Source organism: Taudactylus pleione, unplaced genomic scaffold (assembly GCF_031769625.1).
Source record: "Taudactylus pleione unplaced genomic scaffold, aTauple2 ptg000154l, whole genome shotgun sequence".
Taxonomy (NCBI): domain Eukaryota; kingdom Metazoa; phylum Chordata; class Amphibia; order Anura; family Myobatrachidae; genus Taudactylus; species Taudactylus pleione.
The window spans coordinates 21,296,516-21,368,604 of NW_028284556.1; the positions used below are offsets into that span (position 1 = coordinate 21,296,516).

The window sequence follows — 72,089 nt, forward strand, 5'->3', positions numbered from 1 at the left end:
GTGTACAAAAAAATTTAAGTCTGGGGCGGTATTGAGCCGGGACTGGGCAAGTTCAGCTGCCATTGCTGACGTTTCTACACCATTTCAACTGAAGCTTTCTTCACTTGCGACTAATTGAATTGATCCCATAGAGTGGCACTTTACTAACTCCATGTATTAGTTGTACTATTAATTATTTATGATTTGTCCTGGTTTGTGTCAGTGCCAGCGCTCATGTTTGTATGTTGTACATCTTGTGGTACACCTGGCCACTACGCATGTTTAGCTTTTGCTAATTATCATCATCGTACATCAGACTACACTTGTTGCAGAAGATGCACCAGGTGTATTTACACTAAGGAACAACTCAGTGGCTGCAGTTCCATCAATACGCCCTCACTGAACATTATCTACATGAAATTGCTTATTACAGCCCAGTTACGCCTCCTCAGCCATTAGTGGAGATTGACTTGAAATGCGTACTACCCTGTGTCAGATACACTTGCATATGCCTGGTTTGTGCCTAATTTCTTTTGCCGTATGCTGGTAGAAAGCCAGGGCCACTTGCTTGTATTTTCCCCCCAGGCTAAAAGCTGCCAGACCCTGACTATTACCATTCACCAAATAATGTAACAAGCAATCCCAGACCAAACATTTTTTTGTAATTGCCATTCTGTAGGACTTCCATAATGCAGATTACTTGCAAATGTACATGAATTAGTAACACAGATATGAAACATAATACACAAGAAAAATAAAAGAATTGTCTAATATTGGTGAACACTTGAATGGAAAAAAGGAGAGAAATTCCTCTTAAAATATAACCTTTATTGGTACAGTATAAAACATTATATACATTAAAATATAAAAAATATATAAACACGTAAAAAAGTGATACAAAGTTGGAAATGTGAGGTAATAAAATGTCACATTGAATGCTGCTATTTTTGTATTAAATTATACAGTACTGTACTAAATTGTTTGAGTAACCATGACTATAAATAGAGAATAGTGTTAGTAAGGTAAGTCCATATAACCCATAGAGAGGGAAATCCCCAATAAAGTATATAATAAAAAAAAAAGAAAACATATATATAATTATAGAGAGATAGAGATCATATATGGTTTATATACTGGAAATAACACATTTTAAACTTTTAGTTAATAATAAAATGGCCCCCATTCATGACCTATTCATCTTCCTCCTCAACATCACTAAAACCTGGCATTCTCCCACAGCTCTCTACTACGGTGACCTCTTTTCTACTCACTCAACCAGGTGATGGTGTGTTCTTCAAGGATTTCATCTCCTCCAAATCCTCCAACTACCAGTGTCTCATCACCACCTTCTCTGCCCTCCCCCACTCCTATATCTCCTTCCCTATCTGCCTATATCTCCTCCCCTATCTGCCTCTGACTTTGTCATCTATTCACCTCCAACATAGAATCTATCAGATAGGAAATCTGTACCTGCCACCTTCTAACCCTGTCTCCTATCCTACTTCTTCTCCCTCTAGCTATTACTCCTTTTACTCCATCATAGGGAACAAATCCAAGTTCTTCTCTCTTCTCCCTTGGTCCCCCTAACTCATCTCTCTCCTATTCATATGCTAACAATAATAATTGCAATAATAATAGTAATAACAATAATGACAGTAACAGAGATATGTACTGTCAATTTTTTTTGTAAATAACTAAAACACAAACTGTAGGTTTTATTTTTACATGGACACATATTTACCATGTTTTAGTTAAAACCCGGCCTCCACCACCCCTAAATAGCCAGCCAGTCACACGCCTTTGAAATTTATTATTATTATAGTTATTAGTTTAAATAATCTCTCTTCTCCCCTGGACACCCTAACTTCTCTCTGCCCTATTCACTCTCCCTTTAAACCCTCCCTTCAGCAATAATAGCATTAGTGGTAGTAATAATAATAATAATAATAATAATAAAACCCGGCCTCCACCTCCCCTAAATAGCCGGCCTGTCACACTCCTTTGATGTTTATTATTATTATAATTATTGCTATTAGTTTAAATAATCTCTCTTCTTCCCTGGTCTCCCATAACTCCTCTCTCCCCTATTCACTCTACCCTTAACCCCTCCCTTCAGCAATAATAGCAGTAGTAATAGTAATAATAATAAAACCCGGCCTCCACCTCCCCTAAATAGCCGGCCAGTCACACTCCTTTGATGTTTATTATTATTATAATTATTGTTATTAGTTTAAATAATCTCTCTTCTCCACTGGTCCCCCCTAACTCCTCTCTCCACTATTCACTCTCTCCTTAACCCATCCCTTCAGCAATAATAGCTATAGTAATAGTAGTAGTAATAATAATAATAATAAAAACCGGCCTCCATCGCCCCTAAATAGCCGTCCTGTCACACTCCTTTGAAGTTTATTATTATTATAATCATTGATATTAGTTTAAATAATCTATCTTCTCCCCTGGTCTCCCCTAACTCCTCTCTCCCGTATTCACTCTCCTCTTAAACCCTTCCTTCAGCAATAATAGCAGTAGTAGTTGTAATAATAAAAATAATAACAAAAATAAAACCCGGCCTCCACCACCCCTATATAGCCGGCCAATCACACTCCTTTAATGTTTACTATTATTATTGTTATTAGTTTAAATAATCTCTCTTCTCCCGTGGTCCCCCCTAACTCCTTTCTCCCCTATTAACTCTCCCCTTAAGCCCTCCCTTTAGCAATAATAGCCATAGTATTAGAAGTAATGATAATAATAATAATAATAATAATAATAATAATAATAAAACCCAGCCTCCACCTCCCCTAAATAGCCGGCCTGTCACACTCCTTTGATGTTTATCATTATTATAATTATTGTTATTAGTTTAAATAATCTCTCTTCTCCCCTGGCCCTCCCTACCTCCTCTCTCCCCTATTCCCTCTCCCCTTAAACCCTTCCTTCAGCAATAATAGCAGTAGTAGTAGTAATAATTAAAATAATAACAATAATAAAACTCGGCCTCCACCACCCCTATATAGCCCTCCCTTTAGCAATAATAGCCATAGTAGTAGAAGTAATGATAATAATAATAATAATAATAATAATAATAATAATAATAAAACCCGGCCTCCGCCTCCCCTAAATAGTCGGCCTGTCAAACTGCTTTGAAGTTTATTATTATTATAATCATTGATATTAGTTTACATAATCTCTCTTCTCCCCTGGCTCCCCCTAACTCCTTTCTCCCCTATTAACTCTCCCCTTAAGCCCTCCCTTTAGCAATGATAGCCATAGTAGTAGAAGTATTGATAATAATAATAATAAAATGAATAATAATAACAATAATAATAATAATAATAATAATAATAATAATAATAAAACCCGGCCTGCACCTCCCCTAAATATTCGGCCTGTCAAACTCCTTTGAAGTTTATTATTATTATAATCATTGATATTAGTTTAAATAATCTCTCTTCTCCCCTGGCCCCCCCTAACTCCTCTCTCCACTATTCACTCTCCCCTTAAACCCTTCCTTCAGCAATAATAGCAGTAGTAGTAGTAATAATAAAAAATAATAACAATAATAAAACCCGGCCTCCACCACCCCTATATAGCTGGCCAGTCACACTCCTTTGATGTTTATTATTATTATAATTATTGTTATTAGTTTAATAATCTCTCTTCTCCCCTGGTCCCCCCTAACTCCTCTCTCCCCTTAACCGCTCCCCATAGCAAAAATAGCAGTAGTAATAATAATAATAATAATAATAAAACCCGGCCTCCACCGCCCCTAAATAGCCGGCCTGTCACACTCCTTTGATGTTTATTATTATTATAATTATTGTTATTAGTTTAAATAATCTCTCTTCTCCCCTGGTCTCCCCTAACTCCTCTCTCCCCTATTAACTCTCCCCTTAAGCAATAATAGCCATAGTAGTAGAAGTAATAATAATAATAATAATAATAAAACCCGGCCTCCACCTCCCCTAAATAGCCGGCCAGTCACACACCTTTGATGTTTCTTTTTTTTATTATTATTATTAATATTAGTTCCCTCCTAACGCATCTATCCCCGATTAAATCTGCCCTTAACCCTTCCCTTAGCAATAATAATAATAGTAGTAATAATAGTTAAAATGATAATAAAAATAATAGGAATAATAATAGTAATAACAATGAAATAATAATAATAGTAATAACATCTAATGTATCTAAATTATTTGTAGAAAATTAAAAAATTCTAAAAACATAAACATGTTCTTCTTTTCTTCATCATGGCTCTGAAGTTCTGTATAATAACAAAAAAAAAAGTAAGACTTTAATGTGTGTTTTCTATGGTAAAAAACACACACACTACAGTATCTTATTCTGTTTGTTGCTGTGTGATCCTGCACTATGGATGCAGAAGGCCTCCAACATGCATTGTCATCTCCTGCCAATATGTCTTATTTCTATACCCAGCACCTTCATCATTAGATCTCTCATATTGTGACTATTCATGATATTAATTATCAGGGTTCGGACCCCGATAATTAACATTCTAACTCGATGCAAGCGCCGGAGCAATTCATCATTGCTCCAGCGTGGAGACAGCTGATCCGAAAATCAGCGGTCTCCCCGAACTGTTTCACTGTTCCTTTCAAAGCAGTGAGACATGTGCACATGCGTAACCTACAGGTCACGCATGCGCACAAGAGCCCCATCGTCTGGAGAAAGAAGTCGGACAGGGGTGGAGGGATCCAAAAGAACCCTCTTCGCTATCCGGGACTCCATCCCATAGGAAAGGAGTAGGTTGTGAGCCTGGAGCTAGACCACTTGTCATCTAAAGATTGCGAATGTTCCCGCACTCAAGCCCCGAAAATATTGTATTTTCGGAGCTTGATTAATTCTGACCCCATACTAGTGTATGGGGACAGTGGCCCATTCAGCGAGAGGAAGGTAAGCAGGAGATATCACAGATACCTTCTTGTTGAATGGCCCGATAACTTAATTTCTACAATTGCAGGTGAAAATGTTAATTTTCCCCTGCTTTTGTAGAAATTAAGTGATGATGAATAGGCCCCTATATGATGAAACAAGGGATGCACAGGATGTTATTGATCATTTACTCATTTAATCAGTATGTGAGGTAATATATTCCCTATCCTGCATTACCTGTTATCACATAGACAGCAGGCGCGTAACCAAATGGGATAGGCCATCCCCTTCCCCAAGTTTAGTCATACATTGTGTGGCTGCACAGTGACTGGGTATGAGATCATCTTACACAGTAGCAAACTGATTGGTGGATGGTGCTGGTCATTCACAAGATGGAGTAGCTGGAGGTCTCCATACTTTAATTAGTGAATGTCTGAAACTATCCACTAATCAGAGTGCAGGCTGCTGTCACATGGCCTGTACAGTGCACAGACAGACAGCAAGACACCACAGGAGGGGCAAGTTATTTAATTGTTTCACCCTACAGATATGTGATCTAATTCCATAATAATTATACAAATAAACTTTTGGGAGTGGGCTCAGTCCAAGTGCGTATCTATAATGGGTGCAGGGTGTGCTGGGAACATGGGCCCCTAGGTCCAAGGGGGCCACGCACCGCACACCCTGCACCCATAATATTACGTACCTCTCCGGAGTCCCACGTCGGTGTGGGGGTCCTGCGCTGTAAAACGACTGGAAAATGGCCACGGTGGCCATCTTCCCATTGTTTGCGCATGCGCAATACAGGGAAAATGGCCGCCGCTGCAGTGCCCAGAGTCTATAACTCCAGCGCTGGCCGCGCACAGCTCAGTGCGCTGCCGGCCGCCGGGTGGAGAGGAGGGGGCCCGTGTCGGAGACTGCACACAGGCCCCCTCCTCTCTAAAAATGGCCCTGGCTCAGTCTCATAATTACTTCAGAGATCTGATTTTATATTATATTATATAGAAGGTAGATTTAAATTATTATTATATGATGTATATTATATTGTGCTGCTACAGATCTACGGTCTCATTTAACATTATTGCAGAGATTGGTAAGGAGGGGAATATTCTACATTATATTGTCATCAGAGATATGGGGCCTGATTTTGAATTACAGAGATTGAAGTATGGGGTACTCTATACTAAAATGCCAACAGAGATCTCATGAACAAGCATGGCTGTGTATGAATCTAATAATTAAGACACTTTCATAGAGGAGCTGACTATAAAAACTCAAGGTTCAATATTATCATCAGCATTAATCAACTGATTTGCTAAGTGACAGACATGAGCCCTGAGATGTATAAGTCACCCTCTTAGAATTTACCTTCTTCATCCAGCGAGAAGTCTAAACTATTCCTGCTGGGAGGTGGTGACATAATCTGTAGAGCACATCCTCAGAGGTGACCTCAGAAGAATAGAAAAGAAAATGTGTTAAAATTATACTCTTAACTTATATAGAGAATATACACATAAAATATAAACATGAATACGAAAACCATCAGCTTAAAACCATCTCTTCGTTCCATAACCATCTTCCAGGTGTTAGGCCATCTCGCTCTATGCAGTTGCAAGGCTGGTGTTCTGGGGAAGGTCCTCCAGTTGGAGCCCACATATGAGAACCCTCTGAACATCTCCTGGTCCATTGAGCTCAGTGGTGTTATCTGAGCCTCTGCTGCTTCCATCTCCTCGATGTTACATCCTCGGGAGCTGTGTTCAATGGTGGGCTACAGGAAGAAGAGACAAATAAACATCCATGTACTAAAATCTGATATCAAATTCATAAAAGCTAAAAGTGTTAGAAAAAAGTAAGATGTGACATGTATCTATGGATCCGCTGATAGCACAGACTAATGTAGTGTGGTTCTGCCTCTCTATAAAGGGTGCGGGGTGTGCGGTGCATATATTGTAGGCTGCAAAGTCTACTGGGGCCCAAACAATACCAGGGCCAAAACTAGGATTTTTCACACCAGCGGGAAGGCAGTAATTTGGCCCCTCCCCCCCAAAAGACAACAAAGAAGATATTTTTTTACGTCCAATGCATGTGCACCCCTGAAAAGGGTGTGTGGTTTCATGTATTACATTATGCAACTCAGTAATGCCCACAACACATTATACCACAGTAATGTCCCTTACACATTATGCCACAGTAATGCCCCTTAAACATTAAGCCACCTTAATACCCCTTACACATTATGCCACAGTAATGCCCCTTAAACATTATGCCATAATAATGCTCTCTTACACATTATGCCACAGTAATACCCTTTACACATTAACCCACCATAATGCACCTTACACATTTATGTCCTCTTTCCTTCCCCGAAGTCTCTCACCTTGTTCCCAGGATTTGAAGCCCCTCACCCTAAAATTTGGAGCTCCACGTCGCATTGGCAAGCTTGCTTTCCAACTAAGCATGTGGGGCCACATGCCTGCATTGGCAGGCAACCGTCCGCAGCCCTTGAGAGGCAAACACCACCATCATTCTAATGTGACACCGGTCACGGGCCAATCAGAACTTGCAGACCGGCAGCCGCTGCTGATTTGCAGATGGTCCACGAGCTCTGATTGGCTCACGATTGGCACTACATGAGAATGATTGCAGCTCTGTGTCTTTACAGGGCAGCGGGCGGCTGCCTGCCAGTCCTGGCGTGCGGCTCCAAACAAACAGCCAGGTACCTAGGCCCCCGTTCAGCAGCCTGTTCTCAGTGCCCCCAAGACCTGCGTCAAGGGCACGTGCCCCCCTAGTAGCTGCCCTGACCATACACCCTGCACCCTTGTTCAATACCTAGCTCTCCGGAGTTTCATGTTGGCAGTGGCTGGACTCAATATAATAATGTACATGAAATCACTTACTACATATGGGTGCAGTGTGATTGCAGTTATTTCACTAGATAAATAAAGCAGGTAATGCCACAGTGATCACCATGTGGATAGGCTGAGCGATGTCCTCTCATCATAAAATGATAGTTGACCTTCATCTTTTTATTATATTTGTAAATGACCCTTATTATCTTTAAATGCACTAATTGTGCAAAACTGCTTTTTTTCCTATACTTACTGGGTCAGGGACATGTGGTGGTGGGAGTCTAAGGGCTTCCAGCGAGACCCAATCCATACGCTGGAACAAAGGATGCTGGCGGATGTTTCCGTTGACTCCCAAACGCCTGGATGGATTTTTACACAGGAGCTGCTTAATGATGTCTTTAGCCACAGCTTCTGCCTCGTGGAACCGTCTGGGATGGAAGCGACGGGTTCCGGTAATCATTTCATTAATGATGACACCAAATGAATACCAATCCACTCCAGCGTTGTACTCCTCTCCTGCCAGCATCTACCATAAGAGAGATATTATAGCACATTGTTACTCTATCATTATCTACTATATGCCATGTGTCTGTGTCTCATTGGCACTAGTTCTTTGCTATTATCATCCCACCTCTGTCAGTAGATAACACTTTGGGCAGCATTCTATTAGCTGAATCTTTGCCGCAAATTGCTCAAAGTGGCTAAAAACATCACAACTGTGACTAGGAATGGTCATATAGGGCTTTCTATTGATGGTCACCTTCCATGGTGCAATCGATGATAACCATCGATGGTGCAAAACAAAACATCTATGGAAAACCATTGATGGTTTGCACCACTTGATGGCCACTGCTGCCTAGTAAATAGTGGGTCGCGGGCCAATATAAAATGTTGGGTGGGACTTAGCAGGCTACCAGGGGGCGCAGCTAAGCTCCTTGTCTCTCTGTAGAAGAAAAAGACATTGAGCTCCATTGGCTCTCTGCAATCGATAGCAAAACCGTCGCCATTGGTAGTAAACCTTTAATGCTTGTTAAATATCGATGGTCGATGGCCATCCTTAACCATGACTTCCACAGACAGAACTCACAGTGAATCTACCACTCAGTGATGTCATTAGGGAAGTGTGAGCGTGTCATTGTGCAGGGCCCTTGGTATGGCACTGTCTCTGTCCCAGGCTCCTGTATTTGGCTTGCAGGGTGCCTGGTCACTACAAACACACACCCTGCAACCTGTAGAGCTGCCTTGAGTGTCATAACACAGTGAAGTCACATATTCAGGGGTGGGGTTGGCACAGGGTGCCACAGAGTACTTCCCCAGCACTGCTGTCACACATGCTTGCTCCTGGGTAGGCAGGTCAGTGACACTCTTATTAAGAGTACAATAAAGGTGTGATGGCACAGCTATGAACAGATGGAGGCCAGAATTATTATTTGGGGTAGGTCAGGGACATGTGCACATTCACTGATGATGATGATCACCAGCACTAGCGACCCACTTGTCAATGAATGATGGCAAATGCACTACTTATGCTGACAGGACATATAGGGCCTGATTCTGAATTGGACGCAATGCCGATGGTCACAGAGTTGGGCAATGTTTTGCTACTGCGCTTACCCGAAAATCCCTAAAACTCCTATGGCGCAGTGTTACACAGTGTGTGCGCACAAAGACACTGATGAGCCGCACACCATCAGACATGTCTAGGAGAAGTGCTTGGCATTCCTGGGTGGTGACTGGGAGGTGGCTAAACAGATGCACAGAGATGGTCTGTCTTATGGGCATGTCAGTAGCGTGTTTGTGTACATGGGTGCTCAATCACTCACAGCGAGGCCACACTTGTATAATCTGCACCTGCCATAGGGCTGGTATTAGTTTCTATGGTGTGACCGATGGTGGTGACTACAGATGCACCAGGCAGTATTACAGCATCTACATATGCCCATAGTGACGTCTCAGTCCTTGCACACACAGATGTACACCAGGGAAGGGCTGTGTAGTGGCATTACATAGTATCACATACGGGCGATCACCAAAGACACAGTCACGTCTGCTCCCACCTCTGACTTATACCCATAATGTTTTATTTGTGTGTGGTGTAACCATTTTTTTCTCCATATGGAGAGTTTTTTCTATGTTTTAGAAAAGATTTTTACATTTTATGCCTAAAAGTGATGTATACACTGTATTTTGCAGTCAAAACACATGGCAAAAAACATTGATTAATAATGTAATAAGTGTATGTGACATCTGCCAAGCGTAAGCCGGAGCATATGCTGCTGATAGTAATAATATATTATACCCCTCACCTCTGGTGCCATATATCCAGGGGTTCCAGCGTAGGCTGTGGCTGTCTGGTCACCAAAGATGTTATCGATTGCCAGGCCGAAATCAGCAATTTTCAGATGACCAGACTCTGCCATCAGGATGTTATCTGGCTTTAGGTCTCTAAAAAGAAAGATTTATAATAAATGAGAACTGTTTTGTCTAGTGACAAATATATACTGTACATGAATTACCAGTAGTATTACAGGAGTCACATTTTGCAGACAGCGCCACCTAGTGATTACAGTGATTTCAGTTTGTACTTTAAGCATAATAAGAAAGTGCACATCACTGTGACCTGATTATGTATGAAATTGGAATTATTAGTATAATTACCGATGGATGACACCCTTAGAGTGCAGGTGTTGTACACCACATGTGATCTCAGCTGCGTAGAAACTTAAAGAGAGGAAATGATTGTAACTTGTTGACATTAGAAAAAGGTAGAAAATCTGATATCCCCACTTACCCCCTTATGTCTAAACACTGCCCCTGTCACATGACACCCTGTTATCACTGACACATTCTCACAACTATGCCCCCACATGATCAGCACATTGACATATATGCAAGACATTCCATGATCTAATAGTCCATATGTTAGCAGGGCTATCAAGACAATGGTGAGACCAGGTGATATATAGGGGGTGTGGTTAAATCCCCCTGCAAAAAATTAGTGGAAAATACTATGTGCACCTGCAAAGGGGGGTGTTTATCCCCCTCAACAGCTGGCCCAGGTACCCTGCCAAGCCCCTCAAACAAGTCCAGGCCCCGGTAATTAGTATCTGCTCCCCCTTCTCTCTGTGCCCCTGCATGTTATTCTATCCATACTCACATTCCACATAAAGACTTAATTAAGGTGATCAGACCGTACCTTAATGAAAAGATTACATTGAACATTTGCCATTCCCTGGAGAGGATGGCCCAGGTGTATGGGATGGGGGCATGTACATTAAAGTCTGCATTTTATTTAAGTCTAACTCATTTCAATGCAGATGTAATGCAGCTCAAAACTCAGTATTATTATCTTAAACAAGCTCTATTGATAAGGACAAGGTACCCCAGTAATGTTAGCTGCTGGGCTATCTAGCATCCCAGCTTTGGGTAAAGGTGTAGGGGTAGGAAATATTAAGGGGAATTTACAAAAGGTGTACAACCCTTATACTGTCCCTATCTCTGCACACCCTGTTGCAGTTAATTTCAGTACATGTCTGTTGTATTTGAGGTGCTTACGTTGCGCTGGTGATGTCCAAGCGGCCTTTCCTCTGCAGGAACTGGTATAAGTCCCCGCCACTCGCGTATTCCAGACCCAGAAATAGATGGTTCTGTTTGATTGGACACACACAATAGTCATATAATACATTTTATTAGGAGAACATGGCAACAACTTCAAGTGAGCGTACTGGCTCATAGTAACATTATTACCCAAGAAAAGATGAATCCTGTATATGTTAGATGTGTAAATATAAACAAAGAATCCCAACTAATGATCCTTGTCTAATAAGAAATACACTGTACCGTGGTCTGGAAGGCAAGGTGACCATGGATGAGGAAGGCACTACCAGACGCAACCTCTAGCACCCTGCGCTCCACAAACACCAGCTTCGGGTCCTTCAATAGCAGCTTTCTCTTCCTGATGACCTTCACTGCCAGTCGCTGACCAGTCAGAGAGTCCTCAGCCAGCAGGACCTACAGGTGAAAGAGGCATACACACACAATCATAATTCTACTTACATTTTATTACCTCCACACGCATCCAGGTAGCTCCATATCTTTAGAGGTTAGCGGTATATTGTATTTCCAGTGTCATTAAAGTAAAAAAAAAATTTATTTTTAGATATTATTTGATTCTATAACAGAGTAGACTGTGGATGACGTTTCTGTAAATGACAATAGTAATATGCAGTCAGCCAGCACAGGAGTAAGGCCTCCCCGTTACTTTCCTGGAATGAGACTCCAGAATATTCCCAGATTAATGATGTGACAGGGGAATAGTGCCATTAAGTCCTGCCCCCACTGCAGGGCCAGATTAAAGGGGGAGGCGACAGGGGCGGTCATCCCTGGGCCCCACACATGGAGGGGCCCCCACACAGGATCAGTGAGACCCTGCCGAGAACAGGTGTCCAGTGACAGTGCCGCTGCATACAGCTCAGAGCGGCTCCCGAGTCTTCTTCTCACCGGCGACATGTGACACATTACGTCCGTGATGCCGATTGGAGGACCAGGCAGCAGCTCTGCTGGGAGGAGGTCACGCCAACACGCCATCACTCAGGTAAGTCAGCGGCAGAGTCTTTGGGGTGGGAGGGCAGAAGGCTTAGGGGGAAGCTCCGTGTGGCTTGAAAGGGCCCCCGCAATTTATGAGGCCCCCACAAGCCTTAATCTGGCCCTGCCCCACTGCTTTATAGTGATGCTTAATGACGTACATGGAGTGACAATGATAATATATTCATGATGCCTCCTTTACTACAATGTCTGAGTCACACAGTTGTTACCTGAGTTATGTAACCACAGTCACATGACTTACCTTCCCAAAGCTGCCCTGGCCCAGTAGATGGCAGAAGGACAGCCTCTTGATGTATGTAGAGACTGTTTCTCCAGGAGCAGCTTCCTGAACACCACTTCCTCCTTATAGGGATAAAAAAGTGAACAATGTAACATTTACTATTCAGAGTTAGGGCTCTATTTATTATCATTAGTTTTACTAAAATTAAGTGAAAAAGGGTGTTTTCACACCCTTTTCACATTATTTCAGTTTCACCTAAAGTTACTACAGGGCAATTGGATAAGAATTCGTAAAATTTTACTCCAACCCCTACGTATCACTTATTTTTAGTAATCAGATCGCATTTCCCATAATTGTAATGGGAAATGCGATCTATGTCAAGTTACTAAAAATAAATTGTGAAAAATATACCTGGGGAGGCCCTGTGATAATAACGCCACCTGGAGGTGGCATTATCCAGGGTTTCCCCTGGTTACCAGACTCCTGCTCCGCTCTAACATGCAGAGCAGAGCCCGGAGTCGGCCCCAGTGATCAGCTGTGCGGTCTAAACAGACCACACGCTGATACACTGCAAAAAAAAAAGTAAAAAAAAAATGTACTTACCTGAGTCCAGGGAACGGAGTTCGGGGCTCCGGTGATGTCCTCCCTCCGGTCAGCTGGTCTCCCTTACTGCACTGCGGCCCAGTCATCAGGTGACCGGGTCCCAGTGCAGTATGGGATGTCAGCTGACCGGAGTAATATCACACTACAATCTGCATTCACTATGCGGATTGTAGTAAATAGAGCTCTTAGAGGCACATGTAAAATGCATGTACATAATTGTATTGTATTACACCATTATGTAACTGTAATGCAGCCAGAATACTGTTGTGTACAGAGGGCCTGATTCAGAGCCGCTTGTAAGCGGCCGCTCGTTCGTTCCGAGCAATGTTTGCACAACTGTGCATGCGTACGGATCCATGCGCGAACCAGTCAGTGCGGCCGAAAATCGTTTGTTCGCTAAATAGCGAATGCCTGCTATTTTGAGTGACAGGAGGAGGCGTATGTGGGTGGTAAACAGGGGAAGGTGCTTGAAAACGGGGAGTGGAGATCAGAACGCAGGCGTGCTTAAAGGTCAAAACGGGCGTTTTATGGGTGTGCATAATTAAAACAGCAGCGTCATTGACCACGTCACTTGGTTATTTTATAGTCAGAACTGCTCGCATGATTGCGGTAGGAAAAACCAACCACAAGAATAGCAAGCACTTCATACGCTGGTCGATGTACTCGATTAATCTAATAAATAGCAGACATGACATAGGATGCGAGCGGCCAGGGGGCGTAGTTTTCCAAAAAATGACTGCAAGTTTTGTTCGCTCGTTCAGTCCTAGAGGCGTGAACAGACCGCAAAGAGCGAACGGTTCATTTGAATAGCCACCCCTTTTTTCTGAACGAGCGAGCGCAAATAGCGTCCGGCTCTGAATCAGGCCCAGAGAGAGCACATAAACTAAGCCATACAGAGGAAAGTGGGTCATCAATTGCTACTGTTGGAAAAATGGTCAGGGATGGGCTGTAGAGGGGTATTTGCACCTCAGGCTGGTGTCATATTGCATCACCTTGTGCCGGTCAGTTGCTTAATATTATTTGTATAATAGCTGGATGGGCTGACCATCAGTGTATCTGGGATATCCTCAGTGGGCCCCATTGCTTAACAATTTAATTGGCTAATATTTTCCAAAAATGACCCCAAAATTGTTGATTTTTTTAAATGATCAAATTATGTAAATAACTATTTACACCTGATTTGGTAAAACGGAATTAATAAACATGTAGATTATTAATGACATTATATTGAATAAGGGTAATAGTTCTTATTTACATTATTTGATTATTTAATAAGTCAATAATTTTTGGAACAATTTAAAAGAAGAGTTTTATACAGGTAAAAAAAACTTTATAGTGATATATAGTGTGTATATATAGATAGATAGATATATATATATACCATTTTTATAACTGTATAAAACATAGTTTACACTTATCAGCCCTGCAAAAAGCCAGCAGCAGCAGTGAGTGGGCAATCCTGCGGGGCTGGCCAGGTGAGCAGTGCATGTAAATGGGGAGAGACCAGAATACACAGCATCCCTGAGCCCCTTGAGCTCAGGCTGCAGGAAGACTTTTTAAAGCAGGGGACTGAGCTATTCATTTTGTTATTATTATTATGTGGGTTAGTAATTTAATGTTATTGGATAGAGGACTTGGCTATTTATTAGTGTGGAGATATTATTATTTAATGTAATGGGGATGTGGGCTGGGCTATTAATTTATTGGTGTGGTGGGGTAATCATTTAGCAGTGGATGGGAACTGTTCATTTAATGATGAGGGATATTAATATAATAGTGGCATCTTGGCAATGTCTATTCATTTAAGGTGGGGATGAGGGATATTTATTAAATATTGATGTTATTATGGGCTTTATAGGATGGAAGGTATATTTATTTATTGGGGATGGCTACATGGGATCAACAGTGGTTATGTTTATTATGTTGGTCTCAGAATGGGAGATGTGAAATGACTGAGCAGTGAGCGCTGTATACCGTGATCACTCGCACCGCCGGTATTCTGTACTGACTGCCCCAAGTCCTGACAATGCGCCTGTGCTGCTGCGCAGTGTGTAACTTCCCGTATCCCCATACAACTGCATGCCTGAAAACTCTCTGTAACCCTGGTTGTCTCTAGAATATGTGTTATTTATTAATGGCAATGTGAAGGCACAATTGTCCCCTGTGGGCTATATTGCACTTTATACATTATATTGTGTAGGAATAATGTACTATAACTGTGAGGGAGGAGTGCCAGTCCCTTATTTTGCCAGGGGCCTTTACCATATAAACTGTAGGTGGTGCCTGGGTTGTAACTAGGTATTTGAAGACCCCATAGCAAAAGTTTGAGAAGACCCCTATGTAGCACCCAATGGCAGTGTGACGTCTGGCCCACAGGGGTACAGGGGAAACCCCTGGTGGGCCCCACTCCCAAGGGCCTACCTTCTTCTCTAGTGCTCAGGTTCCAGACTGTACACTTGAATTATTAATTATACATATGTTAAATTATACTGCACAGAACTATGATGTATTTTCTACAATGCATTGCTGTTATTAATCTTGTACATTATCTTGCATGCATTAGCCAGTATTTACTATATAGAGTCTTTAAGGGACCCAGACCATGCACTCTTAATGGTTAGCCAGGCCTCTATGGAGGCTGGCCACAACCCCAAATATGGGCCCCTATCACTGCATTCCCCCGGTGGGCCCTTCATGCTCCAGTCCGAGACTGCCCAATGGTAAAAAATATAACACATATAACTTTGACAAGGTAGATCAGCCCTCCTCAGCACTGGGTCCTAAAGCAGGTGTACCCCTTGCACCTATTGTAGTTAGTAGGGATTAGCACAAGATGAGAAGTCAAGGCTAAAGCAACATGCAGGGCTGGCACGAGGCATGTTCAACCATTGCAGTCGAACAGGGGCGCCATCCCATTGAGGGCGCACCCCTGCCAACCTTCCCGATTTTCAGCGGGACAGTCACGTTTTTTGGGCACTGCCCTGCTGTTCCACCCGCGGGCCAAAGTGTCTCGTTGGTGGTCGGGAGGTTGGGCACTCCCACCACCGCATCTGTGCTGGTCCCATAGAAAAGTAATGGACAATTCAGTGTAGGAAGAGGGCTGGGGGCAGCCCAGCTACTAAAGGAGTGCTGGGCTTGCCCCCAGCCTGACGTTAAATGGAAGACGTGCCATACAGGCACGTCCCCAATTAGCGTCACTTAGGGGGCATGGTCTACGATAATTAGGCCACGCCTCCTTTTTGGGCGCTCACGACTTCACCGAGCGCAGGGTGAGGGGCATCGTATTCCCTCTCCACACAGGGCGTGACTCCTCCTCGAGCCGGCCCTGGTAACATGCAATAGTATGTGGAGTTGCAGCAACTCAAGGGGGAGCATATTACAGTAAACAGACCTAAATACATAAAAAACGCTATAAAGTATTCAGTTATACCCCAAGTATTTCATTAATGTAGAGGTCAGATTGTATGCTGTGCTCCATTTTGTTGTGGCTAAAGGGTATTGACATTTAAAATACTCCCTGGAACTACAATGAAACATCTTACAATGGAATTGTTTCCTCTATGAGTAACAAGTAGACATAGCTTATTAGGAGCATCTCCACATAATTGTGGGCTATGCAGGGATTGTGCATATGTGTAAATACACCTGTATATTCAGGAGGATCTCTTGCACCAGGGAAAGGGCTGACACAAGTGAGAACTGAAAATAATGACATCTATGACGCCAAGCATACAGATTGTAGCAGTCCAGTCACAAGGATGCATACAACTCAGCGTGTGGGTGATATCTGTATTTAGGGCCTGATTCATTACAGATCACTATTGCGATCACAGCTGTGATAATGCATGCAGTTCTGCTGCGAAATATGCTAATGTTTGCAACCACTCAGCCAGCATAGAGACGCCCACTACCGCTTTCTCACATCCGTAATACCTCTCAGTCCTGCGTATAAATCGGTAACAATGAGTAACATCGGCCCCTCACACAGAATTACAGCAGGTCTGACCTGTCTCAGGAATTGAAACAAACAGATCACAGGTGCACAACCCTAAATTACTAATTATACATAAATACATTTGCAATCAAATTTTGCAACCGATAGAGCTTTTAGCATAATCATGGCCAAGGTTATGGGCCTACCCACCATATCCAGGTAACCTCTTTAGGGTAGGACTCTAACATACTAGGGGTCAAATCCAGACCACAGGACACCCCCAAACTAGCCCAGCTAAGCCGTCCTAGGGCACCTCCATAATAGGAAAAGTGAAGTGTAAAAGAAATAGTTAAGAGCAGCCACAGCTGCATATATATATATATATATATATATATTCAGGGTGTGCAGTCCAGGAATCTTTCCTATATACTGAATCTTTCCTGTCTCAGGAATTGCAGGTTCCGTTGCATGCAGTGAGTACTCAGGCCGCATATGTCGTCACAGTAGCTAATGTATGCACACCCATGTAATGGCGTTCAAACGGACAGGCACGCCTGGGTTTCTCCTACCACTCCCTCGTCACCCCCCCCAAACACGGACATCCCATCACTCACTCTGCGATGGCTTTCTATCTGCGTGTGTAAATGCAATGCTAACCTTTACATGCGCACTGCGGTGCATACACATGCGCAGTATGCACCATTGACCGATATGCGTATGCAGTTGCAATTGCGATCCATGCTGTTTCAGGCCCTTAGTTCCATATATGCAATGCTGGAGCTATTATGGCCAACTCGCATTGCACTCTGCATTTAAAACCAGACACATGATCATTACCCAGCTGCATGCAGTCAGCTGTTATCATGCTTGTAATTAACCAGTTTATTTAAGGTGGTAAAAGATTATGGTTTTACAGATGCAGCAAAGTTTGTTGCAGCAAACAGAATGTATTATGCTTTTTATTCATATAACCCAGGTTACTGACAGCTTAACTCAGCCCCTCCAACGCATACTTGTCTACTCTCCCGGAACTCTCCCAATAATCGGGTGCTGCTCCCGGCACCCCGCAAGACTAGGCAAGTCCCCCGGAATGGCCTCTGGCACCTCGCAAACCCGCAAAAGTGGGCGGTCCAGGGGTGCGATGACGCTGAATCTCGTCATTGTAGCCCCGCCCCCTGCCTTATAATGGCAGTAATATTGGCATTCTAAAGCGAGGGGTGGGGCCACTATGATGCGATCGCGTCGGCACGCCCCCGCTCCGCCTACCTGAACCGCCGCCACCCTCCCTGCTGGACGGACCTGGCAGCCCCCTCCCGAAGCCCCTGCAGAAAAGTCGGTAAGTATGCTCCAACGTGACCATTCCATTAGGAATAAAATGCTCTGCTCCTGGACTTCCCTCTTAATTTATGATTGCAGACACCTGTGCTGAAACACCTGTCTCATCAATTACCTAGTTCAGCACAGGTGACTGCAATCATACATTAGGTGGGACCCCAGGAGCAGAGCATTTTGTATCTAATGGAATGGGTCATGTTAACTGTGATTCAAGATAACAGAGGTTTAGTTGTGACAAACCATTTACTGCACTAAATCCTGCCCCATATGTAAATAACTGGATAAAGCCACATACTCTTCAGTAGTAAACATATTCCTATTGTAGTCAGCTGTAAGGTGCCCATGCAGGAGAGCACAATCTCTCTCTCATAGTAATTATGCCTGCTGCCCCTTTAAATTAAGCATCCTATTTCCATAGCCATGTAACAGCACTGGGTATGGTTATCATCATCTAGTCCCCTATGTCCGATATCCCCTAACAATGCATAATAAAAGGGAAATGCTGCATTTTCCATCTAGAAGGAGTAATCACCCCCTCCCCCAGACATATAGTGATTGCATTATGGCTGGTGGGGCAATTTAAGGCTAGGTGGTGCTAGGCAGCTGCAGAGGTGAGAGGACTGCAGATGAATAACATAGGGATAAATCACATACCTACAGTATAACCTAAGGCCATCAGGCTGAGGGGGAGGATATACAGATTGAGGGGACATGACAGCAGAAAAGAAGCTACAGAAGGTCACTAAGGGTAGATCTTCAGTTGAGCCATGGGCAGGGCCGCCAAAAGAAATCTTGGGGCCTGGTACACTGATATCTCTGGGGGCCCCCCTTGACCCCCCTCGCCCACACATATCTCCCTTGCATTTGCCAAAACATGTGTTACAGCTATACATTGAACAGAGATCCCCCATATATATATTAGCTATACACTGAACAGAGATACCCCATACATATTACAGAGACAATCAGCCTTTGTCACCCCTGTATTGCCACATAATGCCAACACCACTACTGCAAGTCATATGTTGCAGAAGTAACCACATTATCATCTATAACTTGCCCATGACCCCACGATAGATAGATAGATAGATAGATAGATAGATAGATAGATAGATAGATAGATATGAGATAGAGAGATAGATATGATATAGGAGATAGATAGATAGATAGATAGATAGATAGATAGATAGATAGATGTGACATAGATAGAGAGATAAATATGATATCGGAGACATAGATAAATAGATGAAACAGATATGAGATAGATAGATCGATCGATAGATGTGACATAGATAGATAGATGCATACCTCCCAACATTCTAACTTAGCTAGGTGTCTATGGAAAATGGGAAACAGCCTCGCGACTTCCCCCGTTTTCGTCACTTTGGGGGATGTGCTTGGGGAGAGCGGTTTGTGCCCTCCCCAACTTCCCCCCCCCACTGCGGGACACTGCGGCCTGCGGGTGGGACAGCGGGACAGTCCCAGAAAAACGGGATGTCCCACATCCAGTTGGGAGGTATGTAGATGTGATATAGATAGATAGATATGAGATAGATAGATAAATATGAGATCGATAGATCGATCGATAGACAGATACTGTAGATAGATAAATATGAGATAGATAGATAGAGTAGATACTGTAGATAGATAGCTATGAGATAGACAGATAGATATTAGATAGATAGATATTAGATAGATAGATAGATAGATAGATAGATAGATATGAGATAGATAGATAGATAGATAGATAGATAGATAGATAGATAGATAGATATGAGACAGCGTATGAACTGCTCGCTATTCTTGTGGCTGGTTTTTTCAACCGCTATTTTGCGAGCAGTTCTGTGTTAAATAAAAACCAAGTGACGTGGTCAATGACGCTGCTGGATTAATTATGCACACCCCTAAAACGCCCGTTTTGACCCTTAAGCACGCCTGCGTTCTGATCTCCACTCCCCGTTTTCAAGCACCTTCCCTTGTTACCACCCACATACGCCTCCTCCTGTCACTCAAAATAGCAGGCATTCGCTATATAGCGAACAAACGATTTTCGGCCGCACTGACTGGTTCGCGCATGCGTATTACAATCCGTACGCATGCGCAGATGTGCGAACATCGGTCACAACGAACGAGAAGCCGCTTACGAGCGGCTCTGAATCAGGGCCATAGATAGGATTCTGTAGTGTGGAGGGACTGGAGTGGTGGTGCTGCAGGGCTGCATATGGACAGTGCATATGGATTAGTTTTGCATTGGACACCATTACTACTGGGGGCACCATTACTGGGGGGCTACTACTGGGGGCACCATTACTGGGGGGGCTACAACTGGGGGCACCATTACTGGGGGGGAGCCACTATTACTGGGGACACCATTACTGGGGGGAACTACTACTACTGGGGATACCATTACTGGGGGGGCTACTACTACTGGGGACACCATTACTGGGGGGGAGCTACTACTACTGGAGGCACCATTACTGGGGGGGACCTACTACTACTGGGGGTACCATTACTGGGGGGGAGCTACTACTACTGGGGGCACCATTACTGGGGGGGAGCTACTACTGGGGACACCATTACTGGGGGGGAGCTACTACTACTGGGGACACCATTACTGGGGGGGAGCTACTACTGGGGGCACCATTACTGGGGGGGCTACTACTGGGGGCACTGCGTTGGGAGGGGGAACCTCTACTGGGGACTACTACTGGGGGGAAACTACTACTGGGGGCACTATATAAGGGGCTTACTACTAGGGGACCACTACTGGGGGCACTAAATAGGGAGAACCACTACAGGGGCACTGGATAGGGGGGATCGCTGCTGGGGGCCTGCATAAGGGGGACCATTACTGGGGGCACTGAATAAGGGGAACTAATAAGGGGGGCCACTACTGGGGGCATTGCATACTGGGGGTACTGTATAAGGGGAACTAATGGTGGGCTGCTTAAGGGGGACCACTATTGGGGGTATTGTAAAAGGGGCACTACTATGGGCCTGCATAAGAGGGACCACAACTGGGGACATTGTATACTGGGGGTACTGTATAAGGGGCACTACTGGGGTTAAGGTGCATATGGAAAGGAATGGTCAGAGTGACGATAAAGGGGTGTGTCATGTTGAAATGCCCCATTTTTAAGTGACCATGCCCATTGTTCGAACATTTTTAGCCTTCCCAGAGCTTCTCTGGCTTGAATACATACTGCTTACCTTCCCAACATGCTCCACCGTCTCCAAATTGGAGTTTCTATAGAGGATAGAGGAGTGTATAAGGAGGCGCAATATGAAAAAGCTCAGGGATGGGCTATATATATATATATATATATATATATATATGTATATTAGGGGTGAGCGGGTTCGGATTTCTGAAATCCGAACCCCCCCGAGCCCCCCCGATCCGAGTCCGATCCGAGTCAGGCTCGACTTTTCCCGCCTGACTCGGATCTGAAATCGAGGCAAAACGTCATCATCCCACCTTCCGAGTCTCGCGGGTTTTGGATCCTATATAAGGTACCCGCGTCGGCGCCATTTTCTCACTCGGCTGTGGACAGTGAAGAGGGAGGGTGGGAGTTAGGGCTGGCTGGGCTGTGTAGTGTAGTGTAGTGCTGCTGTTGTCCACTACTTCAAAGTCCATAGGGGCTGGCTGTGTTGTGCTGTGCTGCTGTTGTTAATAGGGGCTGTGTCCACTACTTCAAAGTCCATAGGGGCTGGCTGGACTGTGTTGTGCAGTCAGTTCTCCATAGGGGCTGTGTCCACTCCAAAGTCCTGTGCAGTGTCCCAGTCCTAAAGGGGAGCTGTAGTGTTGTCCAGGGGGTGCTCTGTCCATCAGGGGTGCTCCCCCCAAGTGCTAAAAAAATAATATATTTTCTGTGTTTGTGAATTGTGTGCGCAGTAGCCGCACGTGCATCAACAAAGTAGTGCCAAGCGTGCGCCTGTGTCATAAGTAAAGGGCCGGCTGGCTTGACCGTTAAGGGTGCTGTAAACCCCGAAAGTACACTCCAGTCCAAACCAAAATAAAAAATTATTTTCTGTGTTTGTGAATTGTGTGCGCAGTAGCCGCATGTGCATCAACAAAGTAGTGCCAAGCGTGCGCCTGTGTCATAAGTAAAGGGCCGGCTGGCTTGACCGTTAAAGGGTGCTGTAACCCCCAAAGTACACTCCAGTCCAAACCAAAAAAAAAATTATTTTCTGTGTTTGTGAATTGTGTGCGCAGTAGCCGCACGTGCATCAACAAAGTAGTGCCAAGCGTGCTCCTGTGTCATAAGTAAAGGGTCGGCTGGCTTGACCGTTAAAGGGTGCTGTAACCGCCAAAGTACACTCCAGTCCAAACCAAAATAATATATATTTTCTGTGTTTGTGAATTGTGTGCGCAGAAGCCGCACGTACATCAACAAAGTAGTGCCAAGCGTGCACCTGTGTCATAAGTAAAGGGCCGGCTGGCATGACCGTTAAAGGGTGCTATAACCCCCAAAGTACACTCCAAACCAAAAAAAATATATATTTTCTGTGTTTGTGACTTGTGTGCACTGTGGCTGCACGTGCATCAACAAAGGAGCAGCGCCAAGCGTGAGCCTGTGTCCCATAAGTAAAGAGCCGGCTAGCTCATTTCTTAAAGGGTGGTGTAACCCACAAAGTGCACTACTCTCCAGCAAAAATAAAAAAATATTTTCTGTGTTTGTGTGCGCTTTAGCCGCACGTATATATCAATATAACATAAATGAAGGACCAAACTTTCTCCGATAAAAATAAAATAGGGAAAGATCAAGAACCACTTGCTCCTAGTGCTGTTGCTGCTGCTGGGAGTTGTTCATCATCCCAGAGAGGAAGTAGGAACATCACTACTTTTACTAAACAATTGACCCTCCAACAGTCCCTAGCAATGAGGATGAAGTACGACAGCAGTCACCCTGAAGCAAAACGTATAACTGAGGCCTTGACTGCTATGTTGGTGTTAGACGTGCGTCCGGTATCCGCCAATAGTGCAGTGGGATTTAGACAATTGATGGAGGTAGTGTATCCCCGGTTCCAAATCCCGTCTAGATTCCACCTGCATCCTCAAAGCAGCAGCGACAAGCGTGCGTCTGTCTGTTAAAGAGTGGTGACACCCTCAAAGTGTGCTACACAAACAATAAAAATATTGTTCTTTTTTTTTCTGTCTTTGTGAAATGTGTGGGCTGTAGCCGCACCTGCATCCTTAAAGCAGCAGCGACAAGCGTCCGTCTGTCTGTTAAAGGGTGGTGACACCCTCAAAGTGTGCTACACAAACAATAAAAATATTGTTCTTTTTTTTTCTGTCTTTGTGAAATGTGTGGGCTGTAGCCGCACCTGCATCCTTAAAGCAGCAGCGACAAGCGTGCGTCTGTCTGTTAAAGGGTGGTGACACCCTCAAAGTGTGCTACACAAACAATAAAAATATTGTTCTTTTTTTTCTGTCTTTGTGAAATGTGTGGGCTGTAGCCGCACCTGCATCCTTAAAGCAGCGGCGACAAGCGTGCATCTGTCTGTTAAAGCGTGGTGACACCCTCAAAGTGTGCTACACAAACAATAAAAATATTGTTCTTTTTTCTGTCTTTGTGAATTGTGTGGGCTGTAGCTGCACTTGCATCCTCAAAGCAGCAGCGACAAGCGTGCGTCTGTCTGTTAAAGGGTGGTGACACCCTCAAAGTGTGCTACACAAACAATAAAAATATTCTTCTTTTTTCTGTCTTTGTGAATTGTGTGGGCTGTAGCCGCACTTGCATCCTCAAAGCAGCAGCGACAAGTGTGCGTCTGTCTGTTAAAGGGTGGTGACACCCTCAAAGTGTGCTACACATACAATAAAAATATTCTTCTTTTTTCTGTCTTTGTGAATTGTGTGGGCTGTAGCCGCACTTGCATCCTCAAAGCAGCAGCGACAAGCGTGCGTCTGTCTGTTAAAGGGTGGTGACACCCTCAAAGTGTGCTACACAAACAATAAAAATATTCTTCTTTTTTCTGTCTTTGTGAATTGTGTGGGCTGTAGCCGTACTTGCATCCTCAAAGCAGCAGCGACAAGCGTGCGTCTGTCTGTTAAAGGGTGGTGTAACCCTCAAAGTGCTCCAAAAAATAAAAAACTATTTTTTTTATGTGTTTGTGACTTGTGTGCGATGTAGCCGCATGTGCATCAACATAGTAGCAGCGCCAAGCGTGCGCCTGTGTCATAAGTCAAGGGCTGGTTTGGACACCTGGTCCAGACTGAAGGACGTGCCAACAATTTCTGACAAGTCTACTGTCACTGCATATGATACTGTCCTCAATGCAGCAGCGACAAGCGTGCATCTGTCTGTTAAAGGGTGGTGACACCCTCAAAGTGTGCTACACAAACAATAAAAATATTGTTCTTTTTTCTGTCTTTGTGAATTGTGTGGGCTGTAGCTGCACTTGCATCCTCAAAGCAGCAGCGACAAGCGTACGTCTGTCTGTTAAAGGGTGGTGTAACCCTCAAAGTGCTCCAAAAAATAAAAAACTATTTTTTTAATGTGTTTGAGACTTGTGTGCGATGTAGCCGCATGTGCATCAACATAGTAGCAGCGCCAAGCGTGCGCCTGTGTCATAAGTCAAGGGCTGGTTTGGACATCTGGTCCGGACTGAAGGACGTGCCAACAATTTCTGACAAGTCTACTGTCACTGCATATGATACTGTCCTCAAAGCAGCAGTGACAAGCGTGTGTCTGTCTGTTAAAGGGTGGTGACACCCTCAAAGTGTGCTACACAAACAATAAAAATATTCTTCTTCTTTTTTCTGTCTTTGTGAATTGTGTGGGCTGTAGCCGCACTTGCATCCTCAAAGCAGCAGCGACAAGCATGCGTCTGTCTGTTAAAGGGTGGTGTAACCCTCAAAGTGCGCTCCACAAACAATAAAAATATTCTTCTTTTTTTTCTGTCTTTGTGAATTGTGTGGGTTGTAGCCGCACTTGCATCCTCAAAGCAGCAGCGACAAGCGTGCGTCTGTCTGTTAAAGGATTACATCGGTGACAGCATCCAAGTAGGCATGTCAGACAGTCCGTACCTGTACTGGCAGGAAAAAGAAGCAATTTGGAGTTCCCTGTACAAACTGGCTCTATTTTACCTGAGTTGCCCCCCCTCCAGTGTGTACTCCGAAAGAGTGTTTAGTGCAGCCAGGAACCTTGTCAGCGAAAGGCGTAGGAGGTTGCTTCCACAAAATGTGGAGAAGATGATGTTCATAAAATTAATTATCAACTCTTCCAGGGAGACCAGCCTCCAGAACGTACAGAGGGACCTGTGGTTGTGGATTCCAGCGGGGACGAATTAATACTCTGTGAGGATGAGGATGTACACAACACTGAATAGGGTGAGGAAACGGTGGATGAGGAGGATGAGGACGACATCTTGCCTCCGTAGAGCCAGTTTGTGCAGGGACAGATTAATTGCCAGCTTGTTTTGTGGGGGCCCAAATGAACCAATTATTTCAGCCACAGTCGTGTGGCAGACCCTGGTGCTGAAATGTTTGGTTTGTTAAAGTGTGCATGTCCTGTTTATACAACATAAGGGTGGGTGGGAGGCCCCAAGGACAATTCCATCTTGCACCTCTTTTTTTTCTTTGAATTATGTATAGTTTGGGGCCTAGTTTTTCAAACTGCCATCCTGTCTGCCACTGCAGTGCCACTCCTAGATGGACCACGTGTTTGTGCCGCCCACTCGTATCTCTTAGCATAGTCATCCAGCTACCTCGGTGCAACCTTTTGGACATAAAAACACTATTGTGAGGTGTTCAGAATAGACTGGAAATGAGTGGAAATTAAGGTTATTGAGGTTAATAATAGCATAGGAGCAGAAAAACCCACAAATTCTGTGATTTTAGCTGTTTTTATGCTTTTTTTCAAAAAAATACAGATCCAAAACACAAAACCCAGAACCCAAAACACGGAAGGGTGGTTTTGGCAAAACCAATCCAGATCCAAAACACGAAGAAAGATCCAAATCCAAAACCAAAACACGAAAAGTGGCCGGTGCACACCCCTAATATATATATATATATATATATATATATATATATATATATGCGCATTGTTTACAAATCTGTGTCATTATACTGCTGGGAATGGCTAGAGGGACTGACTGTACAAGATCCCTCTATCCTGGTTGTTTTCAGGCTGAAAGAGGGATTTTTCTTCATATGAGGCTATTCTGAGATGACATTATATAAAATAAGCGTCTACACCTTTATTTAATGTTTTGATGCTTGGTGAGATGCAAAAATGTTAAGAGCTATAGGGAGCAATGGCTTCCGCTCTACAGTGTGATACTGTGCGAGCTGGTATTACTGGAGAAGATAATTGCATTATCTTCTCTGGTAACACTTTGCTGTATATTGGGAATAGTACTGAAAAATGTGGTAACACTCATATCCGCATTGTTTAGTAGAAATGTGTTTGCTGAATAGAGCCCCATCTGTGATATTTTTTATTAAAAGCAACAGAGATCATTATCTGCGTAAAAAAAAAGACTAATAACAGACAGTCCCAGGTAGTCCCTTGAACAGCAAAGTACATTTTTTGTATTTATTAATGCATATGTTTATCCATATAAATTAAGGTTGTTTATTGATTAATGCACATTTCATCACTGTAGTTCGTTTTCATAGAATATATGAAACTCTTTTTCTTTATATACTACACTTTAGCATTAAGCAAGTTCTCGTTGGAATTACCACAACCCCACTAATGGCAGTATATCACCTCACTAGTGGTTGGCCTTAAACCTAAGTGGGACCCATGATTACATTCCCTTTAGGGGCAGTAGATGTAGTCTTGGACCATGCTAACTTGAGCAAACAGTTAGAGACCCAAGAGATGGAAAATAACAGATAAAGAAGACTTATAGCCAAATTAAACACATATTTCTAATTATATTCATAATTTCAGCTGCAAATCCTGATATTGTTATACTGCATGTGATGGCCAAAAATGATTACCTCAGATAATATTGAATAATTACTTCATAAAGGTTATCATATTTACCATCAGTTCCACTTTTTATAAGGCAAAATGTACATAATTTGTCGGTTGTGTGATTCTCATAGGAAATGGGTGTGGTAATTGTGGATAATGGGAGTGGTCTAAACTGTCCAGATTGTTTTTGTTGTTTTCTTGTAAGGTTTGTATGATTCCAAGTCTACTGGTTGTCATGTCTTATATATTGATACGGCCATACCTGCTCGTTCCTGTCTCCTTCTAGAGTCACCAAAGCGAATGACGTCCCCAGATGTTTTCTTTCTCTTCCTGTCTGCAATCATTCCACTGTCTATGCCAATTTCTATCTGATCCTCTCTCTTCCTCCTCTTATCACTGTTTTGGTTGGTATAATCCATAGAAAAAAATTCCTGGCTCCCATCATCAGAGCTGATTTCCACATGCAGGCACTTCTTCCTTCCTTTCGTGCGAGACTCGGTGGAAATCCTCTTTCTGGCCTTCTTGATCACCAAAGATTCCTCCAAACTGTCAGATATCTTTCTTTTCTTCAAAGCCATCATCTTCTTTCTTCTCTTGTAAAAAGAAAACTCCTCATCCTCTGAGCTCCTGGCTTCCTCCAGATGTGACGCCATCCTGCCAACAGTCCAACTGTCTGTGACTCCCAACTGCCACTCAGAGTTTTGAAAGTAAACAGCAGCAGGTGATCATGTGACAGCAGCATGGCAGCTGATGATGGCACAAGCTATGCTTTACCAGACAGCCCACCACCATAGATGATGCCCATCTCATGTAGCTACCTTGTAGCTGATACTGTTACTTCTCCTATTACAATCAATTGATGTTGACAAATGCTTGAAGTTACAAATCAGGGTAATTAAAAAAAAAACCTTAATTCATATACATTTTTGAGCTTGGAAGAGGGCCTCTGTGGCATCACTGACAAATCTCCTTGCTGGACTGACGCAGATGGTGTATCACTTGTATCTTTTATCATGGATGCTGTTTCATGCTGATTAACTATAGAAGGCTAGCTTGTATAGTACAGAATTTAACCTTTCAGACCTAGAAATTGAATAAATTATAGAGGCTTAAGTAGAAGTATGTATCAGCAACAGCATGACGCACAGTCACAGTGTCCTCTTTAGGGCCATATTCAATTTGAAGAGAAAAGTCTGAGGTCGGACTTTTCGCCATCATCGCCGTTTTTTGCAGGGATAAAGTATTGGGCGTGTGCCCGCTTATCCCCATATTCAATTTGGATCCGGCGAAAACTGGACCCGGCGGAAAGGTAAGTATCGAAAAGTGCTGTTTGGGGAAATCATGCTGTCACCCCCCAAAAGATGTTCTGACATGGGGGATCACTTTGGGTACCCCCGATTTGGCCTGCTGAAGATAGTCGGGGTTTTTACATAGCCGCGGCAGGTGCATAAACGCGCCTGTGAAGAACTAGTGAAGAATAGTACTTAGCTTTTTTTGGGGAGTAAAAATACAATGCCTGTCAAATTTGGGGCACATGAAAATGGGTACAAGCATATTTTTAAGTCAATAAAGTTATTTTTTAAACTTCTTCAAAAATGGACCTGCAGCTCCCAGCCGCATATATGTGAAACCCCCCTGAATCATTTTCGGTAGTTTAAGACTTTTTCCCCAATATTTTTTTTTTCGCCCCCAAAATGAAAGTACATTTTTTGGGGTGTCCTGAGGATTTTTTAAAAATGTTTTTTGACACAGATTACTATTAGGGGACATTAAAAAGGCTGCAGGCTATTTTCTTTTATTCTGCACCCCAAAACCCCAATTCTGCACTTTTTTTCATCATGTATTACATGGAGAAAACTTATACCCATTTTTTTTACAAAGACTTTTCGCACCGGCGAAAAGTCTTTGAAATTGAATATTGGGATAATTGAAACAGGCGAAAATGACGTCATCAGCGATAAATTATCGCCGATGACAGACTTTTCGCCCCATATTGAATATGGCCCATAGTTGTTGTTGGTGGTGGAGTTTTACAACTATTCTCTTGGCTGCACCTGAAAAACTCTTGAAAACAAAGGGTTACCCGGCAGTCATTTCTCATCCCAAGGGTCTTTTTCCTCTAATATCGATGACAACAGTTTATTTTTTAAATAGCCTATACAGTAGTTATTATATTACTCATAAACATTTGACCTTCAGTTACCAGTGGTGCACGCAGGGTGGTGCTTATGAGCACCCAAAACTGTAAGACGCGAGAGCGGGTATCATATTATTAAGCCCTGGACCAATATGATGTGATTCCTTTCCTGCTAGGGAGAGGAGCCTAATGACATGGTGCCTGGACCTGTCTTCATCTACAACCCACAGCTGCTGCAAGGTATGTGTGTGTGTGTAATGCATATGCATGTTTGTGTTTAGATATATATGTGTGTATGTGTAATACACTGTACACGTGTGTGTATACACATATGTATGTTTGTATATATATACATATATATATATATATATATATTTCTAAAAAAGGAGGTGAGAAAAGGGGCTCTCTGGTGTAGTATTTCTAAAATACTACACCAGAGAGCGCCTTTTCTCACCTCCTATTTTAGAACTCTACTACCATTTGAGACGATACAACAACAGTCTCTCAGGAGAAAATTGGCGGCCACCTGTCATACAGGGAGTGTATTTTTTGAAGACTTCAATATAAAGGACATATACACAGATATTTTTTGGTGTAGCGCTATATACAGTACCCTTGTTTTGCATATATATATATATATATATATATATGTCTGTGTATGAATATATATATATATAAATATGTATGTGTGTATATATAACTATATGTGTGTGTCTATGTGTAATATATACTGTACATGTATGTGTGTATATATGTATATATGTCTGTGTATGAATATTCATATGTATGTGTTTGTATATATACAGTATATATATATATGTTATATGTATATATTTATATATATATATATATATATATATATGTACAGACAACTCAGGCTAGGCACTCCCAATAAGTCAAACAAACTCGTGCCGGTGCCCTCACTAATGGAGATACAAACAACGTGGTGGTGTGGCACTCAAGGCAGCATATAAATGATATAGACATAGGCTCCAAGAAATGGCTTCAACATTTCAGTTGTAATCAACTGTCGTCAGTCGATTACAACTGAAACGTTGAAGCCATTTCTTGGAGCCTGTGTCTATATCATTTATATGCTGCCTTGAGTGCCACACCACCACGTTGTTTATATATATATATATATATATATTTATATAGAGCACAATAATAGCGGATGGCACTCCAGAGACTTGAAAAAAATAGAGACAGACTGTGTCCTTAAAGGTCAACGTTTCAGAGCTCTGGGCTCTTTTATCAAGACAATACAAAGATTACAATAAAAATAACTTACTTAAATACATACCTATGTTCATACACCACTGTGCTCAATCCCACGCTGTCCCTCAGGAGTCCCAATGACATCATAGGCATGCACCATGCTGGCGCTCGGTGACTCACTAGGGGGCGTGTACCTGCTGTGAACCATCACCATAGCAACTGTGTCTGAAAACAAACAGCATGGAAATCAGCAGATAATCAAAATATTGCAACACCGCTGGGATCTAACAGGAGTATTTGTATACAATATACCATGCCTAACAAAAAAGAAGAATGGCATATAGATATAAACTGACAATCGCTGTGAAAATCCGCATAAGATAACTATATCTATTAAATATGAAACCAGGCTTATTCTGATAAACGAAATGACTGTATAGGAGTGGAGAGGGTTAAACTTCCTAGGCTGGGGGCAGACCAGTGTGAGGAATCATGTGATAATTAGGGCCAATGGGTTTTTAGGGTTGTAGGTTATAGCAGGGATATTAGAGATTGTTGGAGGCGGAGTCAGCCTCTTTTGTTCCTGTCTTGGGAATGGGTAAGTGCTCTTACCTGAGCTCTGTTATATTTTCTTCATAGCCATCCTTCTGTTTTTCTTTCCTCTTCTTATCTTTGTTCTTCACCTTCTTCATCTATCCCTCTCTCTCTCTGCCCTCCCCCACCTTTGCGCTCTGCATTTTCTAACAATCCTCCTAACCCTTATAAGGACTGTGACCCCCCCCAAATTGGTAGCATGCCCCGCCCGCACCGCTCATCGCGGATCCCCGCCCGTTACCGGGCACAGGAAGAAGGCCCAGGGAGTTCTGGGGAGGCTCCTGCCTCTCAAGAGGGAGCTGAAGGGGCTAGCGCGAGTCGCGCGGCCCCGCGGCGTCATGGGCAGCCGTCAAGCAGGTGCTGTCAGGGCGGCTGGACACAGCCGCCGGCGGGGGGAAGGCGCGGCTGCTCTGAGCAGCCGCGAGAGGCAGTTAGTGAGCCCGCGGGAGGGCAGAGCTGCCGCGATTAGGGCGGTGAGCGCTCGCCCCCCGCGGGTTCAAAGGTCACAGGCGCACACGCGCACCGCAAGGAGGGCTGCTAATAGCCCTGTTAGTGCCCGGAGGGGCAGGGGGGACTCCCCCACAGTTAATGAAGTGGGGAATGTCGAGGTGGGGGAGATGGACAGCCCTGGCAGCACATTAGGGGCTTTGTCAGTCAGGGAGGCAGGCAGCCATTTTAGGACAGGGAGAGCTGATGAAAGGGGGGCGGGGCTTGCACTTAATATGGAGGATGATTGGCAGGCTAGTCAGCAATCAGCAGACAGGGCCATGTCTGGGGCAGCAGCTTCTGGCTATGTGGATACTCAGGTCCCTAGTGGGGGTGCAAGTCAGTCCTTTGACCCTGCAGCTTTTGCGGCCATGATGTCATCAATGACATCTGCTTTTGCTCCCATGGTTGCGGCATTGGCTCCTAGCCAAGCAGATAGTGAAAGGGTGGATCAGAGGCAGCGTTCAATTTCTGCTACTCTAGGGCCAGCGGTAGATCAGTTCATGCAGGCTTGCAGGGCTATGGGCTCCGCTGCGGCTCAGTTGGCAAGACCAGAGGCGTCTGGGGCTGGTGCGGCTGTGTCTTCTCCTGCTGTGTCGACCGTGCCCAGGGTTTCGGCCCAGGGGGCGGCTTCATCGTCTGTTTCAGATACTGCTGAGGGCGAAGCTATGGAACAGGATTTCAGCGTCGAGGAGGCTTCATCATCGGTCGTGTCCGGGAGGGAGCAGTCCGGATCGTCAGGTGAGATCTCAGAAGATGATGATGTTGCTGACTCTGCCTCCTCTTCTTCCTCTGTCTCTGACTTGTCGTCGACCTCTTCTTCTCTGGCTTCTTCTGTCAGCAGCGCGAAAAAGGCGCGGAAGAGGGCTGCTAAATATGCGCGCAAGGAGGCGGATAGGCGGGATAAGCGGGCTAAGCGGCAGCGTCAGAGTAGTAGCGCGCGGAAGTCCAAGAAGCGTCAGCATCAACCAGGTGTGGTGCATTGCGACAATACAGCAGTATTGCGGGGTCTGCGCGATTGTTGCAAGAAAAAAATCAGGAAGGGCGATTATGTGGACATGTTCATTTTAACTGAGCAAGCCAAAAAAGATTTCAAGGCAGCTAAGCTTAAAGGCGGGGTGGGGTTGGAAGCTTTTCGTTCCTATGATAACTGGCTTGCTGGGTTTTGCGTATTCGCAGCATGCTACTTGAAAGATCGCCCAGGGGAGCACCTGAACGTAATAAGGTATATCCACCTGATTCATGGGATGCAGCGTAAATCCAGGGGCAGCGCCTGGAGAACATATGATGAGGAATTTAGGCGCAAGCAGGACGGATCCAAGCGCTTAGATTTTGGGTGCAAGGACGTGGAAGTGTGGCTTGACGTCACGCAACCACCAAAAGGTGGAGTGGAGGATTCTCGGGTAGGCGGGGATACTCATAAGGGGGGGTCTGGGGCGTGGCGCCCGAGTTCTGATCCCTCCCCGGGGCGTCGACAGACGGGCCCCGGTCGGCTTTCTGCGCAGACACCTTTTAAAGGTAAATGTTTTGCCTTTAATAATGCCTCCTGTTCCCAGGGCCAACGGTGTCGTTTTCGACACCTTTGCTTGCGTTGCAACGGATCGCACCCCGCCTCTAATTGTTTCAGGTTGTCAGCCCAACAGGGATCCAAGTCGGGAGGAGGAGCTATTCCCAAAGCGGGAGGTAGCGCAGGCGCTAAATAGGGCACCAACCCCTATCCGTTTGGATGCTATGTCCAGGTGGCTAGGGTGGTACCCTAATAGGCAGGACGCTAAGTTTTTGTTTTTCGGGTTCAAGTTGGGTTTTCGTTTACCAGTTATAGGGGAAGTTCGAGTCGGTTCCCCGAGAAATTTACAATCAGCTCGACTTTTTCCTGACGTTCTTCAGTTAAAAGTCGAGAAAGAGGTTCAGTTAGGACGTATGGTGGGTCCATTTGCGCATCCTCCAATGGGGAATCTGATTCTTTCCCCAGTGGGGGTGGTGCCTAAGAAAACTCCAGGAAAATTTCGGCTGATCCAGCATCTGTCTTATCCATTGGGGTCCTCCGTTAATGACGCTATACCTCCTGAATTCTGTTCAGTAAGGTATCAGTCTTTTGATGATGCTCTCAGTATCGTTAGGGCATATGGACGCGGGGCCCTCATGGCTAAGATGGATGTGGAGTCAGCTTTTCGTTTGCTTCCTTTGCACCCCGAATCGTTTAGGTTCATGGGTTTTCGCATTGGGGGGGAATACTTCATAGACAAGTGCTTGCCTATGGGGTGTTCGATTTCCTGCGCATACTTTGAAAAATTTAGCACTTTCCTTCATTGGTGCGTAGAGTTTTCTTGTGGGGGTCATGGGATAGCGCACTATCTCGATGACTTCCTCTGCGTGGGGCCCGCTGGGTCAGAGCATTGTAACGAGTTACTTGGTTCCATGAGAGCGCTGTTTTTTCATTTTGGAGTACCTGTGGCAGACGAAAAGACAGAGGGACCCCTCTCGTGTTTGTCATTTTTAGGTATCGAGATTGATACCTTGGCTGGATCCTGTCGGCTGCCGCGCGATAAAATTGACAAATTGCGAGATTCCATTTCAGAGTGTTTGGTTGCGCGCAAAATTTCGCTCAGGCAGGCCCAATCACTGTTGGGTTGTATGAACTTTGCCTGTAGAGTTATACCGATGGGGAGGGTATTTTGCAGAAAGCTAGAGAGGGCCACAGCGGGGGTTTCCAAACCTCACCATTTGATCCGTTTATCGTCAGAAATAAAGAGAGACCTGGAAGTTTGGGTTTCCTTTTTGGCAGATTTTAATGGGATCAGGATATGGTTATCCCCTCTGGTGGGCAATGTCGATTTGCAGCTTTTCACCGATGCAGCAGGATCTTCGGGGTTCGGTTGCTACCTGAGGGGATCCTGGTGCGTCGCAACTTGGCCGGAGGAGTGGATTCGTGCAGGTTTGACAAGAGATATGCTGCTCTTAGAACTGTTCCCAATAATGGTCGCCTTGGAGGTCTGGGGCGAGCGCATCTGCAATCGCAGCATTCTGTTCAGATGTGACAATCTGGGCGTGGTGCATGCGATAAACGGGCAGCGAGCAAAGTCGTTGCTGGTTTTGCGTGTGCTAGCGCAGCTGGTGCTTGCCTGTTTGCACCATAATGTGCTGTTTCGAGCTCAACACGTACCCGGAGTTGACAACGGGATTGCCGATGCGCTGTCCAGATGTCAATGGGGTCGGTTCCGTACATTGGCTCTTGATGCAGAGACTGATGGTGTGCTGTGCCCCTCTTATGTTTGGCAGGTTATCAAGCCGGACTGGAGGGGTTAGCGGAGCTGTCCATTGCACCAAGTACCCTCAAGGCTTACCGTCGGTCTTGGGAAGAATGGGAAGTTTTTTCCCGTAGCCAAGGCCTTGGAGGTAAGGGTCAGCATCAATTGATGCTTGCTTTTATTTGGCAGCTGTATGTATCTGGCAAATCGAGAGCGGTAGTTTCACGGTACCTGGCAGGTATTTCGTTTTTCTCCAAATTGAAGGGAATCCCTGACCTTACAAGGAGTTTTGTCATCACAAAGGCCTTGAAAGGTTGGGCGCGCGCTGAGCCGGTTAACCCCGATAAAAGACGGCCTATAGACATTTATCTGTTACCGTCCATTCTAGGAGCGGTTGCGGACGTGGCGGCCTCCGGTTTCGAAACGCTTTTGTTTAAGTTAGCTTTTTCCATGGCTTTTCATGGTGCTTTCCGGGTGTCGGAATTGGTTGCTCCCTCCAAGTGGAGGGATTCAACTATGCTGCGTTCGGATGTGAAGGTGGGTGAGAGGTCCTTGCTGTGCAGATTGCGTCGTTCTAAGACCGATCAGTTAGGCAGGGGTCGCTGGATAACATCGGTCCCCTCGGCGGATTGTCCAATTTGTCCGGTCGGCTTGGCCACTCGTTATGCATCTCAGACCCTCAGCGGAGGGCTCATGGCTGATGCATGGCGGTGGGCTTCCGCTGACCAAATTTCAGTTTAGTTGGATGCTGCGGCGATGTCTTTGCAGCGTGGGCCTCTCACCAGGGGAGTTCGGCACGCATTCGTTTCGAATTGGTGCTGCCACTTCGCCGCTGCTGCGGGATTTCCAGAGTCACAGATTCAAGCTCTGGGCCGATGGAAATCAGCCAGTTATAAGCGTTACATTCGACCGAATCATTGAGGTTAATGTTGTGCATGCACGTTACATATGGTTTGTTATGTTTTACGAAATGTCATTGGTCCTGGTCTTGTTTGTTTTTCCCTGTCTTTCCTACTCGGGGACTAGCTACTCGCCATTGATTTCAGTGGGAGTCTGGAGAGTTTTGACGATTTTTTTACCTGATCTGACGGATTTAATTCGGCTATTTGGTTTATAATTACAATTATATGTCCCTCAGCAGGTTTTACGTTTTCTCTCTGGTCGAGTTCACTTGTGTTATCCGATATCTCTCCCAAACCCCCCCCCCCCCCGCTCTCCCCCCCCCCTTCTTTTTTATTTTAACTTATCCTCTTGTGTCTTCATGTTGCTTCAAATTGGCACAGAAGCTTGTTGATCTTTAAAGATTCAAATCAAAATTTTTTCTTTTTGGCAGATCCTCAGTAATATGTTCCCCGTTAGATATACATGATTAAATATGCTAAAATTTTACAATAACTTTAATGTTTTCTTTGTTTTTCCCTCATTATAGGAATGGCTTTTGATGATTGTACTGTATGGATAATTGGCCATTCATTTGTTTTTTGGGCGGCTAGGTTCATGCAGGCGCAGGACGCGCCGTTGTTTCCGGGGGCTAGTGGAGTTAGATGGATAGGGGTCAGAGGTATGTTGTGGGAGAGCCTTAAGCCTAAACTCTTGCAGCAGGTTCAGCGGTATGGCTTACCGAGAGTCGTGGTTATTCATCTAGGCGGGAATGATTTGGGCAAGAGGACATCTCTGGATTTAAGGCATGCGGTGGTGGAGGATTTGGGTCAGATTATAATGGCATGGCCAGCTTGCACAATAGTTTGGTCTTTCATGGTCCCTAGATTGTGTTGGAGTGGTGTGGTTGACGGCAGAGCCATTGATGAAGCCCGGAAGAAAGTGAACTTTACGGTTTCAAAATTTGTGTTGGAAAATGGTGGGGCAGTGGTCAGACATCCTAGGATAAAATTTCGGTATACTTACCTTTTTCGGTCTGACGGGGTTCATTTAGCGGAGGAAGGTATGTTTATTTTTCTTGAGGATCTGTTTGAGGTTGTGGTTTCTGTGCGTTAGTTCTATGGTGGCGGTGCAAGGTTTCTTTTGGCAGAACCTTGCTTTTGGCGGGAAAGAACGGCAGGTTACCTATTAGCACTGTGAATATTTGTTTACTCATTGTTTTGCTCACCTTCGTTGACTCATAAAGTCTGCTGGACCACCCTGCCGGGGGCAGCATCATCACCTTACCGGGTGGGTAGTCAAGATAGAAGGCTTGAGCGTATTGTGTTGTGGTTGGAGTGTTTATAGTGTTAGGCTTGGGCTGTTGTTAGCCGTTCTTTCTTTGCCACCATATTTAAATTAATTTAATTAATATAGTAACTAATTCATTATATGTTTTTAAATAAATAGCTAACAAATTCTGCCAAATACAAGTCTCCGTGTCTTTATTTCAATTAAGTATGTTATTGTCACTGATTCACACGCAGGTCAATCCTCAGACGATGGGAAGTTTAGATAAACGAAATGACTGTATAGGAGTGGAGAGGGTTAAACTTCCTAGGCTGGGGGCAGACCAGTGTGAGGAATCATGTGATAATTAGGGCCAATGGGTTTTTAGGGTTGTAGGTTATAGCAGGGATATTAGAGATTGTTGGAGGCGGAGTCAGCCTCTTTTGTTCCTGTCTTCCCACCCTCCCTCCCTAAAGTTTATTTTTATGGGCTCTTTTTGATTTGGGTTTGGTGATTGTTTCGTTGGCTATTTTAGGCGGCAAAGAACGGCAGGTTACCTATTAGCACTGTGAATATTTGTTTACTCATTGTTTTGCTCACCTTCGTTGACTCATAAAGTCTGCTGGACCACCCTGCCGGGGGCAGCATCATCACCTTACCGGGTGGGTAGTCAAGATAGAAGGCTTGAGCGTATTGTGTTGTGGTTGGAGTGTTTATAGTGTTAGGCTTGGGCTGTTGTTAGCCGTTCTTTCTTTGCCACCATATTTAAATTAATTTAATTAATATAGTAACTAATTCATTATATGTTTTTAAATAAATAGCTAACAAATTCTGCCAAATACAAGTCTCCGTGTCTTTATTTCAATTAAGTATGTTATTGTCACTGATTCACACGCAGGTCAATCCTCAGACGATGGGAAGTTTAAAGCTATCACCTCATTGGGATAACACATATAAGTACAATCTGCATGTGTAAATTAGCTGGACTGTAAAAATGCTGCAGAGGATAATCACCAATGTAACTCTTATAACTCTTAGAAGAGAGAATATATAGGGCTCACTGTCATCTAAACTAATAATAATCATATCACTAAACAGAATATGCTAACAGTTAGAATGAGCTAACAAAGGCCCTAATTCAGACCCACTCGCGAGCGGCTGTCCGCTCGCAAGTGGGTCGATGGTCTGCACTGCACATGCGCACGACGGAGGGAGCTCCGTCGTGTGCATACGCGAGACGCGACGAGCGAAGGACTTTTCTTCGCTCGGAGTGTCTCATCAAAGGGGGCGTGCTGTCGATGTTGACTGACAGCACGCCCCCTTTGGTGGGCGTGCCGGGGGCATGCCTGCCAGACGGAGGCGTTCCCAAGGGAACGCCTACCGTCTGAAGCCGGCCCCACTGACATCACTAGTGATGTCAGTGGGAGTGATTTTGGCTGATAGAGCCAAAATCACTCCTGGCCTTGCGGTTGAAAAACTCAACCGCAGGCTTTTGCTCGCAGTTTCGATGGTCGCGATGGTCAAGACCATCGCGACCATCATCCTGCACGCTCGTATATGCTGTGGGTGGTGACCCACAGCTATACGAGCATCCGGTAGGACGCTCCATATTAATGGAGGTGGGCCCTGATTCAGAGCGAGCGCTCTGGTCAGAGCGTCCGGCTCTGAATCAGGGCCAAAGTCCATATGCAAAAAACTACAAGAAACAATTTAGAGACAACATTTCATTGAGACCCACTGGCTGTACGGTTTGTAAAGTGTAGATCCATAGGGCTTCTCTCTGCAATAGCACATGATCCCTGTCACCTCCTCTATGACTGGGGGGAACCCAGTCAATCATTTTGTATTTTATCGCGGATACACTATGATGGAAATCTCTAAAATGTTTAGCCACAGGTTGGTCTGAACCTCGGCCATCAATGGCTGCTCTAATATTCGACTGATGTAAGGCCATTCTCTCCTTCATTTGCCTAGAAGTTTTGCCCACATAATACATGCTGCACGGGCATCGGATAAAATACACTACATAGCGGCTTGTACATGTCAAGGGATATTTGATCAAAAACTTTTTGCCTGATCTAGGATGAAGAAATGTATTCCCTGTCTCTAAAAAACTGCAGGTAATACATCCCAGGCACTTATAATTGCCTACTGGGTGGCTTAAAAAATGTGTAGTTTGGGGTCTAGCATATTGGCTAATGTCATTGTGCACAACCACATCTTTGATATTCCGGCCTCTCTTGAAGGAACGCTAGCTGTAGTGTATTGTGGAGTCCATACAACTCTATTAGACTTCTGTTTAGGTCCTGATCCGGTAAGTGCTTGGGTTCTTGAAAGTGCCAACACTCTATCTTTAGCTTGCTTCAAGGTGCTATAATGGTAGCCACGTTTCAGAAATTTCTCAGACATTTTGTCAATTTGACTGACAACATCGCTGGGGTCACTACAGATCCTGAGGATTCATAAGAGCTGTGAATAGGGTAATCCGCCCTTCAGCGATGACGGGTGATGACTACCGGCTTGCAGAATCGTGTTCCGATCAGTCGGCTTAAAATACATAGAGGTCTGTAATTCATAATGCTCATTTTGTTTGACAGTAACATCCAAGAAATGAACCGATTGGTAACTGCATTCATATGTTACTTTAATCGGATGGTTTCTGTTATTAACCTCCGACATCAACTGTACAAAGGCTTCTTGTGGGCCAGACCATAACAAGAAAATATCGTCTATGTACCGTGTGTATCCAACAATATTTTGGGAGATACTGAGATCTTTAAAGAAAAAATCTTCTTCCACACCGAATAGTGCTGCAGATAGAGTTTTTCCTCTTGGAGAGGCACCCGGGCATGCTGTTCCCACTAGGTTTCTGAGTGCCGGTCTACACTTGTCTTGTTATATATATATATATATATATATATAGTATAGTAATATATATATATATATATATATATATATATATTGTAAACTGTGTATGGAATGGCCCAATTCAGGAGCAGACCTACTTATTAGAAAAGACCACTCTTCTCTCTATTCTGAAAACGTCATCTGTACCAATATAAATAATAGCATCGGGGTCTATGCCTCAGAAATGAGTTTGATAAGTGAAACTAATTCAAGCGACTAGAGTGTCTTATGTATAATGGCGTTTTATAACCCACTGGGTTAAGAATGAAGTGCAGTAGTGTTCATATATATATATATATATATATATATATATAAATCTTGTAGCAAAGTGTAGTAAAGTGCTTTGTGAAAAAAGTGCAGTGTGTGCAAAGTGTGCTACTAAAGTGCTGAAATAGACCAATAAGTTAACCACTTAAAATGACCCCATCAAAATGGGGATGGTAAAGTGCTTCATAAATACCAAAAGATATACCAGTGATATGAACAGAGGGCATGATTCAGAGCCGGACGCTGTGACAAGAGCGCTCGCTCTGAATCAGGGCCGGCCTTCTTGTTTTTTAGAGCGGTCTCCTGGCCGCTCGCATAGCTGTGGGTGACCACCCACAGCTATAGTGAGCTGCCAGGAAGATAGTCGCGATGGTCAAGACCATCGCGACCATCGGGCTTGCGACGAGACCCTTGTGGTAGGGTCTCGTTGCAGCAAGCCCCAGAAAAATTTCGGCTCTAACAGAGCTGAAATCTCTCCCACTGACATCACTCGTGATGTCAGTGGGGCCATCCCCAAACGGAGGCGTTCACATGGGAATGCCTCCGTTTGGGCAGCCACTCCCCCAGCCCGCCCACCAAAGGGGGCGTGCTGTCACTCAACATTGACAGCACGCCCCCTTTGGTACAAGACCCGGAGCGACGGTTTGCCCGTCGCTATCCGGGTCTCTTGCATGCGCACGACGGAGCCGGCTCTGTCGTGCGCATGCGCACTGGGCCACCATCGACCCGCTTGCGAGCGCATAGCGCTCGCGAACGGGTCTGAATCAGGCCCAGAGTGCAATAAAGATATATATAGCAATTTATTTATACATGAGCAAAAATCCAAAACACAGCCTAGCAATGATCACAACCTCTAATCAACCTTTAATGGGTTACCAGGTGGATACATTGCACTTTATTAATCGTAACCCCGTCCTCATGTGAAAATACAATTGTATTTTCACCTGAGGACGGGGTTACGGACCCTGAAATGTCGTGGTAATAAAGATTTTTTTTTTAAGACCTGTAGTGCCGTGCAGTGCTCATCATCCCTGGAGGGAGAACACATCTTTGTGTGTATATATATATATATATATATAATATTTTGTGGATTTAGGCGCCAGAACAAGATGTTTAAACCAAGTGATCAATACCAACTTTGGTATAATATGCAGATATGCCCATAGGCTAGTAGGTGGGCGTCAGCTCCCTGTCAATATTGAGTAGTATTGGTGATATACTAACTAGTACATAAAAAACAAATGGGTGAATTGACCATGAGCGACAAATCCGCTGGTAAGTGCAAAAAATGCAATAAAGTGCAATGTAATATATAAAGTGCTAATACTAGAGTGCAATTGTGCTAAACAGTGTGAAACATGAAGCAGTGCAATAAATATAAATATACCAATAAGTAAAGTTAAAAAACAATATACAATTTATTTCAGAGAATTAAAATAAGAGATAAAGGGATAACATATAAAAAATGGGCAAAAAGTGTTTAAGCGCTTGTGGTGATCTGAGCGGACAAACAAAACAAACATACAAATAACACATATATGTTTATGCTCTTTTGTTACTAATGAGAGTGGCAGCTTGCTGGTATCTTATCAGCGTTGCTCTGGGTGGGAGTCTGTATGCCCGTTCCTCTCCTAACTGTCCCTTACTATACCTCAGAGTGTCCGGTGATAGCGGCGGTCTTCTCCCTTGCACGGGGTGCCTTCTCACTCCGGAACACGACTCTGCTTGCAGCGCTGTAAGTGCGGCCGCGGCAGCCGGGTATCTGCAGGCTCTAGCGGTGAGGACTGTTCCACGTGACTCCAAACTCTCCTGCTCCAACGCGTTTCGGACCTCGCTGGGTCCTTTGTCAAGGATAGGGATTGGGCTGCTCATTGCCTCTATTTATACTGTTCTTAATTAAGTGCTAAGTTAAAACAGGAAGTCTGTACCTTGTGACTTCCTTCTTTTTTTGGTGGCAACCATGTGTTGTCAATTTTTTTTTTTTTTTTAAATAAAATCCACTTTAAAATCCATATATTAGTCATTTGTATGTCTTGCCGGTTCGCCGCTCATTCTATAAATACTATGTGTGTGTAAAATTATTAAAAGGATATTGTCATGTATGAAGATATATACTAGGAATTGTATGTCATTTTTAAAATGTATAAAAAAGCTTTTAGTTCAATGTCTATATTCAACCCATATGGGTCCAAAGTTCTCAACATATAGATCCATTTTGTTTCAGTTTTTTTCAATAAAGTGATTATGACCTCACCCCTCCAATTGGGGGTCACTTTTTGAATGCCCATAAATTTCAAGCCTTCTGGGTTTCTTCTATGATGTTGGTGGAAATGGGCTGATACACTGTGAGTCATTAATCCTTTCTTGATGTTATTAATGTGTTCGTAAATTCGTGTTTTGATTTTTCTCTTTGTTTGTCCCACATACTGTATGCCGCATGGACATTCCAGTAAGTATATGGCACCCTCTGTTTCACAGGAAATTACTTTCAGAATTTTGTGTTGTTTCTTTGTTGTTTTTGAAGTAAATTCCAGAATAGGTTTTGTACCTGTTGTTTGATTTCTACAACCTACACATTTTGTGCAATAGTAGAATCCATTTTTTTCTTTATTTCCTTTATTCAAAGTGTTTGTAGGTAGAAAACTTCTGGTCAGTTGTTGTTTTAGATTTTTTGCTTTGGTATATATTATTTTTGGTTTTTCCGGAAGTATTTTCTTCACCTCTTCGTCCAGAAGTAAAATATTCCAGTGTTTATGCAAAATCTTTTCAAAGATTGTGTGATTACTGTTATATTGTGTGATGAATGATAATGGTCCGTAATCTTCTTGTTTCTTTGGTTTGTACTTTATTAGATCTTTTCTATTGAGTTTGTACACTTTGTTGATTTCAGATTCCAGATATTCTTCTTTATACCCTTTTTGAACAAAATTACTCTTCATTTCTGTACTTTGTTGTCTAAAGGTTGTGTCTTCCGTACAGTTTCTTCTAAGATGGCAAAATTGCCCCCCCGGAATGTTATTAATCCACTTCTTGTGGTGGTTGCTTTGGGCTGGTCGAATGTTATTTCCATTTACCTCTTTCAAATGGTTTCTTGTTTGTAGGTGGTCGTTTTTGACAAAAATTTCTAGATCTAAAAAGATAATCAGTTCTTTGCTGTGGGTCGATGTGAATTCTAGGTTAAGGGTATTGGTGTTCATCATTTTGAAGAATTCCGTTAGTTCTTCCTCCGTCCCGTCCCATATGAAAAAAATGTCGTCTATGTATCTTCGCCATATTTTTATCTTGTCTAGAAACGGGTTGTTCTGCCATATATGACTGTCCTCCCACCAAGCTACAAATAAATTGGCATAGCTTGGTTGCGAATGATGTGCCCATGGCGGTACCTTTCACTTGCAGGAAGTAGGTGTCCTCATACCAAAAATAATTTTTTGTTAATATGAAATCTATATTGTCCATAATGAAGTTAATTTGTCTGTTTGAAATTTGTGTTAGTCTTGATAAATAGTGCCGGGTTGCGTTGCATCCATCTTTATGATTGATGACTGTATATAGAGATTTAATGTCGCTCGTGCATAATATGTAATTGTTTTTCCATTCTATGGTGTCTAATATCTGGAGCATATGCATCGTATCTTTAAGGAAACTCCTCTGTTGTGATACTAAAGGTTGTAAGTAGTGGTCCACATACTTAGATAGATTTGCCGTCAATGATCCAATACCCGACACTATAGGTCTTCCCGGTGGTTTTTCTAAGCATTTATGAATCTTTGGTAAGTGGTAAAAGGTCGGAATCCTGGGGTATTCTATACTGATGAAGTCATATTCTTTTTTTGTTATGATGTCCAATTGTAGGCCTTCATCCAATTGTGATTGTAGGATATCTATGAATTCCTTTGTGGATTTTTTTTTAAGTTTAATGTAGGTATTTGTATCTGAGAGGAGGTTGGTAGCTTCTTCTTTATACTTTTCCACATCCATAATGACCACACCTCCTCCCTTGTCTGCCGGTTTTATCACAATTGAACTATCTTCTTTTAATTCTTTCAGACTTTGTATTTCTTCTCTTGTGAAATTGTATGATATTCTTTGTTTGTCTGGTAAGTTAGTAATCTCCTCTTCTATCAGTCGTTGAAAAGTGGTTATATGGGGGCCCTTCATATGTGCCAGAAAGAATGTTGATTGGAGTTTATAATCTGTGTGTAGATACTCCCTTGTTTGTGGTATAGCCTCTCTTGTAGGAGCATCTTTCAGAAAATATTTCTTCAGACATAATTTTCTAATGAATTTTTGTGTATCAATGAATAGGTGGAATTTGTTGCTGCTTGACTGAGGTGCAAATTTAAGGCCTTTTTTGAGGACATTAGCTTGGTCTGTTGTTAGTTGTTTGTTACTTAGAGTAAAGATGCTTTCTTTGATATTTGCTTCATCACTCCTTATTGTTTTCGAGTACTTCTTTCCTCCTCTTGTGCCTCGTTTTCTTTTGTTGAAATGTTTCTTCTCTTTCTGTACTGTGTTGGTATATGGTCTGGCGGTTTTCCTGATCCCCAGCTGATGTCTAAAAAAGTTTCATCATCGTCATTTTCCAAATCTTCTGTGTAGTTTCTTTTTAATGTTCTCTTTTTTAGTGTTTGGTCTTTCTTATCTTCTATAGTCTGTAATAATGTACGGTAGTTGTTGTGTTCTTCTTGTTTTGCATCTAGTGTCCCCTTCTGGTAGGAATCTCTTATTATTTTATATGGATTTGGTTCATTGTAGGTGAAATTTCTCCAGTTGTAGGGCTGATAATTCCTCTTGATTCTTGGAGTTTGTGGTATATGTTTAAGTAGCGGTTCTTTTTTCTTGTAATTGGCTTGAACTCAATAGAAAAGATCTAATAAAGTACAAACCAAAGAAACAAGAAGATTATGGACCATTATCATTCATCACACAATATAACAGTAATCACACAATCTTTGAAAAGATTTTGCATAAACACTGGAATATTTTACTTCTGGACGAAGAGGTGAAGAAAATACTTCCGGAAAAAACAAAAATAATATATACCAAAGCAAAAAATCTAAAACAACAACTGACCAGAAGTTTTCTACCTACAAACACTTTGAATAAAGGAAATAAAGGAAAAAATGGATTCTTCTATTGCACAAAATGTGTAGGTTGTAGAAATCAAACAACAGGTACAAAACCTATTCTGGAATTTACTTCAAAAACAACAAAGAAACAACACAAAATTCTGAAAGTAATTTCCTGTGAAACAGAGGGTGCCATATACTTACTGGAATGTCCATGCGGCATACAGTATGTGGGACAAACAAAGAGAAAAATCAAAACACGAATTTACGAACACATCAATAACATCAAGAAAGGATTAATGACTCACAGTGTATCAGCCCATTTCCACCAACATCATAGAAGAAACCCAGAAGGCTTGAAATTTATGGGCATTCAAAAAGTGACCCCCAATTGGAGGGGTGAGGACATAATCACTTTATTGAAAAAAACTGAAACAAAATGGATCTATATGTTGAGAACTTTGGACCCATATGGGTTGAATATAGACATTGAACTAAAAGCTTTTTTATAAATTTTAAAAATGACATACAATTCCTAGTATATATCTTCATACATGACAATATCCTTTTAATAATTTTACACACACATAGTATTTATAGAATGAGCGGCGAACCGGCAAGAAATACAAATGACTAATATATGGATTTTAAAGTGGATTTTATTTAAAAAAAAAAAAAAATTTGACAACACATGGTTGCCACCAAAAAAAGAAGGAAGTCACAAGGTACAGACTTCCTGTTTTAACTTAGCACTTAATAAAGAACAGTTTAAATAGAGGCAATGTGCAGCCCAATCCCTATCCTTGACAAAGGACCCAGCGAGGTCCGAAACGCGTTGGAGCAGGAGAGTTTGGAGTCACGTGGAACAGTCTTCACCGCTAGAGCCTGCAGATACCCGGCTGCCGTGGCCGCAGTTACAGCGCTGCAAGCAGAGTCGTGTTCCGGAGTGAGAAGGCACCCCGTGCAAGGGAGAAGACCGCCACTATCACCGGACACTCTGAGGTATAGTAAGGGACAGTTAGGAGAGGAACGGGCATACAGACTCCCACCCACAGCAACGCTGATAAGATACCAGCAAGCTGCCACTCTCATTAGTAACAAAAGAGCATAAACATATATGTGTTATTTGTATGTTTGTTTTGTTTGTCCGCTCAGATCACCACAAGCGCTTAAACACTTTTTGCACTATTACTATTTTAATTTTAAGCAGCTAATTAGTCAAGCGCATACACTCCATTTCTTCCATATAAAAAATGGGGATGCTCAATTAAGAGATTGAAACATAGCCATTGCAATTAAATAGAATAAAAATTGCAAATTTCATAAAAAGTTTTAGCTTATCTGAGTCATGAATCAACGGAAAAACACTTTTCCTAGGACAAGAGATGTGGTTTTCAACGTGTTTCGTCTTATGGACTTCTTCATGGGGATCTTAATTGAGCATCCCCATTTTTTATATGTTATCCATTTATCTCTTGTTTTAATTCTCTGAAATAAATTGTATATCGTTTTTTAACTTTACTTATTGGCATATTTATATTTATTGCACTGCTTCATGTTTCACACTGTTTAGCACTGTCTAGCACAATTGCACTCTAATATTAGCACTTTATATATTATATTGCACATTATTGCATTTTCTGCACTTACCAGCGGATTTGTCGCTCATGGTCAATTCCCCCATATATATATATATATATATATATATATATATGTATATATATATATATATTATATATATATAAAACCGTGTTCTCCCAAGACTCTATTTAAAGGGCGGACCGTCTGGCAATTATCTTGCCGCCCGGGACCTGCAGGATGCGCTGTTTGCGCAGCGCCGCAAAAACCAATGACAGCCGGCGGCGTCTTCTCAACCAATCGCCGCCGGCAGATTCTCTTCACTACAGCTCCTAGAATCACCCTGGCGCTTGTGGCTCCTCCTCCCTCTGTGTGCGCCTTCTGCAGCTGCCGCCCACTTGTCACTCTGTGTTCCTGGCTTACTCAGCCTCACCCCGGTCCCTCTCCATCACACGCTGCTCCCGCCACAGCCACTCTCCATTCACTGTGCATCAGTGGGGATGTTGGACCCGGGCTGGGGAGGTGTGCAGACCAGTTGCCCAGGTGTAAACGGTGCTGGTAGAGGAGCACCCTGAAAGGTAAGGACCCCTGTCATTGGTGTTACTGGCTGGCTTTGTGGCCCCTGTCACTCCCCAGTTGTGGCCCCTTCGCCTGGTATTAATTCCCATTTACCCTGACTGCTGTGTGCACCCCCGTCCTTACCCCTAGCACTGCCTGTCCCTAACCACCTCCTTGTCCACAATACTGCCCTAGCTATCTACCCTTGCCCCCTCCCAACACCCAAGCCAGGCATAGTGTGCAATAAGGGGCCCTACTGTGTGGGCATAATGTGCAATAAGGGGGTATACTGTGTACATCATGGACAATAAAGGGGCCATATTGTGTGGGCTTAATGTGAATTGGTATTATTGTGTGGCCACGCCCCCTCCATGGAAAGCTACGCCCCTTTTTGCAAGAAGGCTGCCACCCTGCTGCTACTTGATGCCACCTGGCTGACAAAATATTCTGGGGAGAACACTGTATGAAGACTACTGCACTTCTTTCTTGACCCAGTGGGTTATAACACGCCATTATACTTAAGTCATGCTTGTCGCTTGAACCAGTTTCGCTTATCAAACATATATATATATATATATTTATATATATAAACACAAATGGCGGTATACGGTGCTAGTCTTTTTCTCTAATTGATTAGTTCAATTACTTAATCATAGAGAGCAGTCCATTCGATGTATATAGAGGTAAGGAAAGTGCGGCAAGAAGAGGATTTGGTATCCAAAAAAGGATTTTACTCCTGTGGTCAATGTTTCAATGAGTTATCATTTTCATCAGGACAAAGTATACAACATAAGCTCACCTTTCCTTACATCTATTATTGTGGGTCTGGAGTCCGGACGTACATGTGCAGGCAACAGGGTGCAGTTTGTATCTTTTCAGTGAGTGCCGGATCCCTTTGGAATATATATATATATATATATATATTAGGGGTGAGCGGGTTCGGATTTCTGAAATCCGAACCCCCCCGAGCACCCGATCCGAGGCCGATCCGAGTCAGGCTCAACTTTTCCCGCCTGACTCGGATCTGATATCAAGGCAAAATGTCATCATCCCGCCTTCCGGGTCTCGCGGGTTTTGGATCCTATATAAGGTACTCGCGTCGGCGCAATTTTCTCACTCAGCTGTGGACAGTGAAGAGGGAGGGTGGGAGTTAAGGCTGGCTGGGCTGTGTAGTGTAGTGTAGTGCAGAGTAGTGTTGTGCTGCGCTGTGCTGCTGTTGTCCATAGGGTCTGTGTCCACTACTTCAAAGTCCATAGGGGCTGGCTGTGTTGTGCTATGCTGCTGTTGTCCATAGGGGCTGTGTCCACTACTTCAAAGTCCATAGGGGCTGGCTGGACTGTGTTGTGCAGTCAGTTGTCCATAGGGGCTGTGTCCACTCCAAAGTCCTGTGCAGTGTCCCAGTCCTAAAGGGGTGCTGTAGTGTTGTCCAGGGGGTGCTCTGTCCGTCAGGGGTGCTCCCCCAAAGTGCTAAAAAAATATACATTTTTTCTGTGTTTGTGAATTGTGTGCGCAGTAGCCGCACGTGCATCAACAAAGTAGTGCCAAGTGTGCGCCTGTGTCATAAGTAAAGGGCCGGCTGGCTTGACCGTTAAAGGGTGCTGTAACCCCCAAAGTACACTTCAAACCAAATAAAAAAATATTTTCTGTGTTTGTGAATTGTGTGCGCAGTAGCCGCACGTGCATCAACAAAGCAGTGCCAAGCGTGCGCCTGTGTCATAAGTAAAGGGCCGGCTGGTTTGACCGTTAAAGGGTGCTGTAACCCCCAAAGTACACTCCAAACCAAATAAAAAAATATTTTCTGTGTTTGTGAATTGTGTGCGCAGTAGCCGCACGTGCATCAACAAAGTAGTGCCAAGCGTGCGCCTGTGTCATAAGTAAAGGGCCGGCTGGCTTGACCGTTAAAGGGTGCTGTAACCCCCAAAGTACACTCCAAACAAAATAAAAAAATATTTTCTGTGTTTGTGAATTGTGTGCGCAGTAGCCGCACGTGCATCAACAAAGTAGTGCCAAGCGTGCGCCTGTGTCATAAGTAAAGGGCCGGCTGGCTTGACCGTTAAAGGGTGCTGTAACCCCCAAAGCACACTCCAAACCAAATAAAAAAATATTTTCTGTGTTTGTGAATTGTGTGCGCAGTAGCCGCACGTGCTTCAACAAAGTAGTGCCAAGCCTGCGCCTGTGTCATAAGTAAAGGGCCAGCTGGCTTGACCGTTAAAGGGTGCTGTAACCCCTAAAGTACACTCCAAACCAAATAAAAAAATATTTTCTGTGTTTGTGAATTGTGTGCGCAGTAGCCGCATGTGCATCAACAAAGTAGTGCCAATCGTGCACCTGTGTCATAAGTAAAGGGCCGGCTGGCTTGACCGTTAAAGGGTGCTGTAACCCCCAAAGTACACTCCAAACCAAATAAAAAAATATTTTCTGTGTTTATGAATTGTGTGCGCAGTAGCCGCACGTGCATCAACAAAGTAGTGCCAGGCGTGCGCCTGTGTCATAAGTAAAGGGCCGACTGGCTTGACCGTTAAAGGGTTCTGTAACCCCCAAAGTACACTCCAAACCAAATAAAAAAATATTTTCGTTGTTTGTGAATTGTGTGCGCAGTAGCCGCACGTGCATCAACAAAGTAGTGCCAAGCGTGCGCCTGTGTCCCATAAATAAAGGGCCGGCTGGATTGACCGCTAAAGGGTGCTGTAACCCCCAAAGGGTACTCCAAACAAAATAAAAAAAAATTTTCAGTGTTTGTGAATAGTGTGCTCTGTGGCTGCACGTGCATCAACAAAGGAGCAGCGCCAAGCGTGCGCCTGTGTCCCATAAGTAAAGAGCCAGCTGGCTCATTTCTTAAAGGGTGGTGTAACCCACAAAGTGCACTACTCTCCAGCAAAAATATTTTCTGTGTTTGTGTGCGCCTTAGCCGCACGTATATATCAATATAACATAAATGGAGGACCAAACTTTCTCCGATAAAAATAAAATAGGGAAAGATCATGAACCACTTCCTCCTAGTGCTGTTGCTACTGCTGGGAGTTGTTCATCATCCCAGAGAGGAAGTAGGAACACCACTACTTTTACTAAACAATTGACCCTTCAACAGTCCCTAGCGATGAGGATGAAGTACGACAGCAGTCATCCTGAAACAAAACGTATAACTGAGGCCTTGACTGCTATGTTGGTGTTAGACGTGCGTCCGGTATCCGCCATGAGTGCAGTGGGATTTAGACAATTGATGGAGGTAGTGTGTCCCCGGTTCCAAATCCCGTCTAGATTCCACCTGCATCCTCAAAGTAGCAGCGACAGCGTGCGTCTGTCTGTTAAAGGGTGGTGTAACCCTCAAAGTGCGCTCCACAAACAATAAAAATATTCTTCTTTTTTTTCTGTCTTTGTGAAATGTGTGGGCTGTAGCCGCACCTGCATCCTTAAAGCAGCAGCGACAAGCGTGCGTCTGTCTGTTAAAGGATTACATCGGTGACAGCATCCAAGTAGGCATGTCAGACAGTCCGTACCTGTACTGGCAGGAAAAAGAAGCAATTTGGAGGTCCCTTTACAAACTGGCTCTATTTTACCTTAGTTGCCCCCCTTCCAGTGTGTACTCCGAAAGAGTGTTTAGTGCAGCCGGGAACCTTGTCAGTGAAAGGCGTAGGAGGTTGCTTCCACAAAATGTGGAGAAGATGATGTTCATAAAATGAATTATCAACTCTTCCAGGGAGACCAGCCTCCAGAACGTACAGAGGGACCTGTGGTTGTGGATTCCAGCGGGGACGAATTAATACTCTGTGAGGATGAGGATGTACACAACACTGAAGAGGGTGAGGAATCGGTGGATGAGGAGGATGAGGACGACATCTTGCCTCCGTAGAGCCAGTTTGTGCAGGGACAGATTAATTGCCAACTTGTTTTGTGGGGGCCCAAACGAACCAATCATTTCAGCCACATTCGTGTGGCAGACCCTGGCGCTGAAATGTTTGGTTTGTTAAAGTGTGCATGTCCTGTTTATACAACATAAGGGTGGGTGGGAGGACCCAAAGACAATTCCATCTTGCACCTCTTTTTTTTCTTTGAATTATGTACTGTTTGGGGCCTAGTTTTTCAAATTGCCATCCTGTCTGCCACTGCAGTGTCACTCCTAGATGGACCACGTGTTTGTGCCGCCCACTCGTATCTCTTAGCATAGTCATCCAGCTACCTCGGTGCAACCTTTTGGATATAAAAACACTATTGTGAGGTGTGAGGTGTTCAGAATAGACTGGAAATGAGTGGAAATTAAGGTTATTGAGGTTAATAATAGCATAGGAGCAGAAAAACACACAAATTCTGTGATTTTAGCTGTTTTTATGCTTTTTTTAAAAAAAATACAGATCCAAAACACAAAACCCAGAACCCAAAACACGGAAGCGAGGTTTTGGCAAAACCAATCCAGATCCAAAACACGAAGAAAGATCCAGATCCAAAACCAAAACACGAAAAGTGGCCGGTGCACACCCCTAATATATATATATATATATATATATATATATATATACAGCGCTATTTTTCAGCAGGAACATGCAGGAACTCGGGAGCTGATTCAGACCCCGACGTTAAGAAGTGTTCGCTCGTAGCTGGCCGATGTTTGCATTGTGTGCATGCATATGCATCGCAGTGCGCGTGCGCAAACCAGTACGAAAGATCAAGAAGCATTCGCTCGCCCAGCATAGACAGCCCAGCATAGACAGCCCAGCAGAGTGAGTGACAGGAGAAGCCGTTTGTGGGTGGTACCAGGGGCAGGCCACTAGAAACGGGGGAGTGTAGATGTGAACGCAGTCGTGTCTGACCGAAATATCGCCGTTTTAGAGGCGCGCATAATTAACAGGCAGCGTCATAGTACACGTCACCTGGTTGTATTTCACACTGAAGTGATCGTAGTGCTTGAGGTAGGGTACAGTCTACCTTAAGCGCTGCATTCGCTTCCGATGGTACACGATGTACCCATGCTTGCATACACTTCCTGAAGATGACATGCATTAGTGGGCGGCTTAAGATAGGCTGGTGGGCATCTACATACACAAAGTGATCACACGCCAGAACATAGTGGGCATGCTTAAGCCTTGCCGTGCGATTGCCTGCCGTGCCATCACTTGGCCAAATTTGCATACGCTGGGAGCGAAAGAACGCATCTAGCGACTTGGTCTGAATGAGCTCCTTAGATCCTGATCCTCTCATTGACTATGACGTAATGTCCTGGGGCCAAAATGTATTTTCCTTTAGAGAAGCCTAATAACATGGTCATGTCTTCATCTATAACCTGCAGCTGCTGCAAGGTAAGTGTGTGTGTGTGTGTGTGATGAATGTGTGACATACACATGTTTGTGTTTAGCTATAGATATACAGTATATGTATGTATGTGCAATATGCATATATATATATATATATATATATATATATTATATATGTATATATATATGTATGTATACCTCCCTACTGTCCCACATTCAGAGGGACAGTCGCATTTTTCTGGGGCGTGACGGGGTCAAAGGGGGCGGGCCCGGCAGCAGACGCGGTGTTGGGGGCGGAGCATGAAGGCGTGGTAGCACAATCGCGTCAACATGGCTCCGCCCCCTCTTCACAATGCCGTGATTAATGGCATTGTGCAGCCGGGGGCGGAACCACGATGACGCGAATCACGTCACTGGCCTCACTGTTTCCGGGGTTTTTACCTTACAAGCGCAGGGGGGTGCGGACACATCGCCGGGGGCCGGGAGGATTGACTGCCTTCCCGGGAGGTCGGGAGCAGCACCCAATTTTCGGGAGGCTCCCGACCAAATCGGGAGGGTAGGCAAGTATGCATACATACATACATACATACATACATGCATACACACATACATACATACACACATATATACATACATAAATACATACAAACATACACACATACAGACATGCATACATACATACACACATACATAAATACATGCATACATACACATATGAATTCTCACCAAGAAGACATTGGGCAGCAGCTCCTCATGTAGTGTAGAGGGGCGGAGCTTCTTTTTTGATTGACAGGCTGGGAATCCAAGGGTAGGAGGAGAGGACTTCAGGAGAGGGAAGGGGTGGCCCCCACACTGCCTGCATGTTCCATGTCAGTGAATGTATATACCTGACAGCCAGGAAGGTTCTTCTGATAACCCTCCAAATCTCCCCCTGACACGACACTGCACTGCTCTGCATTCAAAGACATGGAACATGCAGGCAGTGTGGTGGCCACCTCTTCCTTATCCTTAGCACACAGCAGCACAGCACACATCACAGCTGAGGCTGACAGCCTGGGTGGCCACGGCAGAGACTTGCTGGCAGCCTGGAGTGAAAAGGTCATACAGGAGTTGGGGCAGATAGCGGCGGCTAATTAGACCAGCAGCCGTCACCAGAAGGTTGTCTATTTCAGAGACATCCTTTTTTTGTTTGGTGGACTCAGCAGCACCCTCCAGGGGTTGGCACTTTTAGGTAGCTGCCTAAGGCAGGGTACACATCAGAACGACCTGGGCATTATAGTGAGAGCCTGTATGTAAAAGTGCAGCAAGCTGGGGATATGGGGCTTATATTCTGTATGTATAGGACTGTACCTGACTTGCACTGCTGAGATATCTCTGGGACTTGTAGTTTAGCAGCAATTATCTGTCTACTTGTCCTAGATGGGATAGGCCTAGCATTATTTTTGCCTTTGTGGAACTACAGGTTCCAGCATTACCTTTAGAAACTAGAACAGAACCACACAATCACTAATACATTGTTCTTATGTATAATTTATTTCCTATTGACTGTACCTACTATACATCTTGTATGCAGGGTCGGCAACAGAAATCTTGGGGCCAAGTACACTGATGTCTCTGGGGAGCCCCCCTCGAACACGCACACACCACCACCCCTGAACCCACCACACTTGACCCAGCACCAACACATCCCTCCCCTGCGTATGAGGGAGGCAGGGACAGAATTGCCGGGGGAGGGGCAGCATTGCGTGTAATGTCACAGCTGCATCATTCATTAATAGGCACAGCACAAACCAGGTGATGAGGGTACTCGGAGGGGGGCTGAGAGATGGTGCCATGGCTCATACCTCCCAACTTTTGTGTTCCACAGAGAGGGACACTTCGCGCGCCTAAGGCGCATGCGTGAAAAGTGGGTGAAGCTCTGATTAAAAGGGGTGGGGTTTATTGGAAATGGGGCGGAGAATCACAGCAAACCCCGGTTATGTCATTATAGGGGGCGTGCCCAGTAGTCTCCGAGATGCCGGGCAGCCCCCTACACAGGTGAACAGATACGGCATCTGTTCACCTTCTGCACACCCGCTGCTATTCAGAGCGGTATGTGTTCTCCCCAACTTCCCCCCCACCGCAGGACACTGCGGCCCGCGAGTGAGACAGCGGGACAGTCCCAGAAAAACAGGACTGCCCCGCTGAATGCGGGACAGTTGGGAGGTATGCATGGCTGGCTATATTTTGCTTAGTTGTGGTGCCGACCAGTGTGGTCAGTCTGTATATCAAATTTAGTTGCTGCAGTGGCCCCATCATTTTCTGCGCCTCTGAACCTCAGGGCACGGTACGGGTGTACCCTTAGTACCCCCTGTTGCCGGGCCTGCTTCTATGTATGTATATTGAGTCTGAATATGGTGTCATGTGTGCACTTGATTATAGAATGGTCAAATAGAAATGTATTATGGGGGGACAATGTGGTAGTTTTTATAACTGTATAGGATCTAACATTTCGTGACGGTTCATATTCTTGAAGTTCTGTAACAGGAGATTGAGTTTAGTATGAGCTATGACATTTGGGTATATGCCAATGACCTAGTATGGTAATTTAGGTGTTGTATGTAGTGTTCAGCCTGTCTGAGAAGCACATATTGATGCTTAAACTATTATTTAGAAGCATTACCACTGCCAGTGCACAGATCAGTCACATCTTCTGTTTGGAAGTTCGATGGTTTCGCAGACTTGCCAAGCATTACGGATGTGTGTAAGGTAAAGTGGGCATCCTAATGTTTGGCTGTGACGGCATTACGACTGCAATCATTAGCATATTTTTGCAATCGCAATAGTGATCCGTAATGAATCAGGCCCATAGTGCATACACACTGTGCAATCTACCAAACAACTGAATGATATTTTTAATTGTCTGGTGGTTAGATCATTAATTATATGATGTTAACATATCGCCTGGTTGTCCGGTAGTGCATACACACTGCATAATTTGCGGGGAATCGAGATTGTCAGATTGAGCTGCACGTAGTGGTGACCTGAAGATGTGACGACCGCCGCCACAGGAGCGAGCATAGTGCATATACAGTTGACGATTTGAACAATTTGTCGTTCTGATCCATCGGAATCAGCCAAATCGTTTTAAAAAATCATCTAATGTGTACCCAGCTTTACTTTGTCATGCAGAAACGCTGGTCTTTACAAGGATAATTGCTTCAAGTCCCTGCAGGAAGACAAACGTTATAAATGAATAGATCATCTAGTGTTAGTTCTCTGGTGCCACTAGGACTCATGTGATGCAATACAGTGCATGGATGCAGGGGCTGATTGGGATGGAAAACCAACCCGGGAAATTTATGGAAGCACCCCTAATAGGGACGGGGTCTGTTGAGGAGGAGGGGTCTGTCGAAGGGTGCGGGATCAATTCTCATAGTGCCTGATTCTGCCCATAGCAATCAATCAGATTCTACTTAACATTTAACTAGCACCTTCTAGAAGATAATAGCTGATAGCTGATTGGTTGCTATGGGCAACATCACTTCTAAAACTCACTTCTAAAAACTCTCACTTTAGTAAATTTACCCCTGAGTTGGACACAGTTGCAGCTGTCCTTGTGTCTTTTGCTGCCGTTGCATCTGTGACTTTAGGCTAATGACACTACAATGTCCTTCCCTGGTGTACAGTCATGCATCTGAATATGCAAGTACTGAGACGCCCACTGTCAGTGTCTAAGAGGTCTATTTATCAAGCAGTGAAAAGTGTGGAGAAGCGGACCAGTGGAGAAGTTGCCCATAGTAACCAATCAGCTTTTAAGTAGCATTTATCAAGTACAGTCTATAAAATAATAGGTAGGACCTGATTGGTTCCTATGGGCAACTTCTCTACTAGTTCACTTCTCCACACTTTTCACTGCTTGATAAATAGACCCCTAAGTCTTTAGACACCACCATTGGTTTCACTGTTGGAACTTTCACCAACCCTATGCTAGGTGCAGATCATCCGTATTGCCTCCAATGTGAGCAATTCAGTTTCTCTATAGCCAACCCCATGTGACATACTTACCTGGCCGGGAGCCTCCCAAAAATCGGGTGCCGCTCCTGGCCCCCCTGGAAAGGCAGGCAAGTCTCCCGGGCCCCAGCGGCCCACCTGCATAAACCCCGGGGCCAGTGACACGATTCGCACTGATTCGCGTCATCGTAGCCCTGCCCCCTGCATCACAATGCCATTAATCTCGCCCCCAACGACATGTCATTATCCAAGCCACACCCCCTTTTCTCCCACGACACGCCCCCTTTTTGCCGCGAGACTCCCCCAGTGTGGTTGCCTGACAGCTCCCTCCCGGAATGAGGGAGCTAAATGTCGGCAACCCTGCCATGTGACCACCTAGGAATACCCAACACATTTCTAATACACTTTGTGGTGCATGCTTCTAAGGGCCTGATTCAGAGCCGGACGCTATTTGCGCTCGCTCGTTCAGAAAAAAGGGGTGGCTATTCAGATGAACCGTTCGCTCTTTGTGGTCTGTTCACGCCTCTAGGTCTGAATGAGCGAACAAAACTTGCGGTTGTTTTTTGGAAAACTACGCCCCCTGGCCGCTCGCATCATACGTCATGTCCGCTATTTATTAGATTAATCGAGTACATCGACCAGCGTATGAACTGCTCGCTATTCTTGTGGTTGGTTTTTCCTACCACAATCTTGCGAGCAGTTCTGACTATAAAATAACCCAGTGACGTGGTCAATGATGCTGCTGTATTAATTATGCACACCCATAAAACGCCCGTTTTGACCTTTAAGTACGCCTGCGTTCTGATCTCCACTCCCCGTTTTCAAGTACCTTCCCCTGTTACCACCCACATACGCCTCCTCATGTCACTCAAAATAGCAGGCATTCGCTATGTAGTGAACAAACGATTTTCGGCCGCACTGACTGGTTCGCGCATGCATATTACGATCCGTACGCATGCGCAGTTGTGCAAACATCGCTTGGAACGAACGAGCGGCTGCTTACAAGCGGCTCTGACTCAGGCCCTAAATCCGCACTGCAACTCAGACACATGGGCAGATGAAAAACAATGCACAAGCAAAAAAATAAGACACTTAGGCCCCCACATGAAAAAAATTGGTCCCCATGAAAAAAAATAAAACACCTTTACCTCCACAGGAAAAAAATACACACATTGATACCTGACAGGAAAAAATTAAACACATTGGCACCCACAAGAAAAATACACATTAGCCTCAACAAGAAAAAAAATAAAACACACCACGGCCCCACAGAAAAAAATATGTACATTGGCCCCCACAGGAAAAAAATACAAACACATTGGCCCCCACAGAAAAAAACATACACATTGGCCCCGGGGCCCGTGGCTGCTGGCTCTGGTAGGCGGGCGGGTCAGCGCACCTCTGTTACTGTGCCTGCCCGCCCGCATGTCCGGCCTCGCGGCTGTGCTGCGGGCCGTGGGCGAGTGTGCCCCCGCCCGGATAGCGGCTGGGGTGCATTTGGTAAACGAGGAAGTGGCCGTGGGTTGAGACCAGTCCGGTCTCGGGCCCCGGCTCGGACCTCCAGGGCAGGTAGGGCCCGCAGAGGTCCTCAGGCCCAAATTACAAATGGCAGCCCTGCTCAGCTCCCTGAGCCTGCTCGGGTGGCGGGGCTTAGCCACCATTTTAGTGATGAGACTCACAGTTTGCTGCAGGTGGGCTCTGCCATCAGCTCTACCCAGGCACAAGGTGCTAGTCAGAGTGGTGGGCCACAGACACAAGGGGCTAGTTTTAGTGTAGGGTCCCCCAACATGAATGTGCTTACAATGCCCTTAAGCTCAGGGGATCCTGCAGGGGTTATCAATATCATGTCCTCCATGGCCACATTATTTGCCCCGTTTGTGGCTGCTTTATCACTACTGCCTGCAGCCAGGTCTCCTGCTTGTGCGCCCCTGGCAGCTTCTACATCCCAATTACCATCACCCATGCCCGAGCATTTCTGTCAGCTGTGCGCGCATTTGGGTCCTTAATGGCACATTTTATCTCAGGAGCGGTCCCTTCCATGATTTTGGCCAATTCAGCTGTTCCTTCTTCTGCACCTTTGTCTGCATCGGGGGCTGCGGCGCCAGATGCTGTGTTACCCTCTTTTTCAGATGGTGATGCCAGCGACAGTCCCGAGGATGCAGCTGTGGACGAGGAGCTGACTTTGGCCAATTCTTTAGGCGACGAGCAGCCGAGTACATGAGGTGGGTCTACTTATGACGAGAACGATGACAGTAGCAGCTGTTGTTCCTCTTCATCGCTAGTGTCAGATGCCAGCAGCTCTGCCAGGGCGCGCAAGCAGGCCGCTAAATATGCTAAACGCGAGGCCGACCGGAGAGATGAGTCATCTAAGCGCCGTCGTTCCCGTTCACATGTCGCTTCCCGCAAACGTTCTAAATGGTCCCTGGGGGTTCGCTGCGATAATACGGCAGTTTTGCGCGGCTTGCGCCCATGTTGTAAGCGTAAGATAACTAAAGGCCTATACGTGGACATTTTTGTGCTCACAAAGCAAAAAAGGATTTTAAGGCGGCCAAGGCTAAGGGAGGACTCTGATGTGATCAAGCCCCGCCCCCGGCGAAACGTACGTCATCCGACTCGAGTCACAGCAGGCTGTTGGAGCAGAAAGGCACCAGCCCGCGCGGCAGTGTGCTAGGATTTCCCCGCATCTGCCGCCGAATCTGCATGAGACGACCAGGTATCTCCCTGGGGAAGCCGCGTGGAGGGAGAATCCCACTGCCGCTACCGTCTCCTCCATAGCCTGTGCCCCCTGTGCGTGTTCACAGTCATCTCTCCCCCGTGGAGCAGCGGCACACTAGAAGGATTTCCTTATACAATTTGTATCAAGCTAAGTCAATATGTATGTGCAGACACACTCATTATATGCGCTAGTCTCCTAGCACATTGTCACTTGCTATTTGAGGATCAGCCTCTTGATATATGCTCTTCCTAATTATGGCAGTATATTTAGATAAATAATTGGCCATTGTGGATATGTACACTATTAGAAGGATTGATTAATACCCACTGCAGTGGTATGATTTGGTTATAACCCATCAGTTTGACCATCACAGGGTTTTGTCGTATTTCATGATTCTGCATACACATGACTACACACAGCTATGCCTCTATTTCCTTTGTCATGTTTTTCCTGCTCACTTGATTTAAATTGTTCATGTTCTGTGGCAGTGGATAGATCTACTATAGTCGTGTGCACAGGAATTTATCCTGACAATGTTATATATCAGGAATAGCGACTAATTATATATGTGATACACAGCTGTGTGTGTATATATCCGAATCATATGCACTTGTGCTCTGTGATCAGAGCCAAATCTGAGAAAATAATAATCTGTTGTTAAGATGTTTTATATCTTCTGAAATGTACTATTGTGTTACTAAATTGTGAGTGACAGCCATCATTTGCTGCTACTCGTGGGGTGGTTTTATCCTTATCAGATAAATATTATTGTTATCTTAGCGGTGCGTTATTGTATTGCACAGAGGGATTACTCTGTTAATTTAATGTCGCTCAACCAAAAAAATCTTTTTGGAATCTATAGAGGGTAACCCCTCTTTTTTTCCCTATATGAGCTGGCTCCCTTAATTATAAGGGTAAATATAAGGTATATGTTGTTTGTATGTATGTCCGTTTGTGTAGGTTACCTTGTTTTAGTAATATTATATTAAAAGTTATATTTTAAATTATCTTTATTTCTATATGAGTGCCCCCAACGATAAGTCTTCTTTCTCCTTTGGTCTCTTATTGTTCCTTTCCTGACTTTGGGGAGCACCACCAACCTATTAAAATTGGTCCACTAAGTGGAGGCTTAATTAATCTAGTTGGTATATGATTATTTGTATGTACTTCAGGTCCTGAGGGACTTGAAAGTAGGTCTCTTACATCAGTCTGGTGCGACCCTCACCCCCATGTGTCTCTCTAAGGGAGGAGTTAGCCTAGACGTTTTCAAATCCTTTAGTAATTGTATCGCAGGTTTTTGCATGTTTGCATCATGCTATTTAATAACGCGTCCTGAGGAACACTTAAATATTATCAGGTATCTGCACCTGATTAATGGCATGCAGCGCGGTTCCCGGGGGTTTGCCTGGCGGGCTTACGACGAAGAGTTTCGTCGGAAGCAGGATGGCAGGCCTGTCATTGAGTTTGGCGGTAAGGACGTGGAGGTGTGGCTGGAAGTCACTCAGCCACCGCGTCATCGAGTCGAAACTCCCCCTATTCGGCGTCCACCAGGACTGGGTCGTTTTTCCGCTCAGACTCAGAATAAAGGCAAATGTTTTGCTTTTAACAATGCCACCTGTACTCAGGGGCAGCGGTGTCGTTTTCATCACCTCTGTTTGCGCTGCGGCGGAGCCCATCCGGTGTCCAGTTGTTCCCGACCAGCTGGACAGCAGTCTTCCAAGCCACCTGGGGCTAAGTTAGGCATCGTCCCCAGTGCATTTGGATGCCATGTCCAAATGGTTGGGTTGGTATCCAAACCTTGAGGATGCACGTTTTTTTTATTCCGGTTTCACTTTTGGTTTTCAGTTACCCATTAGGGTTGAGGTTAGGGTTGGCCCCCCGAAGAATTTGCGGTCAGCGCGTGAGTTACCTGTGTCTTAGAAGCCAAATTCAGAAGGAGGTGAGCCTAGGGCGAATAGCAGGCCCATTTGAACAGCCCCCGCTGTGGGATTTGATTCTTTCTCCAGTGTCCGTTGTCCCCAAGAAGTCTCCTGGTAAATTTAAGCTCATTCAGCATCTGTCATACCCATCAGGGTCATCAGTGGATGATGCTCTACCTCCAGAATTTTATTCGGTGGTGTAAGTCATTTGACGAGGCATTGGAGATGGTTAGGTCATATGGACCTGGTGCTCTCATGGCTAAGATAGATGTGGAATCGGCTTTTTGTCTACTTCCCCTGCATCCTGACTCCTTCAGGTACATGGGGATTTGCATTGGCGACAGATATTTTATAGACAAGTGCTTGCCTATGGGATGCTCTGTTTCCTGTGCCTTTTTTGAAAGATTTAGCACCTTTCTTCATTGGTGCGTGGAGACTTCTTGTGGGTGTCACGGGATAGCTCACTATTTCAATGATTTTTTTGTGCGTGGGTCCTGCAAATTCAGAACGTTGTGCTTTTCTTTTGTTTTCTTTACGAGCTCTGTTTTTCCATTTCGGGGTACCGGTTGCCGATGAGAAAACTGAGGGTCTTCCCGCTTGCCTATCATTTTGGGCATCGAGATTGACACCTTGGCAGGGGTTTGCAGGCTTCCTCGGGACAAGGTGGTGAAATTGCGCAATGCGATTGCTACATGTTTGGCGGCTAACAAAATTTCTTTGCGGCAGGCACAATCGATGTTAGGTCTGCTGAATTTTGCCTGTAGGGTTATCCCGATGGGCAGAGTTTTCTATCAAAAGCTGGAGCGGTCCACGGCTGGAGCATCCAGACCACACCACATGGTTCGCCTGTCCTCCGAAATCAAGAGGGATCTGTCCGTTTGGGCATCTTTTCTTGACAAATTTAATGGTGTGGTGAGTTGGATGGCTCCGGTTGTTGACAGCTTTCAGCTGCAGCTTTTCACCGACGCGGCGGGTTCAGCGGGTTTTGGTTGCTACCTTGCCGGGTCCTGGTGTTCGGCACCTTGGCCTGAGGAATGGGTGCGTTTGGGTCTCACATGGGACCTGTTGCTCCTCAAACTCTTTCCAATCATGGTTGCATTGGAAGTGTGGGGTGAGCATTTGCGTGATCGCAGCATAGTGCTCAGGTGTGATAACCTTGGCGTTGTGCATGCGATTAATCAGCAGCATGCCAAATCGTTGCTAGTATTGCGAGTTTTGGCGCAGTTAGTCCTAACTTGCTTGCGCTGCAATATTTCATTTAGATCGCGGCATATTCCTGGGGCAAAGAATTAAATCGCAGATGCGTTATCACGGTTTCAGTGGCCTAGGTCTCGCTCTTTGGCCCCTGGGGCTGATGCTACTGGTGTGCTTTGCCCCTCTTATGTTTGGCAGGTCATCAAGCTGGCATGGAGGGGTAAGCTCGCCGGTCACTCGCCCCGGGTACTTTGAGAGTTTACAGCCAGGCTTGGGAAGAGTGGTAAGAATATTCCCGTCGCCACAGACATGGAGGTAAGAGCAGGCATCAGTTGATGCTTTCTTTTACTTGGCATCTCTATGTCTCTGGCAGATCCAGAGCATTGGTTTCGCGTTATCTGGCCGGTATTTCATTTTTCTTTAGGTTAAAAAGCCTTCCGGACCTGACAAAAAGTTTTCTGATTCAGAAGGCCTTGAAAGGTTGGGCTTGTTCGGTTTCCGGTTGCGCCCGACAAGAGATGTCCTATCGATATTTCCCTCCTTCCATTACTCCTCGCGGACATGGCGGATTCGGTTTTTGAAGTTGATTTGCGCAAACTTGCTTTTTTGATGGCCTTTCATGGGGCTTTCAGGATCTCGGAGTTGGTGGCGGCCTCCAAGCGAACCGATTCTGCGCTCCTTCGGGCCGGATGTTCTGGTAGGGGAGAGGTTGTTGCTTTGTAGGCTTAGTTGCTCCAAGACAGACAAGCTGGGTAGGGGACGTTGGATTTCGCTTATCCCTTCTGAGGACTTGAGTATTTGCCCCATTGCCCTGGCCAAACGTTATCTTCAGGTCAGGCCTGCTACTGCGGGCTCTTGGCTTCTGCATGAGGATGATTCGCCATTAACCAAATACCAGTTTGGTTGGGTTTTGAAGCGCTGTGTCTCTCGTGTCGGCCTCTCCCCCCAGGATTTTGGTACGCACTCGTTTCGTATCGGGGCAGCAACTTCCGCTGCTTCAGCGGGATTTTCTGTATCCGAGATTAAGGCTTTAGGCCGTTGGAAATCCTCCAGTTATAAGCATTACATTCAGCCTCTGCATTGATTGCATTGCGCATTTAATAATGTTATGTTTATTCGTTTGTCATGACATTTGTTTGTTTACCTTCAAAGTATGGTCTTGTCTGTCTTGTTTTGTCCTGTCTACCCGATTCGGGGATTAGCTACTCGCCGCTGTGGCAGCGGAAGTCTGGAGGCATTTGACCTTTTCTTTTAGCCTGAACTGACAGACCTAATTCGGCTTATTGACATCACTAATTACAATTAGTATGTCCCTCAGCAGGTTTTTCGTTTTTTCCTCCAGCCGAATTATCCGTGTATCCCTGCTTTCCCCCTCCTCCCCCCTCCCCTCTTCCCCACCCCACTTTTACCCCCATGTGTCTTTATGTTTGCTTCAAATTGGCACTGAAGCTTGTCTAAATTTCAGCCTGGCAGCTGGTTACACAAAAAATTTTCTTTTTGGCAGATCCTCCATTACTTAATTATAATTGCAAATTAATTTAATTTTGCATTCTTTTTCTCCCCCTTCAGGTGTTAAAATTGACTCTCTCAAAATAGGGATTGTTGGCCACTCCTATGTTTTCTGGGCTGCTAAGTTCATGAATGCTTGTGGTGCTCCTTCCTTCCCTTGCTCTGATTGTGTGCGGTGGATTGGTGTGAGAGGAATGTTGTGGCAGGCCTTGTGTCCTGAACTTTTAGAATCTGCAAGGCATTTTGGGACTCCCGAGGTTTTACTGATTCACTTAGGTGGAAATGATCTTGGTAAGACGACTGGGTTGGAATTCAGGAGATCCATGGCTGAGGATGTTGCTAGGATTGCGTTAGCATGGCCTTCTTGCAAGATTGTATGGTCATGTATTGTGCCTCGGCTGGTCTGGCGTGGTGTACAGTATGGTAGGGCAATTGATGAAGCCAGAAAGGAGGTGAATGCAGCAGTCGCAAAGCAGGTGTTGGCCTCTGGTGGTGATGTTGTTGGGCATGACAATATACGTTTCCGGCATGCATATCTGTATAGGAGAGATGGCGTTCATTTGACTGAGGAGGGGGTTTCGATTTTTGTTGAGGATCTGTTCCAGGTTGTTTCTTCAGTGTTTTAGTTAAGGTTTGGTGGCGGTGCGTTGGTTCTGTAACCAGACCTTCGCGTTGGCGGGAAAGAACGGCAGGTCATCGCTTGGGGTGCAAATAGCTTTCAGTTTGTAGTTTTATAGTACTTGGGTGCGCTCACCCTCTTTGACTCGTTTAGTCGCTGGATCACCCTGCCGGGGATAGCGTCATCACCCTTCCGGGTGGGTAGTCATGTTAGAGGGTTGAGTGGATAACTTTTGTTGACAGTTGTTTAAGTTACCGGTTGCTCTGCACCTTAGGCAGTGTCCGATTGCTATGCATGTCTGTGTGCTGCATGGCTAGAGTAAGCTGTATGTTGCCGTCCTTTCTTTGCCACCATATCTCCAATCAGTTTAGATTAATTTAATACTCATTAGATAATTTTAATAAATTACCAACTAATTATTCTGCCAAATCTCATGTCTTTATTTCATATAATTTATTAAGAAAGTGTTTTATCGCATGGTGTTACACAAGGCACCCCTCTGACGATTGAAAGTTTAAAAAAATAAAACACATTGGTCCCCACTGGAAAAACAAATACACTGGCCCATACAGAAATCAATAAAACACTATGGCCCCCACAGGGAAAAAAAACACATTGACCCCAGACAGGTAAAAAACAGGGATGTGGTGAGTAGTGTATGTCCCTGGCCTGGGGGTACTGTATATCTAGAAGGCTAAAGGGTAGAGCGGGTTACGGGTAGAGGGGGTTGAATGGGAGTAGTAGTAGTGCAGACCAGTGGGCAGGATGGAAGTAGTAGTAATGGCAGAGCAGGTGCAAGCTTGGAGTGGTAGTAGTGTGGGGCAGAAGGGGAGTAGTAGTAGTTCAGGGGGCAGGATAGGAGTAATAATGGAAAGCAGGGCAGGATAGGAGTAGTAGTTTGGAGTAGCGTGCAGGATAGGAGTGGAAAAAGCTAAACAAGAATCACCTCCACTCCAGGGTCACCTCAGCTCACCGCAGCTCATGGGTCCCAGCCATACTTGCCTACACTCCCGGAAGTAGCGGGAGGCTCACGATTTTTCAGGTAGCCCCCTGCACCCACTGGAAATGTAGGCAGATCTCCCTCATCCTGCCCACTTCCTAGTGAAGTGGGCAGGATGGGGAGATGTAATGGGGAATTCATGGGTCCATGAGGAGGGGGTCTGGGCTAAATGGTACAATTTCCGTAATTTAGCCCCGCCCCATCCTCACAGGTCCGCGAATCGTGGACTTTTCCTGGAAAGGGGCGGGCCTAATTATGTAATCAGTCTGGCCCCGCCCCCCGAACTGGCCTCTAGCGGCAGCTCTCAAGGCTGTTCCCAGAAAGGACGTCTATAAAGTAAGTAAATTTGGTCCTGGCCGCCGTCCCTTTCACAGCACTGACAGCAGCCTCACACAGCGAGGGTGAGCCCCTGTCATTCGCGTCCAGCTCCTCCGGCTGCCTTCTATGTCCAGCTACTCCATCCCTGGCACAGCTACACACACCCTGCCCCCTGCGTGGTCCACCTCATCTCCCGCAGCCTGACTTGGCTCCGACCGTCCCACAGAGAAAGGCGAGTTGACGGAGGGCAGCAGAAGCTGAGGGAGGGATGGGATGCTGCACATTCATTGTGGAGCCCGGAGCTTCCAGTTTATGTTCCATATCGGAATGCAAATTCCAGAAGCGCGGCAGCCAGCAGGCAGTGTCGGCCAGCAGCAAAGGGGTTAATGGGGCTGGCCCAGCGGGAACTTTCCCGATGTCCCGGCGGCCCAATCCGCCCCTGCATGGATGTCAGTATTTTATAACTCACTTTTTCATTTAGTGGGTCTGTCACTTTAACGGGAGGTTTCCAGGAGCTGTGCCATGATTGTCTATGTATATTATGTAAAACATCAATGCTGAAGAAAAAGGGAATATAAGCAGATTTTACATGAGGACAAAAGTCTCTTGGCATTCCTATCTTTAGTTTTAACTTTACAAAACGTCGACAATAAAAGCAAATTGCAAATGCATAAACCACGCAGCCTGAAAGTGGTCTTCTCAGCAGAGGCGTCACCGAGTGTAGTGACACCCAGTGCGCATTCCGCATCCCCCTCGTGCAGTGGAGACGCGTGCACCCAAAAAGGGGGCATGGTCTAACAAAATGGGGGCATGGTCTAACAAAAAGGGGGCATGGCCTCGCGGGAAATCCCCCACCCTAATGACTAATTAGGCAGAAAGGTGAAAATGTAAAAAGTGTTAGAAAATAGGTTGAATGTACTGGGTCAGGTATTTTGGGGGGCTGTATGGATGGGACAGGTGTTTTTAGGATTGCAGGTGGCTGCAGAAGGTGTATTTTTTACTTTTTTTTTAAACTGCACTTTATAGACACATAAATATACTAACACCCATTTTATTGTACTTCCAATTTTACCTGCAGTAATTATTTTCTCCCATAAATTTTGCTTTTTATCAATCTTTCACACTTATGCAAATATGCATATAACAACCTTTTCACACTATTTAAGTACCCAAAATACTTTTATTAGGGCTAGTAATACACTTCTATATTGATTTTCTATGTCAGTTAGGCTTTTTATGGGGTACTGACTGATTTCCCCAAAATGTGCTGTACTTTTCACTAGTTTCGCTATGCACAATTATCGCACATATGCGTTTTTGTGTGTTTTGTATTTGGATAGGGCGAAAAATGGGACCGCGCATAGCGAAAATACGTGTAAATATTGCACCAAAACTGGCGAATAGTGTGAAAACGGCTAATTGTATCCGGCCCTCAACCTTAATATTAATTATTCTCTTTTAACCACTTGCCTTGCATAGTTGCATCCTTTGTGACCACACCAGGCTGTCCGTTATCTGATCTGGTCACAAACGACACAACCAGTCAGATACACAGTGTGGGCGGCTGCAGGAGAAGACATTTTCTGCAGCTGCTGCTCTCAGAAGGACCTTCTGGTCCCTCTGCTTCCCTGCACCCTACCTCCCAGTGTCTGACCTGCTGCCGATCACTGCTGATCAGTCAGCACAGCAGGACCCTCCCAGTGGCTGCAGAGTTTAGCAGTCACTGGGGAAAAGTAAATTAACCACCGCTCAGCCCTCTAGTGTGTTCCTGGTGGCTGAAGCCACTGGGAAAAGGAAAGTCATGATGGTCGTGATGTTCCCAATGTTCTCGATGTTCCGATAGTGGCGATTCGAAAAGAAACCAAAGAAAAAAAAACTTATTTTTTTTAATAATGAAATTGTTTTGGATAAGCTGAGATACATGTTCTTCACCTAATTCACTCATAAAAAAGACAATTTCTGAGCAATTTTTTAGAAATAAAAGTTGTCAGTTAAGTGGTTAATATACAGAAACATATTTCAGCGTTCAAAAGTTACGTTCAGCAGCCTACAGAATAAAAATGCGGTGTGTTCTCGCTATAATTCAGCTAAGTACAGCAAAAAAGCTCTAAAATATTTTTACATTGGATGTTTTAAAATGTAACATTAGGATTACTAGTAGAAAGTGAGTGGATTGTTATCACACCTCATATAGGGGCCTATTCGTCATACATATTAGCAGCACATTCCCTGAAAATACCTGTTTTCGGGGGATACCTGCAAATATTAAGTATCCCCAAGATGTACTATGGAGGGATCGCAGTAGATGTCTCTGATATCTGATGCGGTCCCTCCATTTCCGATAGCAGCTGCTGCCCACATATAGTAGGTTTCTATGGGGGATACGATGCTGTCAGGATAACCAAGCTCCAGAATGCTAAGCATTCCGGAGTTTGTCCCCTGCAGCCAGGGGCGTAGGGAGGGCGGTTCCACTGGAGTGCGATCTCCAGGCGCCTTCCTTACCAGGGGGCGCCCTGAAGTCGGACTCCCGAGCAGCTGTCAAGTAGCTGACAGCCTGTGCCGGGTCCACAGCAGCAACAGCAGTGTCCTGTCCTGCCTTCCTGCTCCAGTGAGAGACTCCTGGTCACTAGAGGAGCTTGTGCTGAGCCCTGATTGGTGGAGCTCAGCACATGTTCATCTGACCCCAGCAGGGGGCGGGGCTACAGCAGCATGTCGTGGAAAAAGCTGCAGGGTCCACATTAAGGTAAGTGATGTTATAACCGAGTAGTTATGTCTATCACCCCCCTGCCTGTATGTGTGATCCTTCCTGCCTGTATGTGTGTATGTATGTGTGACCCTTCCTGCCTGTATGTACTGTATGTGTGTATGTATGTGTGACCCTTCCTGCCTGTATGTGTGTGTCTATGTATGTATGAATGTGACCCTGCCTGCATGTGTATGTATGTATGAATGTGACCCTGCCTACATGTGTATGTATGTCTGTGTGTATGTATGTTTGTGACCCTGCCTGTATGTATGTGTGACCATTCCTGTATGTGTATATGTATGCATGTATGTATGACCCTGCCATGTATGTATGTGTATATATGTAGCGTTTATATTATATAGCGCACACTTTTTTGGGGGGGGGCGCGGTAGCACGCTTGTGCTCCGGGCACCCTACCCACATGCTACACCTCTGCCTGCAGTTAACGCCATCTGAAGACACTCTTGGGAGCGTGCCTGGCATTTACGGACATGCCGGGTAGCCCCCAAGCGCTACTGACAGGTAGAATAGATGCCGGGCGCATGCGCCCAGGGTCTATTCACCAGCGGTGACCGGGTCACCGCACATTTCCCCACCTGCGGGACACTGCGACCTGCGGGTGAAGAAGATGGCACCCGCAGACTGTCTTAGCGGTGCGCTGCGCGATGAGGGCAGGGCGCTTTTTGCCCTCCAGAAGGAGGGCAGGGCACAGAGCCCCGCTAAAACAGCCTAGTGGGAACGCTAATTATTGATTAATGGGCCTGTAGAAAAAATGTACAGGTTTAATCAAGCTAATGTGACATAGGTAGTATAAGGAACGGTTTTTGGAACTTTTCTAAGAAAATAATTTAGATAAAACATTTGGGGTTAATGAAGAGATGTTTCTGGTGGAATTTTGGTTTGCCATCATTGGCATGTACTAAAATGTTAAATCTCCCACGTAAAAATTAACTTTTAGTAGGTTTTCTTACAAATATTTTTATTTTACTGTAAGGCGAGTGTGGATGACCTAACTTTGTAGGCAACTAAAAACAAGAGGAAATAGTCTGGTTTTTGTTCATGTTGTAAATATGTATATGTCTAATTATTTGTTGTGGCTCTTTTTTATTTTCTCTTTTGTTCCAGTGTAAAATGTATCTGGTGACAATATTTCTAATACTAGCAAACACATTAGATGGAATAAAATGGTATTGTGGACTTTGAATATTAGGTGAATTTGTGGAGGAAGGATAGTTGCATTTACACGTGGACATTTTGCTATATGGCTCAATATGTGTAGGAAGACTGGCAGGTGTGCATCACAGGTGTGTACAGTGCCACCATTAGTAAGTATATAGCCTAAAGCTGGCCACACATCTAAAGATTATCTGTCCAACCAACCAACTAGTTGATTGGTTGGAATGAAAATCTGGTAAGGAATACAATCAGCAACTTGCTCCCAAATGCTGGAAAATGGACCAAAACTGTTGTTTGAATAAAATGTTTAGATCAAACATTTAACAAAACTTGTCTGATGACCATTTTCATCTGTTTTCTGGCATTTAGGAGCAAATTGCTGATCATCAGTTACTCCCATACGTTACAAGATTTTCATTCCCAACCAATCAACAAGTTGGCTGGTTGGATGTAAGTTGGTCTAGTGTGTGGCCAGCTTGAGTCTAGTATACGGTAGTTATGCAGAGGGCCTGATTCATTAAGCTGCGATTACACAGTCTCACTGAGATGATATGCTAATGCATTGCGATCGCTATGCTGCTGCAGCACTACATAAGGATGCCCACCTTACCTTACACACATCCGTAATACTTAGCAAGACTGCGGAACCATCGGTAACATAGAGTACAATTGGAGCCACACGCACACCTGCACAAGGTCTGACCTTACTCAGAAATTGCTAACCTCATTGCACGCTGTGAGAGCCCAAGCTGCGTATGGCATCGCAGTGCCTAATTTATGCACGCCCCTGCAACAACATTCAAACGCACTGGCACGCCTGTGTTTTGGCATCACCTCCCACAAACTGTACTTCCTGTCAATCCTTCTGCGATGGGTCTGCGTAGTCACTGCGATCACAGTCCCGATCACAGCGGCTGGTTCGTGCATACACACTGCGATGCGCAGAATGCAGCAATCATCCGATTGCGTGTGTAAAGGCAGTTGCGGTCCTTGCTGAATCAGGCCCAAAGTTGGGATAGGTGCTGATGCAACTGGGCCTAACAAAATAATTTCCAATCATCACCTACATGGACAAGACACATTGGGCCTATTAATCATCAATTAATTTTTAAAAAACAGGTGAAAATTAAAATTTTCACCTGGAATTGTAAAAATTAAGTATTCGGGCCATTCATCAAGAAGGTAAAGCTGGAGATATCACAGATCTCCTACTTACTTTCCTTCTCCGGAATGGCCCACTCTCCCCATACACTAGTATGGGGACAGTATCATCAAACTCGCAACCCGCTCCTTCCCTATGGGAAGATGGTCTGGGTTGCGAAGAGGGATCCTTTAAGGTCCATCCGCCCCTATCCGGCTCCTTCCGCCGGACATCGGGGCTCTTGTGCACATATGTGACCGGTAGGTCGTGCATGTGCACTCCCGTCACTGCCTTGAAAGGAGCAGGAAAAGATGCACTGCTTCAAAAAGGAGCAATGAAGCCGCTCGCGGGGACTGCTGATTTCGCCTCAGCTGTCAACGTGCCGGAGCAATGATGAATTGCTCCGGCAGCTGCGCAAGTTAGAATGTTAATTATCGGGGTCCGGACCCCGATAATTAACATCATGAATAGGCCCAGTAATACTAATTGATAAGATGGTTGTTATACTGCTAAAATAAATAATAGTAGCTCATCACCTAGTGCTCCAGCTTGTACTGAAGTGTCAATACAGCTATTAAATGTAATCTAAACTGAGGAAAACCCCAATTAACTTTTTTCTTTCTTGTGGTATTAACAGCTTGGTGTAGATATCCTTCACGTATGTCTGCCCCAAGGGTGCCGTGAATAAGAGGTCAGTGGGCCTGATTCACAATGGACACAATGGCGATTATGGACGCAATTCAAGCTATTGTTTGCCATCGCGCATGCGTATAAGCCGCACTACAGCTGCTCAGCGATCGCATTGCAATTAGGGGTGCACAGATGAATCCATTGCAAAGTAAGTGACAGGCTGTCAGCGTTTGGGGTGGTGACTGGGGGGGTCCTGAAAAAACACAGACTTGCCCGTCTGTTAGAACCATGAAGTGGGTAGATAACAGCAGTAAATGTTAC

At 44.7% G+C, this 72,089-nt stretch overlaps 1 protein-coding gene and 1 pseudogene across 1 annotated transcript; one reads left to right on the forward strand and one right to left on the reverse strand.

Moving 5' to 3' along the window:
* Nucleotides 1–6,232: 6,232 nt before the first annotated feature.
* Nucleotides 6,233–28,004, reverse strand: LOC148521941 (protein kinase C delta type-like). Its single transcript, XM_088474311.1, has 9 exons — nt 27,614–28,004; nt 12,571–12,671; nt 11,565–11,735; nt 11,280–11,371; nt 10,383–10,445; nt 10,031–10,169; nt 7,978–8,250; nt 6,410–6,643; nt 6,233–6,298 (listed from the first exon to the last, which is right to left on the reverse strand). The coding sequence occupies exons 1-9, from the start codon at nt 28,002–28,004 to the stop codon at nt 6,233–6,235; spliced, it is 1,530 nt and encodes a 509-aa protein (XP_088330437.1).
* Nucleotides 28,005–61,124: 33,120 nt separating this feature from the next.
* Nucleotides 61,125–63,713, forward strand: LOC148521942 (uncharacterized; annotated as a pseudogene).
* The last annotated feature ends 8,376 nt before the right edge of the window (nt 63,714–72,089 follow it).

Coding starts and splice junctions, on each gene's coding strand:
- LOC148521941 (XM_088474311.1), bottom strand. CDS start 28,004: ATGGCGTCACATCTGGAGGAAGCCAGGAGCTCAGAGGATGAGGAGTTT. Junction 11,372..11,564: donor ACCTTGCCTTCCAGACCACG/GTACAGTGTATT, acceptor CCAATCAAACAG/AACCATCTATTTCTGGGTCT. Junction 6,299..6,409: donor GTTTTAAGCTGATGGTTTTC/GTATTCATGTTT, acceptor TGTGCTCTACAG/ATTATGTCACCACCTCCCAG.